At 40.3% G+C, this 60,948-nt stretch overlaps 2 protein-coding genes across 2 annotated transcripts in view; both read right to left on the reverse strand.

Annotated features, from left to right (window-relative positions):
* paqr6 (progestin and adipoQ receptor family member VI) overlaps nt 1-7,714 on the reverse strand; it is a 15,090-nt gene extending 7,376 nt beyond the window's left edge. Inside the window, exons 1-3 of the mRNA XM_053327426.1 lie at nt 7,590-7,714; nt 2,481-2,608; nt 1,332-1,537 (exon numbers count right to left, since the gene is read on the reverse strand). Of these exons, the coding sequence (XP_053183401.1) occupies nt 1,332-1,537; nt 2,481-2,608; nt 7,590-7,640 (385 nt within the window). The 5' untranslated portion in view covers nt 7,641-7,714. The remainder of the gene's footprint in view (nt 1-1,331; nt 1,538-2,480; nt 2,609-7,589) is intronic.
* Nucleotides 7,715-28,157: 20,443 nt separating this feature from the next.
* On the reverse strand, nt 28,158-58,766 carry smg5 (SMG5 nonsense mediated mRNA decay factor). Its single transcript, XM_053327379.1, has 22 exons — nt 58,326-58,766; nt 55,626-55,724; nt 49,943-50,066; nt 46,623-46,779; nt 44,412-44,501; nt 43,731-43,820; nt 41,371-41,449; nt 41,142-41,267; nt 40,016-40,084; nt 39,330-39,559; nt 38,824-38,961; nt 37,071-37,988; nt 36,780-36,949; nt 36,616-36,691; nt 36,078-36,253; nt 34,779-34,937; nt 34,559-34,618; nt 33,427-33,586; nt 31,501-31,591; nt 31,145-31,219; nt 30,890-31,028; nt 28,158-29,522 (listed from the first exon to the last, which is right to left on the reverse strand). The coding sequence occupies exons 1-22, from the start codon at nt 58,388-58,390 to the stop codon at nt 29,439-29,441; spliced, it is 3,375 nt and encodes a 1,124-aa protein (XP_053183354.1). The 5' UTR covers nt 58,391-58,766; the 3' UTR covers nt 28,158-29,438.
* Between the last annotated feature and the right edge of the window lie 2,182 nt (nt 58,767-60,948).

Raw genomic sequence — 60,948 nt, forward strand, 5'->3', positions numbered from 1 at the left:
AAGCCTGTTTTTTCACCTGCTGGACTCAAATATCAATAATAAAAATGCTAATAAGTCACTATTCTTGCTGGTGGATGAACCTGTCAGTAGTGTTTCCTGTTAAACAGACCTTTGATGTACTGCCACAAAGCAGACTTCACTTCATGGTCTGCCAGTGTTTTAAGGTTCCTCTCTTATATGTGTTAGTTATCTTGTCATATCAGGTGCTTTTCTTTTTCATTAAAACATCCATTCTTGAGATGCTTTGCTATTTAGATCTAACAAACATGAAATGGAGATGCGATTGCGATTTTTTTTCTCTTTTTTAACATTTGGGTAAAATCCATAATTATGTGTTGAGGTCAGAAAATGAACCAACAAAACAGAAACTTCCTCCCTCCTTTTTCACAGAGTAAACCAAGGGTGTCAAACTCATTTTCATTCAAGGGCCACAAACAGCCCAATTTGATCTAATGTGGGCCGGACCATTAAAAAGAAGGAAGGAAGGAAAGAAGGAAGGAAGGAAAGAAGGAAGGCACAAAGGGAAGGAAGGTGGGAAGGAAAGAGAAGGAGAAGGAAGGAAAGAATAAAAGTGAGGAGGGAAGACAGAAAAGAAAGGAAAAGTTGGAAAAGAAGACAGGAAGGAAAGATGAAAGGGAGAAAGGAATGAAGGAAGAAAGATTGAAGGGTGGGAGGAAGGACAGATGGAAGGACAGATGGAAGTAAGGGAAAAAAGACAGGAAGGAAGGAAGGAAGGAAGGAAGGAAGGAAGGAAAAAAAGACAGGAAGGAAAAAAAGACAGGAAGGAAAGTGGGCTGTATTAGACCCCTGTACGGGCCGGTTCTGGCCCACGGGCCGCATGTTTGACACCCCTGGAGTAAACCGAGAGTAAAACACTCTTGCTGCAAGTAGGTGCTAACCACAGCAGTAACTGTTTTGTAATGCTGATTGCCCAAAAGAATCTCCTGGGATTACAATGTGAAAAGAAAAATGGGGAGACAATTGCTGCCTATTATGCTGCAACTCATTCAAAACTAACAAGAAAAAACAAGAAAATTGTTAAAATACAGATTATATGCACTGAAAAATATGATTTTAAAATTCTAATATTAATTTATTTGTCTCTTGTATTCAAAAGAAACACTGATGAATTGGTTCAAACATGCAAAGAACTTTGTAACTTTATTTTGAAAAATGCTGTATGAATAAAATTCATTGTTACTATTGTTTTATTGTTGAGGGAGCACAAACACTTCCTCATTCACCTCCGTTAACGTCAAGATGCTCCTGTACTCTGCAAAATATCTGCACCTCATCATTTTAAGACTGTACCATGGTGTCTGAAGTCTTACCCAGGCTGTAGAGGCTAAGCGCTCCGTAGTCAAAGAAGTAACAGATGTGGCGGGACTCTGGGGACATGCTGCTGAAGGTATGCGCACAGCTGGAGGTGAAGGGGTAAATACAGATGAGCAGCATGTACACCAGCAGGGGCCAGGTGTAGCTGTCGGTCAGGAAGTTCATATTGGAGCAGAGCACGCTGAAATGCCACAGGAAATACCTGGAACAAACAAACAGTCTGGTCTTACTCCAGAGTAACGTTTCCCATGTAAAACATCAACTCTGTTCACCATGTAACCCGCTTCTCTCTGACTTCTACTGTCCCCTGGTCTTCAAAGATGTTGTACTTGGACTTTTCTGACATCCTGGGTTCGTCTTGTGTCTATTTTGTTTCATGCTTATCTTATTGAATCCTGCCTCAACTCTTTCTATCTAAAAAAAAAAATCTTAAAAGGACTTTTTATCCTCTTGTGTATTTATTCTCCTCAGCACTACGAAGAATTTATGGCATTGCATCTCAGATACTAAAAGTTCCTCCATCCTTTGAAACTCCATCGTGTTTTCACAGCTGGAAAGAAGATGTGCATGTTCGTTTCACTGTTTGCTTTGGTCTTGGTGTTGATTACAGCTAGATTTACTCTGGTCTCAGTCATAACCTGACCTCTCCTGTGTATGTGTATGTCAGCGTGTAACGTATGAAGAGCAGCAATGATTAGTCCATTTATCCTTTATCCTTTAGCCGATCAAAGGAAAATTAAATCAGCAGAAACTATAAAAATGTGCTAATTGCAGCTTCAGTGTCATACATGGAAGTTAACTGAATATCTCAGATGGCTGAATATATCAAAGAAGACAATTAAACACATCACCATGAGCTCTAAGAGGTTATAGTGCACCTTTTTCTCTATTTTCGGCCATTTTATAGACAAAGTGATTAATAGAAAAATAGAAAAAACAATCAGGAGATAATTCAATACTGTAGTTAAACTAAAAATGATATTACAACCCAGCTGAAAAAAAGTTGAATAAATGTCTCATATTAGATGTTTTGGTGCAACACAATCAATGATAATACACTGTGAAAGTATACGGAGCGAGGCCGACACATAAACTGAACATGTGGAAAAATAAACATTTCAGTCATTTTCAAGTGTTTCACAAACCATGTTGGCAGGAAGTGTGTCCAGATGTTGATGGTCTCGTTGTTCATCTGGAAGCTGCTGAGGACGCAGTCTAGCGCCGAGCTCCGCGGGTGGCGGTACCCAGAGATGATGCTGTCCTCCTGGAACACCTGAGGACCAACAAATCAATCCAGGTGAGCAGTGACGCTGTATAAAGCTTGATGAGAGCTCAGGATGCTACAGTCAGAATTTGTGACCATGAAATTGTGCCTGTTTGAAACAAATTTTGTGTAATTATTAGGGCTGGGCCAATATGCATTTGTGCCGATTCGATTCTCTAACGGTTTTTGGGTCCTGATTCAATTTAAATTGCGATTCTGATTAAACAAGTATTGCGATTTTATATCTCAATGATTGTGATTTTCTTTCCTTAAACAAGAACAGGTTGAACCAAACACTTGATAATACATCATAAGTCATATTTACAAAAAACAATACACTAGGGCTGTCAGTGTTAACGCGTTAATCGCGATTACATTAATGCAATCCAACGCGTAAATTTTTTTTAATCGCATTTAAATGTTGCAAGCCTTTTTGTCCCTTCTACTCACCCGTAGACGGCTCCTCTAGCTGTAGCGCTATGCTTTGAAGTGGCCTCCTGCAGTAAACCTACCGCGCTGATGGAAAGTAAGAGAGCTACTGGACTTTTGAACGGCTTGTTTAACTTTAAAACACTTCCAGACGCTTCAGTTGACAAGTCAAAAGTAAAATGCAACCTGTGTCAAACGGAGTTTAACTACCACCGGAGTACGTGGAGTTTGAGTTAGCACCTCCACGCTAAACACCCAGGTGCAGCCAAGCGAGCCTCAGCTCCACCAAAGGACCATTTTGGAGTGTGGGAGTCGCAGCAGAGCCGTGATTGATTCCCAGTTAAGACACTCTGGTAAGAAATGCTTTACATTATGGGCTTAAAACTGCCTTCAAATGGAAAATAACAGGATTTTAAACATGCAATTCAAATCGCGATCAATCACGATTAACTATGGAAATTCTGCAATTAATCGCGATTAAAAAATTAATCGTTTGACAGCCCTAAAATAAATAAAAATCGCCAGAAAAAAATCACGATTAATATAAAAATCGAGTTCTAGTAATTATACTGTTAAATGGAACAATGTCTACTTGGGATCCACTGAGGCAGCTGTATGTGAGTGAGTTGTGAGTAGTTCAACTATTTGTTGTTTTATATGAATACTTTAAGAGGCCAGAAGAGACAAAACCAACCAACATTTCATTAAAAAAAAAAGTGCAACAGAACTTTCTCGTTTTCTTTTCTCCTATTAAATCAACTTGTAACTAGCAGAATGTATTGTTTGACCCTTTGGACGGATCTCAACCCCCCAGTTTAGGATCCAATGCTTTAGTGGATTTCAGTCTGCCTAAATAAATATCATAATATCATAATCTGACATTTATTTTAGTGAAAGTGGAGAAATCCTGCTTTTTTGGGCCAGAATGTTTCCATCTGTATCTGGATGTGCTAAGATGGAAAGCACGAAGATAAACAAAGATGACAACTATGTAAATCTTTTCCTTAACATCTCAGATATCTTAGATAAACTTGCCAGTGTGAATATGCACAGTACATTTTTCTACATGATTGAAGAGTGTTAAGCTGAGATCTACATTAACATAGTGATAGAGTATGCTGCCTGAAGCACCCTTCTATAATATATAAGCCTGCTATGCGTGATACTACTTCATCACTGACTGGCTATTTTCAAAAAGCTGATGGTGCAGTTGGTCTCTTCAGGGTAAAAAAAACTAAACAGAAACAAGCTCAAGCACACACAGGAACTCATGTGTTTTTCATTTCTCACAACAGCAACAGCAGTTTGTTTGGAATAAACAGACCAAGAGTCGGATCGTTAAACACGAACAAGGAGACAAAGACAAAAAAAAAAAAACGAACTAATCTACACAAACTCAACTCTTTAAACTCTACTAGCAGAGAGCGAAGGGCAATCATTACTGAACTTATCACGACAGCAGAGTAAATGACTGCCGGCACAGATGATTGAACTGCAGGGTTGTTGCTCCTACATATGTTTCCTGTGGAAGCATGAATGTCTGTTGTGTACATACATGTGGATTGGGATTGGGGAGTAACCAGGCGGGGAGTTCCGATCCTCTGAAAAGAAGCCAATGTGGAAGTAACTTAGAGCTGCATTCTATCAAAAGGTCACCAGGGGGCGACCGTCTCTATACAAGTCAATGGAGAATTCACCAACTTCTCACTTGATTTCTAACCTCAGTAAACTTTTTCAAAATGTGTTTATGGTCTCAATCGCTAGTTTAAAGCCTTCTTCAATGCAGTATGATGTTCATTTGGGACATTTTGGCCTCCCTGATTTTATATTTGACGATAAAGCAGGGTATGCATTAGGGCGTGGCTACGTTGTGATTGACAGGTTGATTGACCAATGTCCTCGAGATCCAGCCCTCGTAACCATAGCAACCTCCCCGCTCCGCCGTTGGTCCCGCCCATACGTCTGTCCATGACTCCACATCATGCCCATATAAGTAGAATCCTTGTTTTTATTTTTCCCAGCATGCACCTGAAATTTTCAAAATGGCGCTGCCTAGATTCGATTCTATTATCTTCCGAGCAGCAGTCCACAAACCAAACAGATGTTACGTCCATCTCTTATATTCAGTCTATGGGAGTAACACGTGCGAATATGTGAAAAAGTATTTACTATTTGTCAGTGAATACATACATGCCACAACTCCTAAAGACCCAAGCTAAGTTCCTGTGTCTTGCTTGTTTCTGTTGAAAATGAGCACCGAGACATGAGAGCGGCTTCTCTTTTACAGCTAAGTGTGTTTACAGCAGAGAACAGGAGGGAGGACAGACGTCTCATTATCTCATTATTGCAGCATCTGTTGTCCTTCTAAGTAGTGATAACACGCTTAGTATTTGTAGCGGCTTTCCAGTACCTTAAAAAAGTGTCTGGTGAGGCAGAATAGGTCTTGTATTTGTGTGACACGCTGCTGCTGTTCCAGAGAAGCACACTGAGTCCAAAAAGAAGTTTTGGAGATTTTAATGAATGAATGAATGAATGAATGAATACTACAGCGGCTTTACACGCGCCCATAGGATGTTATATGTGTACACTTGGTGAACGTGTATCAAAGCAAACAAAAACCGATAATGAAATGCGGTCAACAAAAATTACGGCTACCTAGACTCGCCTCCTTCCCAGTGCAGGTGAAGCAGGTTCTAATATAACCTACCGGCTGTCAACTACAGTGCCCACGTGACCCCAAACACTGCATATCACCATGGCAACAAGACAAAACTAATTGAACACAGAATAACTAATAAGCAAATCAATATATGGCTCCTACAGTATTCAACAATTTAGGTTCATTACGTGATGAACATGGGCGCCGCTGATACAGGAAAATGAACTAAATAGGTTTAATTGCTGTAACAAAACAAAAACAGCAGTAGGGATGGTGAAAAGTCATGTAATCAGTGTCTAACACACAATAAGACATTTTCCTCAAACTGTAGTCTGCTGCTGTGGATGCAGCCCCTCTATGAGTATATGAGTAAATGTCACAGTTAATTGTGTCATTTTAAAAAACGTGGCGAAACAAATTGTCAAGGTAGAAGCTCAAATTAAATATGATGGGAACAAAGTGATTTAATGGCAGGAGTAACTGTCAGGTTCAGACTACTGACTTTAGTTCATTCATATGAAAAAACAGTAATGAGAGCTGATGGGAAAATACAAATCTCTTATATCGTATAACCAGTAATACCAATGTCTTATATTCATTCTTACATTTGCATAATCAGTTGCAGTATTATATCCAGCTTATTGGTGATTGTACTTTTATGCATTATATTAGTATGTGTTAGAATAGTTAGCGTGACTATTTTTATGATCATAGTAATATAATGCATAAAAGTACAATCACCAATAAGCTGGATATAATACTGCAACTGATTATGCAAATGTAAGAATGAATATAAGACATTTGTATTACTGGTTATACGATATAAGAGATTTGTATTTTCCCATCAAGAGCACAAAAGGTTACCAAGATTAAAATATTTCTTATAGCACCCCTATTGGTTTGTGATTATATTATATTTAACGTGAGGCACCATTAATAAGACTAGTGTACATTCACATGTTTGCAGCATTGTGTCATAACTCACACCTGCTCTTGTCCTGACTGATACGTCTGCTGGAGTCCTGGCATTATGTAACAGTACTTTGTAAGGAATTCAAGGTATTTAAAAAAAAAACCTCACACATCACACAACACAATGACAGGAAACAGAAAATAAAATAAAAAACAAAGAAGGGAAGTAACAAACTGATTCTCATGTATATAAGATTTATGGTTTTGTACCAGAAAGTACAAACTGTCTACACTCATTCTGTGCCCATGTCAATTAAAGCTTCAATTAAAGCTGCGTAAACCTTTTAAATCTTTTCTTTTCAACTACAGACAATCCCTTGATTACAAGTTTTACTGAACTACTTGATCAATAAAGCACAAACACCACTTTGTGTGAACCAATATCATACCAGTATCCAGATGATATACAATCAGTGACTGTAGAGCATAGCGCTGGGAAATATAACTATAATCATATGGATACTGTGATAAGAGATTACATGCCTATCTATCCATCCATCCATCCATCCATTCATCCATCTATCTATCAATCATACTATTTAATATTGTGTTATGATATATCATTTCCTAAGTGTTGTCTTTTCCTGGATTTGGATGCATTACAGTAAAGTGATTTAATGTTCTGACCTTAGCAGACTGTTCCAGCTGTTCTATTATTTTCCTTTCACCACTTAGTTATGATATCCACATTAGTAATTATTATCTATCAAATATCTATATGTATAAATAATTTGTGAAAGCATCAATAGTCATCTCTACAATGTTGTCGCAAAATTGATATCAAGTTATTTGGTCTTTAATGTTATAATACTTGATTTTGTCCATATTGTCCAGCCCTTGTTGAGGTGACAGGTGCTGTGGATTATTTGTTAAGTCAGGCTTCCAGATACCTTGTGAACCTTTTTAGAGAAACTCCTTTTCCTTGCTTACCTTGGGGACCTGGTGGATGTCAAAAAGCTGGGGTAGCTTGATGCTGAGCATGTCTGTGGGCAGTCTGATGGCACCCCTCCCTCTCTGACAAACCTCCCTGAGCCTGGCACGTCCCCCACGACAGAGGACTAACCAGACAGGGTAGTCAAATACGGGGATCCGGGGTCCTTCTCCTGGGCCGGCTGTCTCCCATCGTAAACAGCGTCCCCAGCCCTCGCTCCACCCACCTCCTACACCACCACTGGCCCCGATCCCCCGCCACACGGGAAACACTGCAGGGACACACAACAAGAGGAACATGAATTTTACATTATGTGTCATTATGTTTACTATTACTTTCATTCACTCTTTTTTGGCCAGAGAAGTTGAGTCACACCATGAGTGAAATCAACTGAACACAGTGCTAGAATGCAACTTCCTGTTTGCACATGCTTTCAGTCTTACATTCTGCGCAATTGGTCTGAGAAAAGTAGAAGCAGTTTAAAGTTTCAAAATGAGTCAAGGGTTTGTTCTCCCATGCAGGGTTTGAGTAATACCATAGAAGAAGAAAATGCGACTGTATATGTATCCTACAGTTGCATAATTCCTGATATTTGTCTTGATACTACAAAAAATACCCACAGTTTTGTTCTTCATATCCAATATTCTGCAATTCTTCAACTATTTAAAATGCATTTTTACTATTTTTACTAACACTTCACAAACTTTTCTAGCCAGAAATGTGATGACTTATCCTGAAGTGATCCAGAATATCCAAAAAGTAGAAATATTTCAACTTTCTAAAAATGTTTTTGTGCACAATTATTCACATTTAATATAATTATAATATAATTGAAATCATGTTCTCCTGTGTTAACTGACATTGGACCAATATATATATATATATAATGTGACTGCAAACAGGCTGTTTTTCCAACAACAAAAAAGCATAAAAAATAAAGAATAAACTCTCTGTGCTCTCTGAAAGCTTCATTAAGGACTCTCACAATTGTGGTCCCAAAATGATGTAGCCTAATTATGAGAAGATTCTGTGAAAAGTCATGAGTATGAACAGTGTGTAAGGGTTAAAATGTTATGATTTAAAAAAAACATCTAATTATATGAATTTACTGTTGTATTAGAAACACCCTCTGTCTTTTTAGGACACTGGAAACCACATGCTAATAATCCTGCACAACATTCTCTCCTCATAAAAATAAACTGAACAGCATCTGTGCTCTTTTATTTTTCAGATAACACTTTGACATATTTAAAGTCATTGAAAAGAGTCCAGTGAGACAGTTGAAACACATTGAAGTTCTGGACACTGTGTTCCAGGTTCTGGGATGATGATAACTATTTTTAAAAATCAGCCTTCACGTTGGTTTGACAGAGTCCTTGTGAGTGACGTCTTTGTTGACTGCGGCCGACAATAAGAACAATCTCCTATTGTAGCTGCTCTCGAGACGTTCCCAGACATCAATTCAAAGAATGCCTGGCATTGTCACGTCGCGGTGGGCAGTGACCGAAAGCAAGCATGTAATAAAAACATGTCCTTTCTCTGTCAACAGGAGGGGGGGGGGGGGGACATCAGTAAGACAACAGTTTCTTACACAACAGCATCTTTTTATTAGGTCAAATAATGATAACTGCTGCACAGAAATGACAAAGATAAGAAGGAGATGCTTGTTTACATGATACGAGCTGATTTACTTGTTATGCACTGATCTATCTTTATATCACCAGTATCATTATTTGATATATTATAAAATGTACCAGGGAGAATGTGGCAGAAATAAAAGCATGAAACTGAAAAAGGAAGAAAACAACAACCGTAGGTGATTAGAAAAGTCCTGCTCAGTACTAGTTTTGATCATTTCTCTCAAATTGATATCAGCATCGTCTCCAATTAGAATTATAAATCATTAATGAATAAAATTAAAAATTATGTTTTAATTCAGATACTTACGAAATCCAACTTGTCTTTTATAAATGTCTTATGATCTCAGGCTCCACACACACACACACACACACACACACACACACACACACACACACACACACACACACACACACACACACACACACACACACACACACACACACACACACACACTTGTCATAAACACACCATGAATAAACTGAAGGGACATGATTTTGTTCTGCTGTAACAGAAACTAGGCCAAGAAAACACACACACACACACACACACACACACACACACACACACACACACACACACACTCACTTATGTATCAAATTAAATTCTTAAATGCCAGAGCAGTGATGAAACCATAACAGGGGTCGTGTTATTACTGACCTGCCTGCGTCTCATCAGAGTTTGGGCATCTCTTCTCAGACCCGACAGGATAAAACATTTCTTGGCATCTGTCCTGTCATTACAGCACATACCTAGGGGGGGCTCCTCTCTGGCAGTGTGGGGGCAATGAGAGGGGAGCGCTACTCATTTTCACCCAGCTGCAGGCTTCGGCCTGTTAACTGTGACAAAGTGAGCTTTGTGGTGGATAAGCCTTGAGAGTACAGGCCCAAAGGATGAGTGTTACACTCTGCACTGGATGGAAATGAGGCAGCTCAAACTCACACTCACACACACACACACACACACACACTCACACACACACACACACAGTATCCTGCCATGGAGTACAGGCGCAAATACTCAGACAGGCACAACAAGCATGCACACTGGTACAAATCCTGCATTCATCACGCCTGGAAAACATAACAGCACACAAACAAACACACACTGTTTGTGTCGATGACAATAGCTACAAAAAGTCACTGGGTTCACTGCAGTGTGAAACCCCCCCCCCCCACGGCGCCAACTCATTTGAATTCAGATCATTAGCATCGTGTGGTGACCATGATTTGAATAGTCAGTACGAGATGTGGCTGTGCTTTCTGTAAACTGTGTAGCTGATTTCAATGGTTATGAGATGTATGCAAATTCCATACAGATCAGATTATAACTGATAAAAGAGGAAGACTTCATGAAGCTGTACGCAGCCTTCCAGGAACCAAACAACTCCACAATATTATTATTGTTACGGTCAATATGGCCAGCTGACCTCTTTATGGCAATAAGGCAAGGCAGTTTTATTTATAGAGCGCATTTCATACACAATGGCAACTCAATGTGCTTTACATAAAACAGAAAAACATGTAATTTGCTTTACATAACCCCCCCCCCCCCCCACCACCACCACCCATAATAAAAACAAAGTACAGAAAAATAGAAAGAGAAATAAAATACTAGAATAAAGCATTAAATATAAGATTACAGCATAAAATAATAATTAGCTTTAAAATCATTAAAAGGACATAGAGTGCAAATGAAAGATTAAAATGTAAAGTGCTTTAAAAGAGCTCAATCATAAGCTCAGGAGAAGAGAAATGTTTTTAACCTGGATTTAAAAATGTTCACAGTTGGGGCTGATTTCAGTTCTGCTGGTAATAACAACATACTCTGACTGTTCTCAGCAGCAGTGACATCAGGAGACACTTCTGTCCATGTCTTGTTGCTTAATGGTGACCATTAAATCACATGATAATACATTCAAATGCAGTTCTGCAGTCCCCCACCCCCTCCCGCCCCAATTCGATGCACAGACAGGAGTGTTTATAGCACAGCAGAAGACTGAGAGAATCAAAGTTTTCTAAAGTCCAAGCTGAAATCAAAAAACTTGTTTTGTCTAACTAACACCAAAAAATATTCTAAGTATGATCTCATGATACAAAGAAAAGGCAGCAAAGTCTCACAGCTGAGGTGCTGAAAGCTGAAATGTTTGATATTTTTTCCTTTTTAAAAAATTAACTATTAATTAAACATCAAAACAGTTGCAGATCCTTTCATGGACTGATAGTTTCAGCTCTGAAGACGATTTTTCAATAAACTGAACAACAAACTGAAGAACTGATGAGTGAGTGCTGTTTACTTTACAGCTCTGAACCAGAGCATGAAATCAAATAAGTGGAGAAAACACTCGGGGCTGACAGCGTTCAATTACATTCAGATTCTCAAACTGTCCACAAGAAGAGTCACACATGATGTAACTTCAGAGGCGGACAGAGTACACAGCTTCCTTACTTGAGTAAAAGTACAGATACCCCTTGCTAAATTTTACTCAAGTACAAGTAAAAGTACTACGGTCAGATGTCTACTTAAGTAAAAGTACTATGGTCAGATGTCTACTTGAGTAAAAGTACTACGGTCAGATGTCTACTTAAGTAAAAGTACTACGGTCAGATGTCTACTTAAGTAAAAGTACTACGGTCAGATGTCTACTTAAGTAAAAAGTACTTGTTTTTAAAAGTACTTGAGTATCAAGAGTACAAGAGTACATTTTCTAAATATTGCATTACTACTGCCACAGTGCTTCCATTTATGTATAGAAATGTCCTCGATGGAGTTATGACAAATGTTAATGTTAATACCTTGGAGAAGAGAGAAGGAAGGAAAGGAGGGAGTAAGGAAGGATGGAAGGAAGGAAGGAAGGAAAGGAGGGAGGGAGGGAGGGAGAATGTAAAAGGAATTGAAAGTAAAATCAAGTCATTTTCATCCCGGGCCGAGATGGACCTGCTGCGTCTTCTTCCATTGTTTCTCCTTACTTTCCTCCATGGTTTCCTTCCTTCCTTCCACCCTTCCTTCTCTCCTTACTTTCCTCCATGGTTTCCTTCCTTCCTTCCTTCCACCCTTCCTTCTCTCCTTACTTTCCTCCATGGTTTCCTTCCTTCCTTCCACCCTTCCTTCTCTCCTTTCTTTCCTCCATGGTTTCCTTCCTTCCTTCCTTCCTTCCACCCTTCCTTCTCTCCTTACTTTCCTCCATGGTTTCCTTCCTTCCTTCCACCCTTCCTTCTCTCCTTTCTTTCCTCCATGGTTTCCTTCCTTCCTTCCACCCTTCCTTCTCTCCTTTCTTTCCTCCATGGTTTCGTCTCTCATCTAACCTGACCATGGAGTTGACTTTGGCTGAAGGTGTTTTTTTTAGTAGAAGTAACGGGTACTCACGGTTATGGATAGAAATGTAGTGGAGTAAAGAGTATTTGACAATATTTGCCTCTCAAATGTACTTGAGTAAAGTCATGAATACTCCCCAAAAATGATACTCGAGTAAAGTACAGATCCCTCAAAATTGTACTTAAGTACTGTACTCAAGTAAATGTACTCCGTTACTGTCCGGCTCTGTGTAACTTTATAAACACTTTTGACTTTTCAAAATCGGCTCCCACAAAAATCAAATAGTGTTGATGTGTAGCGTAACACATGCACACACGGGCCAAAAACATCTTCACCCCACACCCCCTGCTTTCTAAGGTCATCCTGCTCTTTTAGCTGGAGTAAATAAGACCGCCAGCGAGCCCTCTGCTTGTGTAAGTCGTTTATTAAATCATGATGCGTACTCTCTCAAAAGATAACATGTTCTATTAGAAGCTGACGTGGTTTGTTGGATATCCAGCTGATCTGATAACGTGATGTTGAGCTGAAAAGGGACATTTAAGGTAACTGTCATGTTTGCAGAGATGATTCACTGTTTAGCTAATGGTTACATCTTTGCAATAAAAACCCTTTAAAAAATGCAGTCAGGCCACAAAGTCAATCCAGACAGGTGTTGAAATGTCTCCAATTTTTCTAATCTGTGGCTCTGCTAAGCAGCTTGTCAGCTCCCAGATAACATTTTTTTAAAAAGCCCAGTACTCCAAAAAACTGACAAGGTTAATCAATTTTAACACACACTCTTAAACACTTGTTATTTCCCCCCCCAACATAACCAAGCCACTGTCAGGATACAGCAGGAGTTAATGTAGTGTAGTCAGAAATAGGACTGCATGTAATGAGGATTTTCATTATCAATAAATCTGTCAAGCCTATAACTCAAACATACTCAGTTTATTATAATAGAAGACTAAAGAAACACAGAAATATTAACATTTAAAAAGGTCCAGAGTAGATTTAGTAGCATCTAGTGAAACAGACTTGGTAGAAATGTATAAGTGTTGAATCACCTAAAATAAGTATGATGTCTTTGTTATCTTAGAAGAAGCCCTTCATATGTACATAGGGCGTAGTGCTGGGTGATTAATCAGATTATATTTTCAAATCCAACTCCAAAAACACGCCCGTCATACCTTACTTAATAATATCAAATCTTTCAACACTTGGATTAATGTCTCACTGTTGAATCAGACATACCAGAGTCTGGAAGAGGAAATGACAAGCAAACAAACTCAGTTGCTAAGTTTCTCTGTGATTCCTACACACACACAAAATGTCAGAGCAGAGATGTGTGGCATGTGGCATTACTACTACGACGACCACCAGAGCTAAGCTACTGAATGTCTCTGTGATTCACTAACATCTGAAGACGGTAGATATCCAGACTCACTGAGGAAAAATGCTGTAAAGAAAGAGATATAACGCTAAGCACTAACTTTGTTTTTATGCTAATCTAGCCGTGAATACACCATCACTTAGTCTGGTTAGAAGAGACACATGCAATGCATTCTGGTTGTTGTAGGATTTTTCTTTTTCTCAAGTTTCCCCTAGTCATAGTCATAGTGGTCACATTTCCACATACATTTCTAATAAATAGGTGATCTAGTTTTAAGAAATAATCATATTCACAGACATTCACTTATCTTATTGACCCTGATGAAGGCGGATGTGAAAGGAAACAATGACTATGGAGGTGTAAGCTGACTCTCTTAATTTTAGGAGGTAGAACATTTTTGGAAAAGTTAACGCAATGTTATGAAAAGAGACATTTTCATGCTGAAGTCAGTATTTAATCCACAGACTACAGACAGGTGACACAACTATAGATGCTTCCATACAAGGCACAGGGAGACACTGAGTAGTTTGATGAGTATGATGAAAACATGATGTGACTGATGATGATACATTTTATCATCAGATCTCAACCATATTGAACATCTGTGTGTGATCTTGGATCACAAGGAAAGCAGCGTCCTCCACCATCATCGTGATCAAAGTTACAGAAACTTCAAGAGTCTATTCAAGGAAACACAAACAAAGCTATTCTGGACACTCATGATGACCTTACTAAGACAGCTGATGGAATGTATTGCAGCCATTTGCACTTTTTACTTGTCCAACCACTCGCTACACTGGCTTGAGGTCATGTGCAGGGGCAGTTTTTGCTATGGGCAATGTGGGCAACCGCCCAGGGCGCAATGTACTTGGGGGCGCACGAGCACTCTCAAAACAAACAAAAAAAAGAAAAAAAGTGCGTCCTCAAAAAAAAAAAAATTGCCAGTTTTCTAGACTAACACCGCTCCTTTCCACATCAAGTTGGTGCAGTGGGCGATGAGGCGCCCCTCCCTACTATCACGTCAACTTGCTGCTGAGAGTCATGTATACAGGTTGTAAGAAGAAAAGGCAAAGGGGAGGGGGCGGGGGTCAACTTGCGACTGCATAGGCTGTGAGCAGGTTGTGAGTGAGTCTCACTCTCAGAGGAAAAGCAAGGGGGGGGGGGGGGGATAGACTGGCCTGTGATGATTATGATCCCAGGCCACACAACACAAACTGCTGCTTCCAAATAAATAGTAATACATTTATAAAATTAATACAGACCCGTTATAGCTACATGTAAGTTATTGGGTTATGTGACTGTTAGTCATTTGAGGATGTCAGCTGGGGCTTTGGGGCAAAAAAAAAAGGTAGACCTTTTTTTAACCATTTTCTGACATTTTAAAGACCTAATAACTAAACGAACAATTGAGAAAATAATTAACAGATGAATGAATCGGCAATGAAAGTAAATGCTGCAGCTCTGTGCTATGTATACAGGGACTATGTAAGGCAATGCGTCTACACTGTGTACTCAAACTGACACACTTAAAACTACAAATCAGCCATTACACCTCATAGTAACAGTTTCACTTTAAATCCATTGTGCTAGAGTAGAGCCAGAAAGCACTCTGTTGACTGTCTGACTGAAATGAGTTTCTGTGTGTTCACAGGTATGAAGGCACTGATCTGCGAAAGGGTGTTTACTCAGCAAACATGGGAAGTAACACGGCTCTAATGACTTGCAAAATGTTTTTTTGCTCAACTAAGCAGCAGATTGCATAAAAGTATACGTCTCCCTTTAACCTCCAGACAACCGCTGTCACCTATGGGTCCTTTAGCAATTGTGTAGTTACCCAAGCAACACTTCTTCACGTCTTTTCGTTCCTCCTTTTTTTTTTGGTCCAACATCTGAAATTCTTTCCCCTAGCTCGTGATGTCGTCACATGGCACTTCTCAATGGACGTCTTTATAGGCCAGAGGTTGACAATAAGAGGGCTATGCATCGCATGTTGCCCACACAGATGGACACACATCGCCTGTACATGTACAACAGGCTTGTCTCTCTCTGCAGCTCAAGCCATAGAGCACCCCACTGTCCTGCTGAAACATGCTCAGCCAAGCAGATGACCCCCCCCCACCCCACCCCATGCAATGTGCAACTTGTGGGTTCACTGCATAATGAAGCAGTTAGTTGATGCACCGAGCGAATCAGTCCTTTTACAATACTATATTTTGTAAATCTGGGGGTCATTTTGCAACAGGTTGTGATTATCCTCTTAATATAGCAGCCTCCTTCTGCCTCTGAGCTTCACCACACAAGTATTTCCTCAGAATCCCTTTCATCAAGCACCCAGACAACAACATGCCCAAACATACTGCATCCACCTGTTTGCCTTTCACATTGGTGATGACAGGAATAAGAATAATGCAATCAAGAGACACAGCTTTTCCAGTTAAGAAAACACAAGGATTACCAAATGAATAATGTGCCTCTGGCTGCACTATATTATGGTCTATTGAAGTCACTGCTAGTAGAGAGACTGATATCTACAATGCATTTTATCTTTTATCAATACTGCTCAAAAGTGAGTGTAGAAAGAAACTCTTTATCTTTAATTCAGGAAACTAAATCTTATCTCAGCTCTCTTATCAGGGAAGTTTTTACATGTACTTTAAGATGACTTACAAACTTAACCCTTTATTGGGCAAACAATTATATTTGGTAACTTCTGTAAATATTCCAAAATAACCTTCCTTCCTTCCTTCCTTTCTTCCTTCTTTCCTTCCTCCCTGCCTTCTTTCTTCCCTTCCTCTTTTCCTTTCTCCCTCCCTCGTTCCTTATTTCCTCCATCCTTCCTTCCATCTGTCCTTCCTCCCTCCCTCCTTCTTTCCTTCCTCCGTCCTTCCTTCCTTCCTTCCTTTCCTTCTTTCCATCTGTCCTTCCTCCCTCCCTCCTTCTTTCCTCCCTCCTTCCCTCCTTCCTTTCCTTCCTTCCATCTGTTCTTCCTCCCTCCCTCCTTCTCTCCTCCCTTCCTTCCTCCATCCCCCTTTCTTCTTCCTTCCTTCCTTCTTTCTTCTCTTCCTCCTCCCTCCTTCTCTCTTTTTTTCCTCCCCTCTACCTTCCTTCCTTCCTTCTTTCCTCCGTCCTTCCTTCCTTTCTTTCCTCCGTCCTTCCTTCCTTCCTCCCTTCCTTTCAATGAGTGTCCTATAACGGGTTAAAGTATCTTATACAAGCAGTGTAGTTCCTTTAAAGAATAGCTCAGTGCAGTCCAAAGACAGAGAGAGTGTGTGTGTGTGTGTGTGTGTGTGTGTGTGTGTGTGTGTGTGTGTGATGGTGAGGCTGCAGTGACAGGAGCAGACAGAATAGCTGTGAACAGTGCAGTATGTGTACAGTGGGTGCATGCTACAACTCCTCAGGACCAAACCCATGTCTCCGTGTCTTGCATGCCACCCAGATGAGGTAAAGGAGCTTAGCCCAAAATCTAGGGACAACTTTTGGCCCGGTCTCATGTAAGGGTGGACTCCTTTAAGGTGGATCAGCTGTTCTGGTTTTTAGTGGCAATCGCTGGACCCATAACAACTATTCTGGCCAAAACTCTGCATGTGACATCACACAAGAGTTCATCCAAAAACAACAAAAACAAATAACTCTGACTCTTAATCGTTGGCTCCATCTTCTCAAATATGAAGATTTTTTTTACATTGCTCTGCCAATTCATATCATATCTTAATTAATTGATTACGTAAGTTTTTATTTGGTCTATGAAATCTCAGAAAAATGGTGAGTTTTGTCACATCCACACCCAAAATGATTCATTTCATTTACTATCATATAGGACTGTAAGTAAATGACCAAATAATAGAGAAGTTGATTTCTTCATTCAACTTCATTCACTGACTGTTGCAGCTGGATTTGTTTCCTAGTTTACATGAATGAAAACTGAGTTACAACAATTTGTCCATTAATTGATTCATCAGTTGACAGAAATTCATTTTGCTAAAACATTAATCGTTTTGAGTAATTTTTTAAACTCAAAATGTCAAAAATTCACTTTGTATCAAATTCTCAAATGTGAGACATTGCTTTATTTTCTTGACTATGTGATAGTAAACTACACATCTTTGGGTTTGTGACAAAATGAGACATGTGAAGCTGTCACCTTTGAGTCTCGGAAACTAGAATGGACATTTTACACAGTTCTCTGATGTTTGATGATACTAGTTCATTTCAATAATTCAATCATTTCTGTTATTTCCTTTGTCAGACATGACAATAAATTGAATATCTTGACATGTTGGTTTGTTAGTCAGACAAAACAAGGTAATTTAAGACGTTAAATAACCTGTGAGAAACTGTGAATGCCATTTTTTTCTCCATTTTTTAACATTTCATAGAATAATCGATAATAAAAAATAATTGTTGGTTGAACCCACTTTGGTATTTGACTTTTTATTAGACCAAACAACTTCTCTCAGGTGACAAAGCTCCCGTTTCACAATGTTCTGACATAGTAGAGACTAAATGTAGGGCAGCAACCAGGGATGCCAGTTTCGACAGACCAACACCTATTAAGCAAACACTATAAACACACCTGTCACATGCCCAGCACAGACACCGCAGCTACGCCTTATTTTCATAAAGTCAATGGGCTACACACAGCACAGCTATGCTAATAATGCTAGCTAGCCGTTAGCTGCTGTGCAAGCTGGTAAAATTGGTGCTTCCGTTAGTGACGGAGCCTCGTGTGAGACGTTTGGTCGATGAATGTGTGTTTTTATAACTTATTCAAAGACTTCACTCCCAGCCCTGGAAGGCATTGAAATATGACACCAATTGATGTAACATAAATAACATGAAGTAAAGAGTTCAGTACTCTACACTAGTATTTAAAGTTCTGCTACTAGTCTGCAAATCACTGAATGGTTTAGGTCCAGAATACATGAATGACATGTTAGTAGAATATAAACCCAGTAGAGCTCTGAGATCTACTGACTCAGGTCAGATAGTTGAGCCCAGAGCTCTGAGATCTACTGACTCAGGTCAGATAGTTGAGCCCAGAGCTCTGAGATCTACTGACTCAGGTCAGATAGTTGAGCCCAGAGCTCTGAGATCTACTGACTCAGGTCAGATAGTTGAGCCCAGAGTTCAAACTAAACATGATGAAGCAGCTTTTACACAACTGGAACAAACTACCAGCAGAACTGAAATCATTTTTAAATCCAGGTTAAAAACATTTCTCTTCTCCTGAGCTTATGATTGAGCTCTTTTAAAGCACTTTACATTTTAATCTTTCATTTGCACTCTATGTCCTTTTAATGATTTTAAAGCTAATTCATTATTTTATGCTGCAATCTTATATTTAATGCTCTATTCTAGCATTTTATTTATGTCTTTCTATTTTTCTGTCCTTTGTTTTTATTATGGGGGGGGGGGACAGGCAACAGATAAACTTTATTTTAAAACACTCATTGCATGCCATCTGAACGAGAGTCACGGCTCAGGTATATATGGCTCACATAGGTCACATTTAATCCTTTAGTCTATGAAATGTTCTTCTCACATTCCTTCAAAGCCCTATGTGACATCTCTCTCTTTTTTTTTTTTTTTTTAAAGCAACAGTCCAAAACTCAAAGATAATCAGTTCATGGTCCATGGTGACATAAAGCAGAGAAAACAAGCAAATCATCACATCTGAGAAGAACAAATAAAACATGCTGCTCATTAATATTCTGCTAATCAACTAATTACCTAATCATTGCAGCTCTGAAGTCAATTATTTATCACTTTATAAGAAAAAAACAATTGCAACTGCATCTGCATATTTCTTTATCTCTCCTAAAGCACAAATGAAATAGTTGATTTGCAGGGCATCCAAAAACACATGTGCTACACCAGACATGTTTAGCCCTTTATAGGACACTCATTGAAAGGAAGGGAGGAAGGAAGGAAGGAAGGACGGAGGAAAGAAGGTAGGGGGGAGGAAAGAAAGAGAGAAGGAGGGAGGGAGGGAGGAAGGGAAGAAAGAAGGAAGGAAGGAAGAAGAAAGGGGGATGGAGGAAGGAAGGAAGGAAGGAAGGGAGGGAGGGAGGAAGGGAAGAAAGAAGGAAGGAAGAAGAAAGGGGGATGGAGGAAGGAAAGAAGGAAGGGAGGAGAGAAGGAGGGAGGGAGGAAGAACAGATGGAAGGAAGGAAAGGAAGGGAAGGGAGGAAGGACGGAGGAAGGAAAGAAGGAAGGGAGGAGAGAAGGAGGGAGGGAGGAATAACAGATGGAAGTAAGGAAAGGAAGGAAGGACAGAGGAAATAAGGAACAAGGGAGGGAGAAAGGAAAAGAGGAAGGGAAGAAAGAAGGCAGGGAGAAAGGAAGGAAGGAAGGAAGGAAGGATATTTTGGGATATTTACAGAAGTTACCAAATATAATTATTTGCCCAATAAAGGGTTAACTTAAACTCTGACATCGTGCTGGAGTGGGATTTTTTTTTTTTTTAAGGTGTTCCTACTTGGGCACCTCCTTCCTAGAAAGTGTCTCCATTTACATGAAATCGCTGCTCAGGGATGGGTTACGTAACACAGCCTATGTGTTGTTCTTACATACCACCACACAGACCTCAGAGAACAAAGAAGTAGCAGTAACTTCCCCTATAGGATGAAGAGAGTTAACAGCTTTTAACAGTATCTTAAAGGTTTATTCTACCACTCTGCTTGTTCATCAATTAACATCTGACATGCTGGACCTGACAAAAAAAAGTCCAATTGCAGAATCAGCATGTTCTTTTGGCTTCCATGTGACTCTTTGGTCCTCCGTGACAAATAAAGGGAACACGTTGTTAAATAAAAAACAGTTTCAAATCATTGGTAATTTGAGTATGAGATCATACATTTAAACATGAGACACAAGCCTCAACCTGTCGGGGTGTGTTGCAGAGGCATGTCAGCTCTCTATCCAAACCCCCAGGTATGTTTGTTTTCTTCTTCTTCTCCTTCTTTCCCATTATTAATGTCTCTATGACTGTATCTACATCTAACTGTCAGTATCAACATTGTTAACCCTTGTTCATACACACAAATGTCCTGTTTTTTCCCCCTATTCTCTTCCTGTAAGCTCAATATCAAACTTATACCTGCAGAAAGATGAAATAACTATACGAACTGAAGATGTGTTAGGAATAGTTTCATTATCTGCAGATTATTTCCTCATTTAATGAATTAAAACACCAGATAATATTCACATTTAAGAAGCAGAAAAGAGTGAATTTTGGCTTTTTTTCTTGACTAAAAACAGTTAATCAATTGTCAAATAGTAGTAATAGTAGAGCAGTAATTTTTTTGTCCATTGACTTAGAGAGACCTAGACCCCATCTGATTAATTTCTCAATGGATCAAATAATAGTTGAGTCTCTAAAACATCAGAAAACCTTTTTAAAAATCCATCCAAGTTTAGCAAACTCCAAAGGTGGCATCATCAAATGTCTTAATTGCAATTCTGAAAATTAAATATATAATAATAAATAATAGTTTAAAGAAAAAACTTTAGGGGTGTAATCTCTAGAAGGTGTCAAATGAAAATAGTGACAAACAAACAAACTCAACAGCTCTTTCTTGCACCGTGTAAACTGGCAAAGAGGCGTTCAAGTCCATGTGGCAGCAGCGTAAAAAATGTGGGAAAATCCAAACATCTCCAGGTTGGAAAAAACAGCTAAACCCTGCAAGACAACCTCGCCTAAACACATCTCCACAGCAACCTCATGAAAACACGCTTAAGTCACATGCAGCTAATTCTCTGACTGACTACTCACTCCCTTAAAGCCCAACATGTGAGAGTGTTTTTATCTCCTCTTCTTTCCTTTCACACCCATTACTCATCATCAAACACAACTTTCCAAGAAAAAAAAAAACATGATGTAAGCGCACGAGACAAAAAGCTACAAGATAAAGGAGTCAAAGAGATAACATTTTCACCCCCAAACAATGTAACAGTGTACGAGCTGAAGGTTTACAATGAAGCGGAGGAGGAAAAAACATCTTCTAGTCTTTTTCTTTTTAGTTTGTAGTCTTACCGCGACTCTCGGACATTCAGAGGTTTCCAGGTTTTATCCTCTTCTGTCTTCAGAATAAGCGCTGAAACGTGAAAACTTGCTTTACAACCTCCGTCCAGTCTCCTTCTCCCTCTCCCTCTTCTCCTCCTCTATCTGTGTTGTACTTGTGAGTCAGGTCTTGCAGTCCTCTTTTTTTTTTTTTTCTTTCTCTTGTCTTTCGCGAGCCAGTAGGAAGCGTTGCTCGGTGCTCACGTGGACCGCTGGAGCAACAACAACACGAGCCATGTGTTCCCACCGTCCGCGCGCGCTACTGTGGCGGGAGGAGGGGTAACATGGATGGGAACAAGATGTGAACATTGATGGGATGATGTTATGCGTCGTCTGGTTTTACTGTTCACTAGTTGTCTTTGTTTATACACGTCGCAGGTTTCACATGAACATGAAGATATCATTTCATGAGAGATAGTTGATCTTATAATGTTCAGGGTCAAATATGACCAATGTTTTCCATTTAAGAGCTGTAAAAACACCATATACATATTTCTTTTGACATGTTAGTAGAATATAAACCCAGTAGAGCTCTGAGATCTACTGACTCAGGTCAGATAGTTGAGCCCAGAGTTCAAACTAAACATGATGAAGCAGCTTTTACACAACTGGAACAAACTAGCAGCAGAACTGAAATCATTTTTAAATCCAGGTTAAAAACATTTCTCTTCTCCTGAGCTTATGATTGAGCTCTTTTAAAGCACTTTACATTTTAATCTTTCATTTGCACTCTATGTCCTTTTAATGATTTTAAAGCTAATTTATTATTTTATGCTGCAATCTTATATTTAATGCTCTATTCTAGCATTTTATTTCTCTCTTTCTATTTTTCTGTACTTTGTTTTTATTATGGGTTAATTGTATGTTTTAATGTTTCTCAAATTACATGTTTTTCTGTTTTATGTAAAGCACATTGAGTTTCCATTGTGCCTTGCCTTGCCTTTAGCTGGACTTTTCCTAATGTGACCCACTGTATAAAAAATGGGAACTAAAATTAATCTTTTATTTCTTTTTTTTTTTTACATTTTTGTGCATTTTTTTTTTACATTAATTAGCATTAACCCGTGTTGTTGTATTCATCATATTATAAACTGTTCTTCTGGACTATAAAAGTATCCCAAACCATCAAGCAGCAGCACAAACAAGTAACATTAGCATTAAAACCATAAAGTAATGTTAGCATAGGCTAATTCTATCAAAAGGCCACCAGGGGGCGACCGTCTCTATACAAGTCAATGGAGAATTCACCAACTTCTCACTTGATTTCTAACCTCAGTAAACGTTTTCAAAATGTGTTTATGGTCTCAATCGCTAGTTTAAAGCCTTCTTCAATGCAGTATGATGTTCATTTGGGACATTTTGGCCTCCCTGATTTTATATGTGACGATAAAGCAGGGTATGCATTAGGGCGTGGCTACGTCCTGATTGACAGGTTGATTGACCAATGTCCTTGAGATCCAGCACTCGCCACCATAGCAACCTCCTCGCTCCGCTGTTGGCCCCTCCCATATTTCCATCCATGGCTCCGCCTTATACCCATATAAGTAGAATCCGTGTTTTTATTTTTCCCAGCATGCACCTGAAATTTTCAAGATGGCGCTGCTTAGATTCGAAACTATTGGCTTCCGAGCAGCAGTCCACAAACCAATGGGTGACGTCACGGATGTTACGTCTGTTTCTTTTATACAGTCTATGGTTCTTATACATAAATGGCTGATTGCTGGACCAACAGTTGTGTATGACATGTGCAATGTTAGCGCTCTGAAAATCTGCCTGATGTTGTACATTGTCTATTTTAGGGCTGCAAGTAATATTTATTTCCATTATCATAGAAATATAACAAAAACATTCTCAATCAATCAAATGGAATATCAGAAATTGGTGCAACATGATGATCACTGTTACCTAGAGCCCAAGATGACATCCTCAAATGTTTTGCTTTTTCCATCTGCTTATTTATGGGTTAGGGTTTTCTTTCATTACAGCCTCACAGAGCTGCTAGCCCTGCTGCATCTAATTCAAATTCCTGTGTCTTAAATAGCCCACGCTTGCAAAAATGTAGAAAATTAAGAGTGATTGTGATGATATTATCTACACTGTGAGTCCTCTTGGTTATAAAAGCTATAAAAGAATGATGTGGTACCTGTCCATCTGTGCAACGCTCCACATTAAATCTATGAAAAACATCTGCCCTGTAATGACTGGCCGTCCTGTCTCATGACAGAGATGATCTCATTGACCCAGTGACTCAGTGATGTCAGTGACCCACTGACGGTAAATAAAGGAGGAAGTTTATCCACATCACTCAGCACAACTGATGAAGTCTTTTGGAAAATAAAAATACCCTCCACACACCAGGCTACAGGAAGTTTTGGCTTTCACTTCTACTCTATCACATGTCACTCTGATGAATGAGAGCCTTCACGTGAACCTGTGGGAGACTCCTCAGTCTGAACTCTGACCAGAGAGGACATCCTGTTTTCATTGTGCACAGGACATACACCCAGTTTGAGTTAACACACATGTCTAGCTCATCATATTTCTGCAAAGGCCTTGCCTGTCGTGTTTGAGTTAAAAGAGAAACCCAGATGAATGTGAAACGAATGAGTGTCACAACTATTCAAACTACTGTATTTACTTGAAACTCAGTAATGTGACCTCCTTCTTACCTCTTATATAATACATTTCCAGAATGTTTAGTTGATCATTATTCACTAAGAAGATCATAATTATGAAATCAAAACTGGACTTTGACAGATTTTAAGTGTCACATATGAAAACATTTGTATAGTCTGTGTGGGAAAAAACATCTAACACAACCTAAATAACGTCCAGATCATATCCCCTGCAACAATATAGTATCAAAATTAGAAAAAACTTTACTATCTCAGTGGGAAAATTCCAGGGGATTGGTACCGCCCTCTTTTTGTGTGACATCAGCTGAAAATAAAAAAACCCTCTTGTTTACAGCTTGTGAAAAAAAAATCAGCTTCCAGTTAAAGTGAGTATTTTGTGACGCCAGAGAGTCTTTCCTAAAAGTTATTGGACCTCCCATTGCACATGTCCCGCCTCCATCATTGAGAACATCATGTTTCTTATCTAATTGTTCCAAAATCAAGATTTAGACACAAACATGACCTCCTACTTCATGTTAGGGCTCCTAGACTTTGGAAAAAAACCTGCCTGGACAAATCAGAGGAGTCAATACTTCTACTTTTTAAAGTTGAATTTCTAATTATCTATATTTTTTATATTTTACCATTAAAGTGCAATACAAATAAAGTCACTAATTATGTTAATAAACAGCAGCAAAAAATCAGCAAATAATAGTGGTGGAAGAAGTCAGATACTAAAAGTAGCAAGACCACACAATACAAATCACAAGTATTCAAGTCATTGCATTCAAAACTCAACTTGAGCAAATGTACATAGATAATATCATCAAAATGTACTTATAGTATCAAAAGTAACAGCAGTCAGCAGTCAGAAAGTTATTATATTATCATCCCAAATGTTAACATTAATTAATATCATTATAATAAATGTGGAGCAGACTACTTTAATTTAATTTATATCAAATGTTTTGTGTGTAAAACTTTCACAAAAATGAAAAAAAAACTAAAAAGAAAAATGTAATTGGCATATCAAAGAGAAAAAAAAATCTATACATGTATATTAAATTGGTTATAGACACGCAAGAACTGATCAAAGCGAGATATCCGCAAATACCGACAACATGCGCACAAACCCTGCGCCACAGAGCATTATATAAGTTCAATACTCTTATTATGGGAATGAATTCATTAGCAAATAAATTCCCACAATAGGATTTTTCGGAAGTACTTTTTTGGCAAAGATACATTCAGTTCCCATAAATGAGAATAACTAAAAAATAAAACCCTCCAGGGTGTCTTTAGGGGAGTGGAGGTAGTGATGTACTGATGCTTCTGAGAAAGAGAAACACCCAGTCATAGTGTGTGTGTGTGTGTGTATGTGTGTGTGTGTGTGTGTGTGTAGCTGCGCTGCTATGATGGAAACCCGCTGCCAAAATGTACAGCAGGACACAGAAACCCGCTCTGACCTTTCAGCTTCGTGTCTCCGATGGGATCATTGCAGTCTCAGATGAAGAGGTGTGTGATTCCGAAGCGTGGAGAAGAAGGAGGGAGGGGGGGGGGGGGGGGGGGGGGATAGTGAGATTTTTTTTTTTTTTTTTGTCGTGGAGGGGTGGGATTGAAAAATTATATTTCCATCGTGATTTCCCAATCAAGCCCGTCCGTATTGTACCAAACAGGCCCCCTCCTCTCTTCCTCTCTCTGTGCACATTCCTGCAGTAACCGAATAAAAACACTACTGGATCCCCCAGTGTCGAAATCCCACCTTCAGGGCAGAGACTCTTTTTCCATTGGATGTAGCAAAGAAAGAAACCTTGTTTTTCACGATCAGGAGACAAGGCAGAGAGGACAAGAGCCCAGGCATCATTAACATATGAGCAAACACGGATAGCATTAATTAAGAGCTAAATGCAGCATTGCCATTTCTACCAGACTGTGTGCAAGATAACTGTTATTAATGAGCACAAAAGTACAAAAAGTCCCCAAAGACAAATAAAAAAAAAGTTACTTACACATAAATTCCAGGCAGGCGAGGCATTTCCCCACTGCAAGCACGGACCCCTGCATGGACATCTCTCACACAGATCACAGGCACTTTTAACTAAGTTATAAATCTAACTAATGGCTTTTTTGCTTGTTTAAAGTCCTCATCCTGTCCCTGCAGCCCATTCAGTCCACTCTGAATCCCTGCAGCCACACAGCTTCATGAGCTCACAGAAAAGAGGATTGCTTTGGGTTCAGTGAGGTTTCCCCCAACCCCCTTACCCAGCAAAAAACCGGGCCAACACCAGTGCCAGCCTCGTCTTCTGTTGGGGTGGCACTGACCCTGCTGCCAGGGGATTGGTTATTCTGTGTGCTCTGTCAGTGGTGGGCACGGGGCCCGGGACAGAGAGGGACACAAGAGAGACTGAAGCGAAAAAGACAAAGACTGGCACATGGAGGCCTAGTTTGAGAGGAGAGAGGCAGAAGCAGGGGTGTCTGGAAAGACTCCACATCCAGACTTTTGGAGGGTTCAGGTCAGACAGGTTAACCGTAAGAAGGCTAACAACTATTTAAATTATCAATGAATCAATAATTCTGTCAATGAGTTGTTTTTGTCTTTCAGAAAATCATGAGGTCTAAGCAGAGGTGTCTAATTTGCTTCTTTTGGCCAAGCAACAGTCCAGAAACTCAAAGATATTGAATTTACAACCATACAACAGAGAAAAGCAGAATATCTACATGTTTGATTTGCTTCAATACAAATGTTAAAAACTTTTTTTTTTCCACTGAGAAAAGATTCCAGCAGTAAGTGAGACTGTGCAGTTGTGCCAGGTTTTTTTCTCCCCATGCACCTGTCACATATTGAAGTGGTAGGGATGCTTAAAGTAGACCTTGAAACAATTGAAGGAGAACTGCAGTAACTGATTTGAAGTGCACTAAGTAGGGAGACTTGTGGGAGAAAAGTGAGGGGAAAAAAAGGCAAAAATGATGCTAAGGTAAAAAATATATCCTTGTTTTTTAATCCTGTGTCAATTTCCCATAGTGCATTTGCATCATGCTGCTTTTAAATGTTTTTTTATATATAGATTTATTGATTTGGGATTATTGTGTGTTTGTGTATTCACAGAAAATGTCATTGTACTTTTTATGCAATGACAATAAAGTCATTTCTTTTCTATTCTATCTTTCCCTGCCGAGTAGACACCAACATCTTTCAAACTCCAACTCTGAGTTAGTATCACAGGCTCCCCCTCATTTATATTTTTAGTCCCTGTCTGAGTAACTTTCAATGTGTAAAAATTGGTGGCTTGCTCCTTTAATTTCAGTACTAAGAGATTAAATGAAAGACGAAAGTGATGAGACGACAGAAGTCAGCATCTTTAAATGAGTTTCTTTTTATTGTTCAATGCATGACCACACACATATACTGGATTTCTTTTGCACTGTGCATGATGGGACAGTCACTATGGAGATGGTGATGTAGATGGGATACATTTTAGGAGTTTTAAAAGGGGTCCAAACAAAATCCACCCCACCCGCCCCCCAGGGAAAGTCAGCTCGCCCACCCTCTCTACTCTCTCCGAGTCTCCTCGCTGACTAGCTACAACGTGAAGCTAATCAGCCTCCTAAAGTCCCTCCTCCTCCTCCTCCTCTCCTCCTTCTAACATGACACCTTTGATAAATAAATTCTGATTATAGTTGTTTTTTTGTTTTTTTTTTCCTTTTTCAGAAACTGAAGGACTTGTTCAGTGGATCAACGCACGACAACAACCCTTTCCCTTAAACATTCTTGCATATTTCATTCAGCTTGAGCTTACAAAAAAAAAGCAAAATAAACAACATCATTTGGGTACAAAAATAAAATCCAAATTAAAACCTTTTAACAGAAGAGAGAAAAACACCTGTTGTGTGAATGTGTGTTTAGTTTTTTTGATTTTTTTTTTTTTTCCTTTTCTCTTCTCATACAGAGATATCACAATACATAAGTCACTGGTCACAAAAGAACACAGCAAAAAAATCATAAAATAAAATAAAATTAAAAAAAAAAAAAAAAAAAAAAAAGCCACATAGGAAAGAAACCAATCCCGGAGAAGTGTACATCTGTCTTCCTCAACCCTTTAACTAAGAGGGCTAAGAAGCTACGAGACCCTGGTTTGATTTTTCGGAAGGCTGGAAGAAGCTTTCGGGTGTCAGGTGGACAGAGTGTGTTTTTTTCTCTATCTCAAAAAAGTTGACGTCATACACCCTCGGACTTTACAAAACGCAGCCCTACCAGACTCGCACGTTTCTTGACCCTGTTTCTCAAATACAGACTGAAGGGAAAGGGGAGGAAGGGAAACGGGAAATCCAAACCACTGCTCTAAATATCTATTATGGATTCATCTGAGCGTGAATGTGTTTTATATGCGGTATGTGTGTGTGTGTGTGTGTGTGTGCGGTTTCTCTCTCGACATGTATGTACTCATTTTGCTAACATATACAGTGTATTCCTGGTTAGGGTGTGAACCAGTGGCACTTAAAAGTTGTGTCGCGTTCCCCCCCCCACCGTTTTTCCTCACCCCGACCACTATGGGTCACTCTTTATGTTTAGGATTGGGGAGGTGGGAGGTGGGAGATCTGCTGTTTCTTATAGCGCCGTTTTATCGCCCACTTTTTCCTCTTTTTTTATTCCTCCACTGTATTTTACTTTTTCAGCCCTCTAAAGCTTTAACTCTTTCTTTTGATCCATCTTTCTTTTGAGTTGTTTTTTTGCCTTTTGAAGACGCAGATACACACAGAGCAAAAGAGTGGGAGAGAGAGAGAGGGAGCGAGTGTTGTGATCGATCAGCTGTTTCAGCAGCACCAACAGCTGCCCCCCTTTGACCTCTCAGCCAATCTCCTTCCACTGCCGGTAGAACTCCACGATGTTCTTCAGCTCCATTCCCGCCGAGCCCACCACCTGGATTGCCGACTGGCGGGAGGAAGAAAACAACAACATTCAAATAAGTACAAAACATGAGATACAGAACAGATCTTGAATTTCAATTTGCACGGTTCAATGCAAATGAATGGAAATGTTTTTCCAAATGTTTTGAGACTCAGAGGTATTTACCCTTAAGACCAGTGGCATTTTAAATCATGTCATTTTGAATTATGATGTCATCATGTAACCATAAAGATTATGGATAAGCATGTCAGTTCAAATACAAGACAAAGTTGTAAACTCTCAAATTATAATTATTATTTTAAATTTCATGCTTCCATCTATTCTCTCTGAAAAAATCCATTCACACAATTTTGAATCGATATCGAATTTTTAAATAGAAAATCGATATTAATTGATGGATCGATTTTTTGGACACACCCCTAGTTGTCAAAAAGTCAAAAAGTAAATGTTTAATTTACTATAATTTACGACAAAGTAAATGAGCTGATCTTTGTAATTGAGAAGCTAGAACCAGCAAATGTTGATTGATGCATCGCTTGTTTGCTTAAGCTCTGGTGTCATGTTTTAATGTCAACACACACACACACACACACACACAAACACACACACACAAACACACACACACACGGAAAGTACATTAAAACAATATTGGGTTCAAATAAAAGAAACCACGACATAAGCCCGCCGAGGTATCCAACCCGGCCCACTTTCCTTCCTGTCTGTTTTCCTTCCTTCCATCTGTCCTTCCTTCCTTCCTCCCTTTCTTCCATCTGTCCTTCTTCCCTTTCTTTCTTTCTTTCTTTCTTCATTCCTTCCTTCCTTCCATCTTTCCTTCCTGCCTTCCTTCCTCCCTTCCATCTGTCCTTCCTTCCTTCCTTCCTCCCTCCCTTCCTTCCATCTGTCCTTCTTCCCTTTCTTTCTTTATCCTTCCTTCCATCTTTCCTTCCTGTCTTGTTTACCTTCCTTCCTCCCTTCCATCTGTCCTTCCTTCCTTCCTTTCTTTCTTTCTTTTTTCCTTCCTTCCTCCCTTTCTTTTTCCCTTCCTTCATTCCTTCCATCTTTCCTTCCTGTCTTGTTTTCCTTCCTTCCTCCCTTTCTTCCTTCCTTCCTTTCTTTCTTTTTTCCCCTCTTTCCTTCCATCTTTTTAATGATCCGGCCCACATGAGATCAAATTGGGCTATATGTGGCCCTTGAATGAAAATGAGTTTGGCACCCCTGCTCTACAGTAACAGAGCAGTGATGAACACGGTCCAGTGAGGACAGAACTGGAGTGAAAACACAACAGAGTCTGAAGTCTATTAGGTTTTGCTTGTCTTGGTGGGAAATGTCAACTTCTAGTGTATGATTGGGTCTGTAATGTACAAAAAAAGAAAAAACATAGTGTGACTGACCTTCATTGCTGCTGATCGAGTGCAAAGCTCTTCCACTTGATGACCAGTAAGAATGGTCACCATGCCAGCTGTATCTTCATCTCCGTTGCTCTGGGAGACGGTTAACTGACGACAGCTATCCACCATCCTGTATAAATGCCTAGAAATAAGGAAGAGGAGCAAAAGTAGGATCCATTTTAATCCAGTGAGTATGTTAGATAAGGACTGTGCACCACCATCAGATAGATAAAGGAAGTTAAGTGCATTAAGGCTTACCAGGCTTCTATGTCCTGCCTTTTCAGTTTATCTCTCTCAAAACTTCGACCCGACTCTTTCTGGCAGCGTATGTACCTACAAAATGATGTGATATGTTCAAAATAATGGAAGGAAACAAAAAATATATTACACCCCCGCCCTCTCCACAAAAAGAAAGTGCAGTAAGAGCTTCATCAGTAACACCACACACACACACACACACACACACACACACACACACACACACACACACACACACACACACACACACACACACACACACACACACACACACACACACACACACACACACACACACACACACACACACACACACACACACACACACACACACACACACACACACACACACACACCTGTTGCCTTTGCGAAATTCAGACTCCAGGAAGCGGATGCCGTCCCTCGCACCAGCATTTTCCTTCTTCAGTCTGTCAAGTCCATCAATCACTACAACACAGAAGCAGTCCAGATTAAAAAAAGAAGAGCAAACGCTTATTTCAGGAAATAGCCTGACTCAGATTAAGTTTGAATCTGAATCAGGATCTGTTAACTCAGGGGGGAAAAAAATCACTATTACTATTATATCATTTATTTGCCGAGGACAATGTATATTAATGGACAATTGGTGCAATGACGTCTTGTAAATATACCGGGTTTAGCTCAAGGCTAATTTCCACCCGTAGTCCTCACATTAAAAGACAGACAGACATACCATAAACACAAACAACTTAAAATATAAAAAAATATAAAAGAAGGCACAATGTTAGCAGCAATTATACAATAAGTTACAGTAAAGGATAGGAGACAGTAAAGGATAGGAGACAGTAAAGGGTAGGATACAGTAAAGGGTAGGAGACAGTAAAGGATAGGAGACAGTAAAGGATAGGAGACAGTAAAGGATAGGAGACAGTAAAGGATAGGATACAGTGAGAAATAAGGGCTACAGTAATACTGTATTAAAGTGCTAGTAAGTATGTTATTCATGGGATAGTAACCATTCTTTAAGATGTTTTTTAAATGCAGTAAAAGTGGAACTATCTCTGATCAGAGTTGGGAGACTATTCCAACATGCACTGCCCTTGACAGTTAATGACTTTTGGCCTATATGGCTACGTCTGAACTGCACCTCACAGCTGAAATCCAACTTATTTTAGTTTAAATATGAAGAATTATTGTCACTGTCATGAACTAGTGTGTATTGTTATTTTCTCTGGGTAGCAGCTTGATTCATTTCTGCGTGACAGTGCGATTTAAATATCATTCAAAGCAGTCCTGTCACACCACTAGTCACGCATTTAGGGCTGCAACTAATCAATCATCAGTTAATCTACTTTTTATTACATTATTTTTAAGTCTATAAAAAGTGCTTGTTATATCTGACCAGCTGCTCAAAAATGATATGAAACTGGCCCCATATTTAAGAAGCTGAAACCAACAAATATTTGACTTTTTTGCTTTGCTTGATGAAGTAATCTAAAACAATTGATTGATGTTCAGAAATGACTGCTGATGACTTGTTCTGTCAGTTGACTGCTTAATTAGCAGGCTGGCTACTTCCACAGCATACATACTTAAACATTTTTGTAATTTCATGCATTGAAATCAAAAGCAAGACACGAAAAGGCAAAACTTTGTAAGTCAGACAATATTTTTAACATGCAATCATGTGTGGACACCAAATTGTTCAAGAGTAAAGTTAAATCATGAGTCTGATCCAACACTGGGATCTTGCATGATAGCATCTATGTGTATTTACCCTTAAGACCAGTGGCATTTTAAATCATGTCATTTTGAATTATGATGTCATCATGTAACCATAGTGATGATGGATAAGCATGTCAGTTCAAATACAAGACAAAGTTGTAAACTCTCAAATTATAATTATTATTTTAAATTTCATGTTTCCATCTATTCTCTCTGAAAAAATCCATTCACACAATTTTGAATCGATATCGAATTTTGAAATAGAAAATCGATATTAATTGATGGATTGATTTTTTGGACACACCCCTAGTGTATATATTATTTAGATAATGTTGATGTTAGGAACACTATATTGCCTGATAGGTAACTTTATGATTATGTGAAATCACTGAACCAAAGTTTTATTCTTAAAAAAAAAGAAAAGAAATAGCCTATAATATATTTTACACAATTGTCCGTCTCTACTGTTAAGATAGTGTAAAATCATCCCCCTCATTACTCCTGTTCTCCTGTTCCCTGAACCCAACAGTCATCATCCTTCTGCTCAGGACAGATAGACGAAGAGGCCGAGCACTGACCTGTTCGTGGGATGATGATTATGAAGCATCCGCTGCCGGCCAGCTGCCGGATGAGGTTGAGATGCTGGCAGAGAGCAGCTGTGTCTGGCACCAGGTAGGGAGACATGGACGACTGGGCCTTAGGCTGCTGAAGGCTGCCCTCTAGCTGCGATACCTCCAGCTGCAAGGAAGAGACCCAACAGCTGATGATGTGCAGTTAATGTAGGATGAAGTATGCACTGTACTGTGTATCGTTTTATGGTCAGAGGGATATATTACAGCAGGGGCGTCAAACATACGGCCAGTGGGCCAGAACAGGCCCTACAAGGGGTCCGATCCGGCCCACTGGATAATTTCGTAAAGTATAAAAAATTGCAGAAAAGTAATTCCACTTTTTCTGCTGCTTCAAAGGCTTTGTTTTTTCCAATCCTGAACAGAATACAATTTTACATAATATATATTGGGGTTATATTTAAAACTTTCATATACAACAACCCTGTTGTCCTCGAGTCAAGGAAGGAAGGAAGGAAGGGAGGAAAGGAGGCAGGAAGAATGGAAAGAAGGAAGGGAGGAAGAAGGAAGGAAAGGAGGAAGGAAGAATGGAAGGGAGGAAGAAGGAAGTATGGATGAAAGGGATGAAGATGGAAGGAAAGGAGGGAGGTAGGAGGGAGGAAGGAAGGAAAGAAGGACAGAGGAAAGGAAGGAAGGGACAGAGGAAAGGAAGGCAGGGAGGAAGGAAGGAATGAAGGAACGCAGGGAGGGAGGGAGGGAGAAAGGAAGGATAGGAGGTTAGGGTTAGGGTTAGGAGGGAGATAGGAGGACAGAAGGAAGGGACAAAGGAAAGGAAGGAAGGCAGGAAGGAAGGAAGGAATGAAGAAAGGGAGAAAGGAAGAAAGGAAGGAAGGAAGGGAGAAAGGAAGAAAGGAAGGAAGGGAGAAAGGAAGGGAGAAAGGAAGGAAGGAAGAAAGGAAGGAAGGGAGAAAGGAAGAAATGAAGGAAGGGAGAAAGGAAGAAAGGAAGGAAGGAAGGGAGAAAGGAAGAAAGGAAGGAAGGAAGAAACAGACAGGGTGAATTTGACCCGGGAGGACGACACAAGGGTTAAGCTGTATCACTGCTTTAAATCAGTCAGAGGACAGAGTGGTAATGTTCAAACCTGTAATCGAAGCTGGGCCATATCCCTCATTAAACGATTTCGACGAGCCTCCTCTTCAGCCTGGACAAGAAAATAAAAATAAAAAGGGAATGTAGGTGAGAAGTATTTTAATTCCAGGTCATTCATTATAAATTCGTCCCATTTATTTAGGTCGTCAGTTACAAAACACCACAGAGAGAAATAACGGTTTTCCGGTCCCTCTGTCTCAGATGTCACTCACCATTCGGAACTGGGCCTTGGCCTGTTGCACCAGATTATCCTGCTCAGATTGGCTGATGCTGGTGAAGATGCCCGCCTCCGGGTTGAAGTGCAACACGTTGCCCTGGAGATTGGTTAAGAAGTGCCCAAAACTGCGAATACAACACACTCGCACCACACACTGAAAGAAAGAGAGAGAGAGAGAAGACTTTTATATAATTATGCTGTTTCATATTGTGGAGGATAAATCAACGACTCAACTATTATCGACTTTTTTTTTTCTTTTACACAAACTGACATAGTGACATGTTGGTTAGTGGATGTTATAATGATGCAGATGGTGTTTCTTGTTTTGTCTGATTCAAAGTCAAATATTCACTTCACTAACACATATAAAGAAAAGCAGTGTAAATGATTAATGAATATTAAAAATAGCTGCCAGTTCATTTTCTGTTCAACATCTAATGACAAATAATTCAAAATCACGTCTGAGTTATTTCATAAATGTCATCAAATGTTGTAAATGTTTTGAAACACTGGCAAACATTTTGATTCTGTGTAAAAGTCTCCTCAAATTTCAGTACTTGAGATGCTGGACACAGAATAATTTTGTCTAAGACCATTGGTGCAAAGATGGCGTCTATCACATTGTGTTGTATTAGTTTGGAAAAAGCTGGCTCATTAAAAAAAGTCAACCAACTGGTAAAAGTCATGTGTCATGTTTCTACAATAACGGACTGATAAATCTCATGGTGGAACTAATTCACTGTTTTGTGTATTGCAGTGGTCTTAATACACACTGGACATGTGTTAACCCTCCTGTTGTGTTCGAGTAAAGGAAAGAAGGCAGGGAGGGAGGAAGTAAGGAAGGAGAGAGAAAGGAAGGAACAACAGAAGAAAGAAAGGGGGATGGAGGACGGAAGGAAGGAAGGCAGGAAAGGAAATAAGGAAGGATGGAGGAAAGAAGTAAGGAAGGAAGGAAGGTAGGAGGGAGGGAGGGAGGAAAGAAGGTAGGAGGGAGGGAGGAAGGAAGGAAAGAAGGACAGAGGAAAGAAGGAAGGATGGAGGAAAGAAGTAAGGAAGGAAGGTAGGGGGGAGGAAGGACAGAAGGAAGGAAGAAAGGGAAGAAAGAGATAGGAAGGAAAGAAAGAGAGAAGGAGAGAGGAAGCACAGATGGAAGGAAGAAAGGAAGGAAGGAAGGAAGGAACAGTCAAAACAGACGGGTCAATTTGACCCGGGAGGACGACAGGAAGGTTAAAGCTGAATTGTGTGGTGTGTGTGTGTGTGTGTGTGTGTGTGTGTGTGTGTGTATCCTATGTACCTCTTGCAGCGCACTGAGGGACGGGTTGCGGCGAGTGAAGTCAAGGCGGCGGTGAGCTACGTTGAGAGCAGGCAGGTGCCGCAGAGCCAAGTCCTCAGGCAGCAGCAGACTCTGGACCAAACCGGGCTGCTCACATTCATTCAACATCTCAGTCACCTCTGAGTTCAGACCGAGCTCTGCAACACACAAACATGTATGCATAAATAAACCGCTGACTCAGAGTCATTAAGTGTGTAAAAACACATTTAACTGCATGGAAAAAAACAGAGCACTCTTTTAAACAAATGCATCTCATTTAATTGTAATACAGCAGCGGTATTAAAACAAATCATTGAAATAGGTCAAATGATAATGTAGGAAACTGCTATGGGTTTTTTTTTTTTTTTTTTTTTTTTCCCACATAATGCTGTTTAGCGCATGCCCTTTTCAGGTATCTCGGGGTCTATGAAATTATTATTAGTGGTGTCATGTAGCCATGAGCCGTACAGGCCAGAGATGAGTAGAAATCTCTATACAGTGCATTCAATACATAACTCACCAGCTTCCAGCATCTTGCTGCCATCTGGTAGCAGGTTGAGCAGCACAGACAGTCGGTTCCACAGGCTTTGAGAACTCTGGATTGAACAGAGAATAATAATTTATTAAATATACTCCTATGAGGTCAATGTTTTATTCACAAAGCACGAGATGGTGTCACTTTACCTGCGCACACATGAGGATAATGTCAGTGTTTGTCCTCAGCCAGTCCACGAAGACCTTCACCACCTGGATCAACCCTTGATTGGTCAGGATCTCGAGCTTCTCTAAGAGCGTTTTCTCACTGTGGACTGATTGAGTACTGTGTTGGCTGCCTTCTGAATCAGAGTCCAAGTCTAGAGTGGGAGGAGACACAGCAATCAAGACAAAAAGAGTTGCAGGTCAACAAGAAATCCTAAATAAGTACTAAAAAGGCTCAGACAAAAACAGAAAACTGTGAGGCAAACAGCACGTTACCATTTTCACTGGTTCCGTTGGCAGTGCCAGGGTTGATGTCGCAGGGGGAATCCCCAGGAGGAGGGGGTGTCTCTTGGGAAGGGGGAGCAGAAGTGTCAGTAGGGGTGGGAATACCCGAGGAAGATGAGGCTTGAGGCCTCAGCAGCATGTTGCTGAAGGTTGGCGCCAGGCGGAAGCAGCGCTTGGCCTGGAAGAGTTGTGAGGACATGGCCTGAAGGTTACTGCTGATGCTGGGGTCGCTGGGCGTGAGGGGCCCGTTGGTGGTCGGAGGGGTATCGCCGTCCCTGTACCCTCCTTCTTCCTTAGGTTGATCTTCATCCTCCTCTTCGTCCTGGTGTTCCCGAGCCTGACCCTCCAAGTTGTCTGAGTTTTCCGTGTCTTCTATGTCTTCCAGGTCTGATCGAGACTCCTGGCTGTTCATGTCTGAATCAGTCTCTACATCAAACGCCGTTCCTCCTTCCTCCTCCTCCTCCTCTGAGCCACTCCCCCAGCTGCCCTCTTCCCCCAGGTGGTCTCTCTTCGTCTCTTTGCGGAGAGAGGAAGGATTGGGCAGGGCTCCGGTCGAGGCGCCACCCGTTGAATCAACATGGCCCCTCCTGTGGTCGTCGTCATCTTCGTCATCTTCGCTCTCGAAGCCTTCGCTCAGGTCGCTTTCATCCTCTCCTCGACCGTCCTTGCGGGCACAGCGGCGTCTGCGCAGTCTGGAGAGGCGGGTGTACTTCTTCTTCTGCCTCTGTTTATCCATATCCAGCTTGCACTGTTCTTCCACGCTGACCTGCTTTTTGGCGCCAACCCTCTCACAGCCGTCTTCATCCTTCTCCTCCTCCTCCTCTTCTTGCTCCAGGGAGCCATTCTGAAGAGGCTTCTCATCGGCGCAGTCTGCAGGTGGAGCTGACATATCCCTCATCTCCAGGTCATCTACATGAGAGAGAGAAAATGATTCACTGCCTTTTGTATTGTCAAGATGTTTCCCTGACATCTTTTACTCACACATCAACTACATGTTTGCTAGAAAGTGTAAATAAATTAAATTTCTCTTGACAGCAAGCCAAGTTAAGGTCTAAGTGTAAAAAAACCTTTGCATCAGGTAGAAACTTCACACACAGCTGTACTTTTCAAGAAGACTTTAAAAGCTTAAAGGTGTTGCTGATGAGGAAAAATGGAGACTGACACATTGATCTCTGTAGCAAATTGGTTATTATAGTTTTAAAATTTTAACAAGTGATTAGGTAGTTTTAGTTCAGTCTTAGCTTAGAAGCTGAAAAGAGTTTGTGGAGGTCTTGATGTGGTGCAGCTGTCTGTGAGCTTGCATTAGCTGTCTCCTGCTCCCTCAACTCCTGGAACTGTTGGTGTGCTTCTCTGTGAGAGCTTCGAAGGACTTTCAAATTACTCTAACTATGTAATAACTATTGTGGGGTCGTAGTCAAAATATTCCCATATTGGGTTGTGATGTTTTCTGCCTGGAACAACTTCTTCTTTCTAGAAAATCATAAAATGCACGTCAAGCTTCTTCTTGTGCATTATGTGGCAGCTGGTGTCGGCTATGCTGCCACCTACTGGAACCAGTCTGTTATGTCAAGCTGAACAGGACACAGTAAAAAGGAGTTAGTTTTAATTTTAGTTTTAGTTAACTATAATAACCCTGGTAGCAAACACTGGCTAAGCAGATATCTTGTACTATGCTGACTTTTGAGGAATCTTTGAGACATGAAATACCTTAAATAACATGAAACAGACGGGAATTTCCTCTCACCTGTGGCGTCAGTGTTTAGTGGAGGCACCTGGCTCTCCGCTTCCTCCAATTCAGCCTGCAGCCGGATGTTCACGTGGTTCACCAGATGGGAGAACAGGGCCAGAGTAAAAGCTATGGATGCGCTGTACTGCTTGGATCCTAAAGCCAAAACGTACAAATATGATTTAGCACAAGAACTGTTAGTTTAAAATGTATACTTTGTCCCAGTGTGGACATAAAAATAACTAGTTTAATTATCGGATTTATAGTTTTAAATTCCAATTTGTGTCCAACTTGGGAGTCAATCCATCACAGATTCTGTCATGATGGTGGGAAACATGGACAACTTCATTCAGCTAGTTTACTGCAAAGCCTTTTCCTCTTCTTCTATTCAGATTTTCATCTAATCCAGAATCACATACAGATCCCTACGCCAACACATTCATTAATCATTCACAACATCATAAAGATATAAATTAAAATAAATATAAAAATAAATGTGACAAAAACATCACACAAACACCAACCTCCCCTCTTCAGGCTGTGCACCACCATCAGACATGTGACCACCATCTTGAAGACCAGAGTGTCAGGCAGCACGGGGCAGGAGCTGTCAGCGTGCTGCTGCTGCTCCTCTTCCTCCTCACTGGGGGAGTGGTGAGCGCCACCGTGTGTTGGCGGCGGCAGATAAAACAGCACCAGGTTAAAATCCTCCAGCACCGACTGGCAAAGTGACGTCAACTCCGTCTCCATCAGACTGCATACGTACAGAGAGAGGAGACAAAATACATACAATTTAATAATAAATAATAAAGAAACAATGCTGTAGTCTCAAATAAGTGTTTATTCTTCCTGAATTTCCCCTTTTACTTCATTAACTGGATGCACATTTTATGACTGATTATAACAGTATAACTGGCTTCCTGTAATCCCATTGTTATGTCCCCTGGATTTTTAATCAACACTTTACAAAACAGAATATTGGACTTGACAAATAAAGTTGATGATAACTGAAATATACATAGAAGGTTGTTCATGCAGTCTTAAAAACTAATAAAATCTTTGACGATTAAATGTTTATTTTCACCATTGTTCTAAATAAGTGGAGGTGATGAGTTACACCACACACACACACACACACACACACACACACACACACACACACACACACACACACACACACACACACACACACACACACACACACACACACCTGTTCTTGGGCTGCAACAAGCTCTGGAGGTACATGAAGCTCACCAGGAGACGCTTAATGTCTTTTGATCTGCAGGGGAGAAAAAAAGGTGTAAATTATAGATCACAGAGATTATGATTATGTACCTAAATTAGCTTTTTTTTCTTAAACAAAATAGATACATTTGTTTTATTGCAGTTGTTAAGCAAGATTTGACATTTTAGAAAATACTTTATTTGCTCTCTTGCTGAAAAGACTGACATCACTCTCACACCTGTATGCTAAATATGACATTGGAGCCAGCAGACAGTTAGCTTAGCGAGACTGGAAGCAGGAGTGAGCAGCTAGCCTGACACACTGTTCAAGAGTAGAAATATTTGAACACACCACAGCTAGAAACAAACACAGCACTGTTCTCTGTCCAGGTGGCAAAGCATTTCTTAATCTTATTTGCTCCGTGCCCAGTTGTATTTTAAATAGTAATGATGGTTAATAAACTGTGCAAAAGAGGCATTAAATACTCAACAGGGCGTAGCTGAACAGACAAACTTATTCAAGTGTCTTTTAAATGTTTTGAAAACCATCATGGACCCGGACAATACCCTGCATCTATTAAAATGTTTATTTGCATATTTATCTTTTTCCTACTGAATCCTTTTACTTTTGTTGCTTCAGCAATCTCATTTCCCCACAGGGATAATCAATTATCTAATCCTATCTGCAGAGAGATGCCGTTTATCCCACCGCTGGCAAAACTCTACCTTTGTGATACAAATGGAGAGCATGCAAGTTGATAATTACATGAAGCCCCAGCTGTCAATTGGGACTAGATTAACATCACTCTTGGATGTCAGCAGAGTGAAGTCAAAAATACTGATTGTAGTTTACCAGAGTGGCTAGAAAAAAAACACTGGTAACACTGTGCAACTGCTGTCCACAGAGGGTTAATGATCTAAGAGTGAATCAAATTAAAGTCACAACAGAAAGACTCTGTCTGTATTGGTCTACTGCGGACAGAAATAAAGGTGAGCACTTATGCACATTTATAGCAAATCTATAAATAATTTTTAAAAAGTCCAGAGGAAAAAATGCTAAATGTAACTCTAAGAATAAACAGCTTTTCACAGATTGTCTTTGGACTCCTCACCTTTGTCGAGATGGAGACAGCTTCTTCATTTCCTGCTTCTTCACTTGGTGGTACATCTTGGCGGCTTTGTCAAACAGGCGCTTCAGGTTGCCGTAGGCGCCCTCAAATGGAGTCTCTGACTGGATGCTGGTGCAGATCAGATTAAATATTATGTTAAGACATGCTAAATTATTGCATCCTGTTCAATTTCTAACAAGACACTTAATGACCCATGAGAAGTATTACTCACCAGCGCAGGTAGTAGTAGGTTGCTTCAACGTTGTAGAACTTGCTTCCCGCCAGTGTGCCCAGTTGGTTAAAAGGCATTCCTGTCAACAGGCAGGTGAAAAATGGAGTGAACAGTTCATTTTTGGATTTAACTCATTTGGAATCATAACGTAATGTACGACTGCACGACTCAAAACATGCTGATGATGCCCGAGAAGATACGGAGAACTATGATAACTTCAGCAGAACTTTACTAATGTTTCCTTCTTAAATATCTCACGTCTCTTGAACAGTAGGGAGCAATAATCCAGCAGGAGTTAAGCTGCTCATCTGCATGTATGACCTTTGTGCAGGCTCATTATGAGAAACTATATCCCAAAAAGCATGAAGGATCGTGAGGCCTTGCAGTCTGTATTCATACTGAAAATCTGCATGTATGACCTTTGTGCAGGCTTATTATGAGAAAGTATTAAGACAGAGAAGCGGTGCCTAGAGGTTTGCAGTATATGGGTCAGTTTTTTGGCATTTACACACTAAGAGACATTTATAACTAACAGGAAAAACCTGGAAAAATATCTAATATCTTAATAACTTTGTGTGTTTTTTCAGGATAAGAGGTTCAAATGAAGTTTTCTCTAATAAATCAGTAAATCCACTAAAGCCGGCATGTCCAAACTATTCCAAAAAGGGCCGTGTGTCAATCAACCAATCACTGAGATCAGTTGATTAACCCTCCTGTTGTCCTCGAGTCAAGGAAGGAAGGAAGCAAGGGAAAGGAGGGAGGGCGGAAGGAAAGGAGGAAAGGAAAGGAAGGAAAGCAGGACAGGAAAGGAAAGGAAAGGAGGAAAGGACAGGAAGGAAAGGAGGGAGGGAGGAAGAAGGAAGGAAAGGAGGGAGGAAGGAGAGAAGGGAGGGAGGAAGGAAGGGAGGAAGAAGGAAGGAAAGGAGGGAGGAAGGAGAGAAGGAAGGAACGAAGGGAAGAAGAAGGAAGGGAGGAAGGAGGGAGGGAGGATAGAAGGAAGGGAGGAAAGGAGGGAGGAAGGAGAGAAGGAAGGGAAGAAGAAGGAAGGAGGGAGGGAGGATAGAAGGAAGGAAAGGAGGAAAGAAAAAACAGTCAAAACGGACGGGGTCAGTTTGACCCGGGAGGACGACAGGAAGGTTAAATGAGTCATGCTCCTGCTCTTGCCTGGTTGGAGTGAAAACCAGCAGCCACATTATGGCCCTTTATGGAATAGTTTGGAAACCGCTGCACTAAAGAAACAAATAAACATAAATATCTACTTGTAATTACTGTCACCACCTCAAAATCTCACAAACTAACACGTTATAGCTTGTTTGTTTAATCTGCACAAAATTCAAAGTGTAAAAATGACATTTGACCTTCAGTTACAAGTTACTGCTCCTGGTCATGAAACAGTCAGGCACATAACCTCTCGTAAAATGGTAAATTGTTTGAATGGATTAAATAAACCCGACATAAAATGTAAATTACTATTCTTTGGAAGTGGATTTTGTTACTTTTGGACAGAGCCAGACCAGCTATTTTGCCCTGATTTCAGTCTTTATGCTACGTTTATTAGCAGTCTAAACATCACTTTTTCATAATAAAATAAAAAAACAGGATCAATATGTGATAGCTTTATCTTATATGTAGGGCTGTCAGCGTTAACGCATTAATCGCGATTAGATTAATGCAATCCATAACGCGTTAATTTTTTTAAATCGCATTTTAATGTTGCAAGCCTTTTTGCCCCTTCTACTCCCCCGCAGACGGCTCCTCTAGCTGTAGCGCTATGCTTTGAAGTGGCCTCCTGCAGTAAACCTACCGCGCTGATGGAAAGTAAGAGAGCTACTGGACTTTTGAACGGCTTGTTTAACTTTAAAACACTTCCAGACGCTTCAGTTGACAAGTCAAAAGTAAAATGCAAACTGTGTCAAACGGAGTTTAACTACCACCGGAGTACGTGGAGTTTGAGTTAGCACCTCCACGCTAAACACCCAGGTGCAGCCAAGCCAGCCTCAGCTCCACCAAAGGACCATTTTGGAGTGTGGGAGTCGCAGCAGAGCCGTGATTGATTCCCAGTTAAGACACTCTGGTAAGAAATGCTTTACATGATGGGCTTAAAACTGCCTTGAAATGTAAAATAACAGGATTTTAAACATGCAATTCAAAACCTGATTAATCATGATTAACTATGGAAATTCTGCGATTAATCTCGATTAAAAAAATTAATCGTTTGACAGCCCTACTTATAAGTTTTTTAACAAACAGTTTTCCCCACTAATCTCCCATGCCAGAAAAACACAAACTTTACCATTTTCTCCGTGACCACAGGAGAAGCAGAGTGACATCTTAAGTAGCTTTGTATGACAGTCACTCACCTACGTGTGGCATGACAGAAAGGGCCTGATGGTAAAACCTCTCTGCCAGCTGCTCAGCCTCCACTCCCGCAAGTTCATTCTGATAACGGGCTGCACAGGAAAAAACAAACAACTTTAAAAATAAATGTTAAGCAACAGAGAAAAAAAATACTTCCTTTGCTTATCAATCAATTGACTCTCAGAGGCTCAATTATTTATGAAATGTTCTGGGACACAAACGCCTCGGGCTAAAGTAATGAAATTTTCACTTATTCATTCAAATTCCTGTTTATCTGTTGAAAAAGCAAAACCTAAAAAAATGGCACAGAAATCATTTAATTTGCTTGAAATGTTAAGTTATATCAATCAAAATACCAACATCTCTAACACACACACACACACACACACACACACACACACACACACACACACACACACACACACACACACACACACACACACACACACACACACACACACACACACACACACACACACACACACACACACACACACACACACACACACACACACACACACACACACACACACGTCCAAACCAACCATACAGAATCCAGCCAATTAAAATCTATTGCTAAGGCCAAAATTTCCCACGCTGAATGACACACACATGCTGTCTCACACCTCTACAAGCTGGGCAGAAAGATGAATTCATTGCATATTTTATTATCCTGTTATTACCTAGATCTCCCAGGTAGACCAGACAGCGATGACAGGCCATCTGTGCCCACTCCATCTCCTTGGGGGTGGCTGACACTGGTTTCTTTCGGCCTGTTGGGAACATTACACAATCTTTTTTAATTTTTTTTTTTTTTTTTTTTTTTTTTAATTCAAGCATTTGGCAGATTTACTCCTCCAAAAAATGACTTGGAGTTATAAAACGAAAGAAGAAGCTTAAATTCCAGCAAAGCAACAGAGTGTCCAAATGTGAGACAGCACCCAGATCATGTGAAAAGGTCTTAAAGTGCAAAAGTGCTTCTGATTTAGTTGGCCAAGAAAAAACTGTGTACTTCTTAGATTTCTTGAGATGATGAATTCATGCAGTAAGACAGGATTATGCAGGATATCGTTATATGTATCTAGGTATTAAGCAGTGTTTACGCCTCTGATACGATCTAATGTGCAAATAAAAAGACTGTACTGGGTCGTATTGGACCACACAGTGAAAGACAAACTCTGGAGGTACTCTGAGGGGTGAATGCCATATAGTACCACAACCAGCAACAGTGTGACCCTGCACCTGCTTGTTTGTCTCTGCGGACAATAGACAGACTTGGCACCTCTCCACCTATTTGTCTGCTTTACATAGTGCAGGGAAACACTGACATCTGATACAGACTGAACTCACACACGCTGTTCTGTATATGCAAAGGTGTGATCACTATGGTCCTCATTTGGAGAGTGGGAGAGGTTTTCTAGGGTTGGGTAGTGCTTACCGTTTGCCGAAAATGCACTAAAATCCTGTCTGTAGCTCTTCAAACATCATCATCATCACCACTGTGGCCGTTTCTGCTCGTACGCTGAACACATACCATCGAATATCTCTCGATCTTGTTGTTGTGTTGAAGAATAGCACTGCTAACAACGCCATAAACACATTTTATTCCCTATAAATTCGTCAGTGGAAAGCTTTTATTATGAAGCAGTGGGAGCAGGAAATGTTTAAATCAGCAGTAACTTTATATGACTCGGATACGGTTGAACATATCTGAGTTCAGCACGTCAGTTAACTGGGTGGGATTTAAAAAAAGGAGAAGTCTTATCAATATTTATTTGAATTCACAACACAACCTGCTCTCAGGGTACTGAAACTGGGCATCAATTGATCTAACATGAATTTGAACTTGGTACAACTGACGTAATTTGGTCGATACCTTTAAAGTTCAGTACCCAACCTAAAGCATTTTAGTACCTGCTGTAAATGAGGTTAAACCCTCCTTCTTGGAGTGACTTAGTGAAATTGTATCAAAGTGTCTAAACTCTTATAATAATAATAATAATAATAATTTTCAATTTTCAAAACCTCTTAACCCTCCTGTTGTGTTCAAGTCAAGGAAGGGAGGAAGAAGGAAGGAAAGGAGGGAGGAAGGAGGGAAGGAAGGGAGTAAAGGAAGGAAGGGAGTAAAGGAAAGAAGGCAGGGAGGAAGGAAGGAAGGAGAGAGAGAGAGGAAGGAACGACAGAAGGAAGAAAGGGGGATGGAGGAAGGAAGGAAGGAAGGAAGGAAGGGAGGAAAGGAAATAAGGAAGGAAGGAAGGACGAAGGAAAGAAGTAAGGAAGGAAGGAAGGTAGGGGGAGGAAGGACAGAAGGAAGGAAGAAAGGGGGATGGAGGAAGGAAGGAAGGAAGGGGGATGGAGGAAGGAAGGAAGGAAGGGGGGAAAGGAAATAAGGAAGGGAGGAAGGAAGGACAGAGGAAGAAAGGGGGATGGAGGAAGGAAGGAAGGAAGGAAGGGAGGAAAGGAAATAAGGAAGGAAGGAAGGACGAAGGAAAGAAGTAAGTAAGGAAAGAAGGTAGGCGGGAGGGAGGAAAGAAGGAAAGAAGAAAGGGGGATGGAGGAAGGAAAGAAGGAAGGGAGGAAAGAGAGAAGAAGGAAAGAAAGAGAGAAGGAGAGAGGAAGGACAGATGGATGGAAGGAAGGAAGGAAGGAAGGAAGGAAGGAAGAGTCAAAACAGACGGGTCAATTTGACCCGGGAGGACGACAGGAAGGTTAAATGCCTGTAAAATATTTAAACACCTTATTCCAAAACCATTTCAGTGTCAGACATTCAACAAGCAGCAGACAGCCTGTTTTATATGTGTGAACGTTACGCATCCTTGTCACAAACATTGCGAGGGTGCTGGTGTGTGTTTTAAAATGTTCTGCGTCTGTCTGTGAATGTGTGTTTTTCTGACCGATCAGCGGGTCTGTGACGTGGGTCCAGTCGATGCAGTCCTGCAGCTCCAGCTGGTAGTGTGACTGGATGTAGAGCAGCAGATGCTGGTAGAAACCCACGCCGGCGATCAGGTGCGTTCGGTAGGCGCACTCCAAAGCGCTGCGGCTGTGAATGTGCTACAGTGAAGGAAAGAGAGAGGGATCAAGACATTAGAGATATAACCTGTATAATAATAATAATGATAAACATGATGCATCTAGCACTAGGCATACTTCTTGTAATAATAATAATAATAATAATAATAATAATAATAATAATAATAATAATAATAATAATAACTTTAACAAAACAAAAACACACACATTTAGCAAAAGCCTGCAGTAACAAGTGCCTTTTCAACAATGATTTAAAAGAGTCCAGAGTTGGTGCTTGGTGAATGTTAGGAGGGAGCGAGTTCCACAGTGTAGGAGCTACCACACTGAAGGCCCTGCTCCTGAAGGTTTGCCTTCTGGTGCGGGGGAGGAGAAGAAGTTTAACCTTCGTGTCGTCCTCCCGGGTCAAATTGACCCCGTCTGTTTTGACTGTTCCTTCTTCCCTCCTTCCCTTCCTCCCTTCCTTCTTTCCTCCCTCCCTCCTTCCTCCCTTTCCTTCCTTCTTCCTCCCTTCCTTCTTTCCTCCCTCCCTCCTTCTCTCTTTCCTCTGTCCTTCTTTCCTACCTTCCTCCCTTCCCCCTTTCCTTTCTACCTCCCTTCCTCCCTCTTTTCCTTCCTTATTCCTCCCTCCCTCCTTTCCTTCCTCCTTCCTTCCTTCCTTCCTCCCTCCTTTCCTTTCCTCCCTTCCTCCCTTCCTTCCTTGACACGAGGACAACAGGAGGATTAAAAGTGATGGGGAACTGAATTGGAAGCCAGTGCAGCTGTTTGAGTGTGGGGGTCGAGGGTGGGGGGGGGGGGTGTGGGGGGGTGATGTGCTGCCAGGGTTTTGTTCGAGTGAGAACCCTGGCAGCTGAGTTTTGGACGTGTTGGAGCCTGTCCAGCGTTTTATTGGGGACCCCATACAAGATGGCATTATAATAGTCCAGACGTGAGGTGATGAATGCATGTATGAGAGTCTCGGCAACTGAGTCAGAGAGTGAAGGACGGAGTCTGGAAATGTTCCTTAGGTGGGAGAAGGCGGATTTGGTGAATGTGTAGTCTTGTAGTCTATAAATGCACAACAGCATTAAAACACTACAATATACTCAACATGGATAAAACTGACAGAACCACTAGAAAAACTTAAAAGATTAAAATTGGCACACTTGTAAATTCAGGGTATCTGCACATTTTTAAAGCAAATTGAATGACTTGGAACATTTTTTTAAAACCTCTTTAAGTAAAAAATAATACCATTGCTGAGACATATAATAATGCAAAAGCAGGATTTTACTGTTGGGGGTGAATTTATAGGCTATAGGACTGAAACTAATCATTACTTTCATTATCGTTCCAACTGATGATTATTTTTTACTTGGTTTATGTAAAATAAATCACACAATAATATAATAATGATCAATAACTGAACAAATATAATTAAGCTCAGATCAGATTTAATGCCTTAACTCCTGCAATTCCAGACATTTTAATACATTTTTTTAGACCTTGAATATCAAAAAACTAAATTCAAGACATTAAGACTTTAGAAGACTAAGAAGTTTTTAAGATCACACACATGATTAAGACTACAAAATAAGCAACATGTTTAACCCTCCTGTCGTCCTCCCGGGTCAAATTGACCCTGTCTGTTTTTGACTGTTCCTTCTTTCCTTCCTTCTTCCCTCTTTCTTTCATTTTTCCTTCCTTCTTCCCCTCCTCCCCTCTTTCTTTGCTCCCTCCTCCTTCCGTCCTCCCTTCCTTCCCTTCCTCCCTCCCTCCCTCCCTCCCTCTCTCCTTAGTCCTTTCTTTCCTTCCTTCCTCCTTTCTAGCCCTCCCTCCCTCGCTCGCTCAATTACTCCTTTCTTTCCTTCCATCCTTCCTTCCTTCCTTCTCTCCTTACTTCCTTCCTCTTTTCCTCATTAATCCTTTCCTTCCTTCCTTCCTTCCTCTTTTCCCCATTAATCCTTTTCTTCCTTCCTTCCATCCCTCCCTCCCTCCCTCCTTACTTCTTTCCTTCTCTCCTTACTCCTTTCCTCTTTTCCTCTTTAACCCTTTCCTTCCTTCCTTCCTTCCTTCCTTCCTTCCTTCCTTCCTTCTCTCCTTACTTCCTTCCTCTTTTCCTCCTTATGTCCTTCCTTGACCTGAGGACAACAGGTCAAGAAACTCAAATTCTAACATCATTCAAAGTTTCATTTGATTTAAAATTCACAAGCATCTGAATCACAGTTGGATGGGTGCGACTCTTCCTCAGCTGTGTACATTGTTATAACCTAATTCAGCCCAGAGATCATCTGAATACATTTGATAACTGCAGTGATGTGTGATGGTTTTTCTGTGTTGGTTTAGCAGCAGACAAAAACTTTTTTTTAGTCATGCATACAAAACAAAACAATGTGTTTTGTTTTGTACTATAACCAGAACAAAAAGATCAGAGCACATTACTCCAGTTCTAAAGTCTTTACACTGGCTCCCAGTCAGCTATAGAATAGATTTTAAAGTTCTGCTACTGGTCTACAAATCACTGAATGGTTTAGGTCCAGAATACATGAATGACATGTTAGTAGAATATAAACCCAGTAGAGCTCTGAGATCTACTGACTCAGGTCAGATAGTTGAGCTCAGAGCTCTGAGATCTACTGACTCAGGTCAGATAGTTGAGCCCAGAGCTCTGAGATCTACTGACTCAGGTCAGATAGTTGAGCCCAGAGCTCTGAGATCTACTGACTCAGGTCAGATAGTTGAGCCCAGAGTTCAAACTAAACATGATGAAGCAGCTTTTACACAACTGGAACAAACTACCAGCAGAACTGAAATCATTTTTAAATCCAGGTTAAAAACATTTCTCTTCTCCTGAGCTTATGATTGAGCTCTTTTAAAGCACTTTACATTTTAATCTTTCATTTGCACTCTATGTCCTTTTAATGATTTTAAAGCTAATCATTATTTTATGCTGTAATCTTATATTTAATGCTCTATTCTAGCATTTTATTTATGTCTTTCTATTTTTCTGTACTTTGTTGGGGGGGGGGGGGGGGGTTAATTGTATGTTTTAATATTTCTGTTTTATGTAAAGCACATTGAGTTGCCATTGTGTATGAAATGCGCTATATAAATAAAACTGCCTTGCCTTGCCTTGCCTATATGAAGCAACCATGAAAGGCTAAACATGCAGAGAGGCTGGTTTTTCGACAGTTACAAGGCGTCTTACCTTCTTGTTGGTCTTGATAACCTGGATGACCTCATAGTAAACTTTCCTCCAGAGCAGCTCCTCAGCCTTACGGCCGTAGTCGACCGGGTGGAGGAACATCAGTTTCACACAAAGCTCTCTCAGCCTGCAAACACACAGAAAGACAACAGACACACATACATTAAAAGGAGGAAGCGGAGTCACAGGTTTGACAAGGTGGACCAATGAGTGAAGCTAGTTTCACATGATATAGTGAAGCTATGTAGGATCAGAAAAAAAATCATCTTATTTTGTCTAGTCAGATTATCTTTTAAATATTTCACTGTCTTTATAATAGATCTAGAGCAGGGATGTCAAACTCATTTTCATTCAAGGCCCACAAACAGCCCAATTTGATCTAATGTGGGCCGGACCATTAAAAATATGGAAGGAAGGAAGGAAGGAAGGAAGGAAGGAAGAAAAGGAGGAAGGACAAATGGAAGGAAGGTGGGAAGGAAAGAAAAGGAGAAGGAAGGAAGGACAGGTGGAAGGAAGGAAAGAAAAAAAGTGATGAAGGAAGAAAGGAAAAGTTGGAAAAGAAGACAGGAAGGAAAGATGGAAGGGAGGAAGGAATGAAGGAAGGAAAGATGGAAGGGAGGAAGGAATGAAGGAAGGAAAGATGGAAGGAAGGAAGGAAAAAAAGACAGGAAGTAAAGTGGGATGAATTGGACCCCTCGACGGGCCGGTTCTGGCCCACAGGCCGCATGTTTGGCACCCCTGATCTAGAGCATGTAGCTGATAAAATGAGTAAACAGTTAACAGAAACTTGTTTAATTTGATTAGCCCATCTTCAGAAAGTTAATCTGCAACTATTTTAATAATCCATTAGTTCCAATTAAGCAAAAATGACCCAAATTCTCTGGTTCCAGCTTCTCAAGTGTGAAGATTTGCTGCTTTTCTTTTATCTTTTATAATGATAAATGAAAAACTGGATATTAGAGTTTTGGACCTTCGATTATTTTCTCTTTTCTGACAATTCAATGGATCAATTGAATGACAGCTGATCGGCCATGACCGGCGACCGACCCCGATTAGTCTTGTCTATCTGATTTTTTTTGCTGGTCAGATGTACACACGTAGGCCACATAGGGCTGGGCGATACGGCTGCTGGTTTTATTGTTATTATATTTAAATAAACCTAATTTCCATTATCTGACACACTGGCTTCATTTACATGGACTCTGGTATTCCATTAATAATCATAATAGCGGCCCTGCCTCATGTAATCACGTCAACCAGAAGAGACAAACCTGACCCAGTGTGGTGTGGTGTTAACCTCCTATAGGGAAATATTAGCTCCTAATAACCATGTGAACACTTAATCCGATCATTTCTCTTTGGTTGGACTTTATATATTCTTTTTGTGCATGTTTGCCCCCAGTGGGGGTAACATTAGGTGATGTGACAGTGGAGAGAGAGAGAGAGAGAGAGAGAGAGAGAGAGAGAGAGAGAGAGAGAGAGAGAGAGAGAGAGAGAGAGAGCATGTGTGTGACAGAGTATGAAATTAGCAGCTGTGAACGTAACATTTGTCCTCAAAACCCGAGCCAAGTTCCGGTGTCCTGTCTGCCACCTGCTGATTATTGTGAAGGGGGTTAGCTCCGCAGTTAGCGACCAATGGGTTAGCCTAACCCAGGGGTGTCAAACATGCGGCCCGTGGGCCAGATCCGGCCCGCTGAGGGGTCCAATCCGGCCCACTTTCCTTATTCTTCCTTTCCTTCCCTTCTGTCTTCTTTTTCTTCCTTCCTTCTTTCCATCCTTCTTTCCTGTCTTTTTTTCTTCCTTCCATCTGTCCTTCCTTCTTTCATGTCTTCTTTTTTTTCCCTTCCTTCCTTCCTGCCTGCCTTCCTTCCTTGCATCTGTCCTTCCTTCCTTCCTTCTTTCATGTCTTCTTTTTCTTCCTTCCTTCCTTCCTTCTTGTCTTCTTTTTCTTTCTTCCTTCCTGCCTTCCTTCCTTCTTTCATTCATTCCTTCCTTCCTTCTTTCATGTCTTCTTTTCCTTCCTTACTTCCTTCCTTCCTTCCTTCCTTCCTTTTAATGATCCAGCCCACGTGAGATTAAATTGGGCAGTATGTGACCCTTAAATGAAAATGAGTTTGACACCCCTGGCCTAACCCAACCAGGCTCACTTAAGGTGGACTGTCCTTTTAAGGTGGACCAGCTATTATCAATGTAATAATGACAATCTCAGCAGCTCCTTAAGAGAAAAGTGGAGAAATATTCAGCTGCTGAGTCTCTCTCCATTTCTGCTCGTCCCTGTACTGTCAGATGTGTCTCTTCCAACTTCCTCTTTCTGATTTGGATCCATCTGTTTATTGTATCCAGTATGCAAATTAAGCACTGCAATCTTCTTACACGCAGCATTTCTCATCATCTCTCCTTTTGAAGAGATGCTTCTCGATGGATGCTTGGCTCTTCTATTCTTCGGTGCCAGAGAGGATAATATCGTAGCCAACAATATTATCAGTCTCATCTTTGCACTGAGGTGCCAAATTATCCCGTTTCGCTTCTGCTGACACTAAATTATGTCTCGAGTGATCTGATCATTAGTGGAACTGCTAAATACAGAAGGGAAATCATCCCAAAAATGCACTGACGATGAAGTGGAAGCTGCTCATGTATGTATCGTAATTTGAACACATTAAATATTTCTCATCAACTTTTCAGTCTGCATATGAAGGCTGAAAAACTCAAGAGATAAAAACTCAAAGAAAAAAGATGAGCAATTCAAATATGTCTTTAAAACTTTATTTAAACCCAAAAAACTTTATTTTAAAATGAAATGGTTCCTGATTTACCTCATTCCCGAGATTAATTTTAATATTTAGAACAATTATATTCCATTAGTCTTTATGGTTACACCACTTAGACATTTTTGCCATAATCATCTAATATATTCTCTTAAAAGAAGGAAGGAAGGAAAGACAGGCAAAAGGAAGGAGGGAAGAAAGGTAGGAAAGACAGACATTGAAGGACGGACAGACAGACAGACGGAGGGAAGGAAAGAAGGAAGGAAGAACAGAAGGAAGAAAGGGAGAAAGGACAGACAGAAGGGAGGGAGGAAGGAAGGAAGGAAGAACAGAAGGAAGAAAGGGAGGAAGGACAGACAGAAGGTAGGGAGGGAGGAAGGAAGGAAGGAAGGAACAGTAGGAAGAAAGGGAGGAAGGACAGACAGAAGGGAGGGAGGAAGGAAGGAAGGAAGGAAGGAAGATGAGAAGGAAGAAAGGGAGGAAGGACAGACGGAAGGGAGGGAGGAAGGAAGGAAGGAAGAACAGAAGGAAGAAAGGGAGGAAGGACAGACAGAAGGGAGGGAGGAAGGAAGGAAGAACAGAAGGAAGAAAGGGAGGAAGGACAGACAGAAGGGAGGGAGGAAGGAAGGAAAGAAGGAAGGAAGGAAGGAAAGAAGGAAGGAAGGAACGAAGAAAGGAAAAAGGGAAGGTAGGAAGGAAGGACAAGAACACAGGATGGCAAGTGGGCCGGATCACACCCCTTGGCGGGCCGAACCTGGCCCCCGTGCCACATGTTTGACACCCCTGCTCTAATATATTCTCTTAAATTGATTAAAAGCAGAAATTTTATGCTGGACCCACACAAAAAAGAATGTGTGCAAGTTATTCATACATTCATTTTCATATTTAATCCCTTTAAATTTGACTAAGCCACATGTCTGAATATACAGGCTGAAAAAACTCTCAACCTAATCACTGACCTGGACAAGAGAAACAATCTGGTCTTTTTCCCTCCGCAGCTCTGCAGACACGTGTCATGTCATTTACTTCTACTTCCCTTTTTTCATTTTGAGCTTTTCGTTCACAGTGTGTCTAAGATACACATCAACTGCTGCGATCCTGTCCTCCAGCTGTACAACTGAGTTTAGATTATATATCAATCACACTTGGTCAGTCTGGACAAATCTGACACGCTACTTCTTTCTTTCAATGCAAATCATTATTTTATCTTTTCATTATTTTATTTTTTATATTGTATGTTTCTACAGTTCTAATTCTCACTGTTAAATCATCTGATATTTTGTTTCTATGTAAAGCACACTGTGACTTGTATGAAATAAACAATATGAATAAAGCTTCTTCTACAGCAGGGGTGTCAAACATGCGGCCCGTGGGCCAGACCCGGCCCGCCGAGGGGTCCAGTTCGGCCCACTTTCCTTCCTGTCTTTTTCCCTTCCTTCCTTCCTTCTGTCCTTCCTCCTTTCCTTCTTTCCTTCTGTCCTTCCTTCCACTTGTCCGTCCTTCCTTTCTCCTCCTTTTCCTTCCTTCCTTCCTTCCTTCCTCCCTCCCTTCCATCTTTCCCTCCTCCCTTTCTGCCTTCCTTTTCTTCCTTCCCTCCTTCCGGCCCACATTAGATCAAATTGGGAGGTTTGTGGCCCTTGAATGAAAGTGAGTTTGACACCTCTGTCTGATTGATGGCTCTAATAGTTATACAATAAACCCCACAGCTCCATAAAGTTCTTATAATTTTCAGTTTCAATAAAATACATTTAAATAATTATTGCTCTGTTATATCTTTGTCTTGATATAAAAAATAAAATAATAAAATAAGACATGATATTGTATGATAGGTTAGTGGTGTAAAACCTAAACCTGAAACATTAATAAAGGTTTAATCAACTATTCATTGCCATCAGTCTGATTGGCTTTTGATGCTTTTTATAAATTACAAATCGTCTAATTTTGTAAAAATTGTATTCTGTTTATTTGCTGCTGTTTTATTGTATTGTTATCTGTAAAGCACTTTAACCGTTTATAGGACACTCATTGAAAGGAAGGGAGGAAGGAAGGGAGGAAGGAAGGAAGGAAGGAAAGGAAGGAGGGAAAGGAAGGAAGGACAGAGGAAAGAAAGAAGGAAGGAAGGTGGGGGGAAGAAAGAAAGAGAGAAGGAGGGAGGGAGGAAGAGAAGAAAGAAGGAAGGAAGGAAGAAGAAAGGGGGATGGAGGAAGGAAAGAAGGAAGGGAGGAGAGAAGGAGGGAGGGAAGAAGAACAGATAGAAGTAAGGAAAGGAAGGAAGGAAGGATGGAGGAAGGAAAAAAGGAAGGGAGGAGAGAAGGAGGGAGGGAGGAAGGACAGATGGAAGGAAGGAAAGGAAGGAAGGACGGAGGAAATAAGGAACGAGGGAGGGAGAAAGGAAAAGAGGAAGGGAAGAAAGAAGGCAGGGAGGAAGGAAAGGAAGGAAGGAAGGAAGGAAGGAAGGAAGGAAGGAAGGAAGGAAGGAAGGATATTTTGGGATATTTACAGAAGTTACCAAATATAATTATTTGCCCAATAAAGGGTTAAGCTACATGCCTCAACAATAGTACATTTAATTTATATCATATTCATATCATAATTATGTTCATGACAATTGCATAGATGATCCTTCGACTGCATGTAGCCATTGATCTGCAAGTTATACAACAGGGAGGGAGCCCGTTTTATAAAAGAGAGCACTGCTGAAGGTGCTAATGGTGCCAGTGCCCCCGTTTCCCAAATGATTGTCAACCACAAATTGCCCTGCGGTCCTCTTTGCATACCTTGTCCAAATTAAAACCAGAGGAAACTATCTCATCCTGCAAGTCGCAGCAGCTTGCATGTTAATGTTAAAAACTCGGTGAAACGGACCCAGGCTGCTTCCTTTCACACACAAACAGCTCTACTGAGACGGTTGGACGTACTTGTTGCGAAGGCTGATGTTCTCCGGCTTGAAGACCTCTCTGTAGGACGCTTTGCTGCCGATGATGACATCCAGCTTGTGCACAGACTCCACCACCGCCCTGGGTAAAAAGAAAAGGTTAGAATAATGATTAAGGTTAAAAAGGACAGGTTAATGATTTTTTTAAAGTGTGTATTAAAACATCAATCAGGTACCCATACGAACAGAGAAAGAGGTTGTGCTTGCTGTAATCTCTCTCTCTCTCTCTCTCTATGTCTCTCTCTCTCTCTCCCCCTCTCCATGTCTCTCTCTCTCTCTCTCTCCCCCTCTCCATGTCTCTCTCTCTCTCTCTCTCTCCATGTCTCTCTCTCTCTCCCTCTCTCTCCATGTCTCTCTCTCTCTCCCTCTCTCTCCATGTCTCTCTCTCTCTCCATCTCTCTCCATGTCTCTCTCTCTCTCCATGTCTCTCTCTCTCTCTCCCTCTCTCTCCATGTCCCTCTCTCTCCATGTCTCTCTCTCTCTCTATGTCTCTCTCTCTCTCTATGTCTCTCTCTCTCTCTATGTCTCTCTCTCTCTCTATGTCTCTCTCTCTCTCTATGTCTCTCTCTCTCTCTCTCTATGTCTCTCTCTCCCTCCATGTCTCTCTCCCTCTCCCTCTCTCCCTCCATGTCTCTCTCCCTCTCTCTCTCACAGCTAAGTTGATGTGAAGCTTAAATGAGGCATCAGCAGTCTTGAGTTAGTCATATAAAGTGGATATCTGCCACATTTACAGCCTTTTTTAGCATCAAATTCCCTCTTTGTGTTTCCACGTTGGGCTGTGGTGTAAGTATAGTAATAAAAAGAGGGACTTTGGCACTAAATACACCACAACGTTGAAAGATATCTACTTGATTTGACTCATTCGGGGCAGCTGAAGCTTCAAATTCCCTTTTTTAGATATTGTGTGTGAGTTTGGCCCCCCATCACTTACATTATAAGCTCATTATGAAATGATCTACTAATGGCCAATATGAACCGGACGAATGATTAATGCAAACAAAAAAGAAAAGTCAATATTCAGTCAGGCACAGTCTGGCCATTGTGTTTTTTGAGAACGACTTGAAATAGTAGTGTGAACCTGTCCCTTTAAACCTGTGAGCTAAACATTTACTGGACTACAAACAGATGTCAAGCTGCTTTAGAAAAAAATGCTGCACGCCATTAAAGTTGGCAACCGCACTCCTTTCTGTTTCACTTCTCAGTCACAAAAGGCGGCAGGCGGCTAACTGACTCTGAGCATGGTGAGAGGAGTGCTGAATCAGTTCAGCTAAAAAAGTTACACTGGGATGTTGGGTTGACTCATTGGTGGTGGTGACAGGTTGTTGAATGGAAGAAGTGGTTCCTCAAATGTTTTTTTTTTTTTTTTTTTTAAGACCACAGTGCCCCTTCAAAAAGGAAATGCTTGGAACAACTCCCAAAATCTATTAATCATAGCTTAAATGTACACAGAAGCTCATTGGTTTTAACAATTTAACACTATATTATATCAAGAATGGAGTGTATTATTATGCTTTATTATATAAATGTGAAGTTAATAATGTAGGCTCAGTCATTTGGATTATTATAAGAAAACTACATTTTTCCTGTTTCAGTTCTGACTAATGGAGTATAGATATAACAACCTATTTTGTGTGACTTCAGGGTTTAAACTAGATTAAATATAAAAAGGTGTTAGTAACCATAATAAAGGTTTATATAAATATATGAATTAAAAAACAATATTTAACTCGCCTTACTTCCAGAAATGGACAGTCAACTTTTAGATACTAGTGTTGCATGCTATTTAAAAAATAATTGACCTGCTTTTCCTTCCTCTTTGAACCCATGACAACATAAAACATGGATTACTTCCCCCTCATTGACCCTACATGTGATGATTTACAGGCCTCACTTGTTCAAAACCTTTTTAAAAAAGACGTTAGAGACTCATTCTGTTTGTTAACAAGATGAAAAGGTTCATTTAAATCATTTGAACTTGAAGTGTTTGTGCCATCTCTAACAGACAGGCTCACAAAAATCATTTAAGTTTTATAAAAATCATTTTTAGGAATAATAATACAATAATAATTCACTTATTTTTAGGGGTGCTTGGTTTTTAGATGATGAATTACATTAATAATCTTACTGCAACCCAAATTTAGGACACTACTAACAAACACAATATGTTTCAATTAGCACCGCAGTTAGCTCGACTTTGCCAATTTACCTGTAAAGACTCTTGATGATTAAAACATGTCTGAAATAAGGCTTTTGAGCAGCTGTAGTAATGGTAATTAATCTAATATTAAGGCAGAATGTCCATTAAGGTAGGAGTAAGGTGCATTATTATAAGAACACTACTATTTTTCCCTCCTGTTCCAGTTCTGACTAATGGAGTATAGCTATAACAACCTATTTTGTGTGACTTCAGGGTTTTAAAAATATTAAATATAAAAGGGGGAGGGGGGGTAGTAACCATAATAAAGGTTTATATATAAATATATGAAAGCATGACCAGCCAACTTTTAGATACTAAGTGTTGGCTGCTGTAGGGATCATTAGATATAAACATAATAAAGCTGAATGATACATTAGATGATAAATTATATTATTAATCTCACAGCAACCAAAACATTTAGGAAACCACTAACAAACACAATATGGTTCAATTAGCACCTCGGTTAGCTCGGCCTCGCCAATTTACCTGTAAAGCCTCTTGATGAGAAGGACTTTCGCCTCTGGCTCGCTGTCCTGCCCGGGTCCGCTCATGTTTAGAGACTCCCCGGTGGTCTCGTGCGTCTCCTCGCCGCCTCCTGCGCCCCTCTCTCCCCGCAGGTTGTCACGGATACTCGGGGTTTGGGTTTGTCCCCCCCCCTCCCGGCAGTGACACCCGTGTTTGATAGGCAGCTAAAGCGCTAGCCCGTCGAGGTAATGTTAGCTTTCCTTTTACCCCCTACTCCTCCTCCTCCTCCTCCTTTCCCCCTCCTGAGTCTCTCTTTCGTTTCTTGTGTCTTATGGCGAGACCCCCTCTACCCATCCGCTTAGGAGGGGCTGCCCCGGTGATTTACGTTCTCCCCGGTCAGCTAAAGCGCTCCGATATGCTTCTTGTGTTGTTCCCTGTTGCAGCCATTGCTACGAAGGCGGCCATTATTCCTACCAGGCAGTGACCGCCTAAACAACGCGAGATTACAAAGGAGAGCACACTCATGAGATTTACAGTGGTGAGGTTGCCAGGTCGGCTGCAAAATCCGGAAATTTGCACACAACAAAAAAATATTTTTCTCGGATTAAAACCAAAACACAATGTGCACTATAGAAATCAAGGGCGATACTAGGGGGTTGCTAAACCACTCCTAAATTTGATCTAAGCACCCCTAAAAAAATGAGTAAATTATTATTGTATTCTTTTTCCAAAAGATGATTTTATACAACTTTAATTATTTTTGTGAGCCTGTCTGTTAGAGATGGGACAAACACTCATGCTACAGGTTCAAATCTCAAATGGTTTTATTTCAACAGGTTTAATGTACTTAATCTGTTTCCCTCAGGGTTCATTAACTATCTTAAGTCCTCTCTGTAGAAATCTGTGATGGTTTATTCTCAATTAGTCCTATTATTATCATACATTATAGTAGACCCAAAAAAAAAAAAAAAAAATTAAAGTTGTATAATTTAAGAAGAAAAAAACAATGTAATGATGTATTTATTTTAAGAGGTGCTGAGATCAAATTTAGGGGTGCTTGAGCACCTCGAGAGAAAGGGAGAGAGAGAGAGAGAGAGAGAGAGAGAGAGAGAGAGAGAGAGAGAGAGAGAGAGAGAGAGAGAGGGAGAGAGAGAGAGACTAAAATAAATAAATAAGTGAAAATAAAATAAAGATAAAATGAATACCCACACAAATACCACAAAGAGGCAGGAGGTAAATACAAAATGCTGAATCAAGAATCAACAGGGATAATGTCGAATGTCGAAGTAATGGCCAATCAAGAGTGACTGTACCCAGTTAATACAGACCAAGCTAAACCATTTAAACCCCTCTGAAGAGCCTGGGCCCCATCTTCTCCAATATATAGTCCAGAAAGGGATTCCAAATATTGAAGAATTTAAATGGTTTGTGTTTCAGCAAAAAGCTTGTTCCATTACACTCCTGAGCCAATGCATTGTGTTTTCTGAAATGTGTTGCGCCTCAGGGCTGCTGTAGTAACAATACCTTTAAAAGCACTTACTGTGTAGATCTCTTTATGGGTCAGTGACAAATCAGGGTTGGCAAGATGAGCAATTCAAAAATATCTTTAAAAAAAATTGTCTTAAAAGCAGCATCAGGTTTGTTGTAATGTATTTGTGTTGGTTTTAATTTTAAATGACATTTGCATCAACTTTTAAAACCAAAAGTACCAAAACTAGTGTTCTTGAAAATGTCAAATGGTGTAACCACAAAAGAATGATAAATATTAAATATTTTAATACATTTTATTTTATTTTTTATTTTTTATTTTTTTAATTCTAATTTTAGTTTTTAAATTGAGCTCTTCCTATTCCTTTATTGTTTTTATTCATTATTATATTGTGTGTGTGATTATATTGTATTTTAATAACTGTACAGCACTTTGGCTCAACTGAGGTTGTTTTTAAATGTGCTTTATAAATAAACTTGACTTGACTTGACTTATGTGTCCTAACTAACAGTTTATAATTCAAAGATATTCAGTTTACTAAAGAAGACTAAAGACTAAAGACTAAAGACTAAAGAAACCAGAATGATGAGTTCTTGCCCTCTGGCAGACGAAACTCAACCATTTTAAAAACTAATTTGTACCTACCTCAAACTTTTAAACAATGCTGCTTGAGGCTGTAGGAATTGTGCAATGGTCTCATGGTGTTTTATTATGGGGTGTGTGCAGTATGTGCTACAGTATGTGCAATGTGTTTTTACCATGGAGGCATTTATGTAGGAAGCATTAGAGTCCAAGACAATTTTCCCAATAAAATATATTGTATTAAGTTGTTGGCCTTTCATTTTCTGTCAATCAATTAATCAACTAATCATTGCAGCTCTAAAACAAACAGTCTCTGTAACCCATGACAACGAGATAAGCTTTGGGCTTTAACGTTGTGTAAGTGACTGTGCCTGTTTGTCAGTACAGTATATCCACTCATACTTTTACTTCTTTCTTTTCTTTTTCAATTACTATATATTTATATTTATACCCACCAGTATCTAACGGCAAAATGTATTGATCTCATTCAAATAGCCTACATGGCCTATAGTGCCTCAGGAAATATACAATGATGGAAAATAATTAGTTTCCTTGGTCTCTCCACAATTGTTA

The sequence above is a fragment of the Scomber japonicus genome, chromosome 10 (genome assembly GCF_027409825.1).
Source record: "Scomber japonicus isolate fScoJap1 chromosome 10, fScoJap1.pri, whole genome shotgun sequence".
NCBI classification, from domain to species: Eukaryota; Metazoa; Chordata; class Actinopteri; order Scombriformes; family Scombridae; genus Scomber; species Scomber japonicus.

Excerpts from the sequence above, each read along its gene's own strand:
- smg5 (XM_053327379.1), bottom strand. The coding sequence starts at position 58,390 with ATGAGCGGACCCGGGCAGGACAGCGAGCCAGAGGCGAAAGTCCTTCTC. Across the intron at positions 37,989-38,823 it reads ACTAAACACTGACGCCACAG|ATGACCTGGAGATGAGGGAT; the intron begins GTGAGAGGAAAT and ends TCTCTCATGTAG. Across the intron at positions 29,523-30,889 it reads CTCGATCAGCAGCAATGAAG|TCGGCAATCCAGGTGGTGGG; the intron begins GTCAGTCACACT and ends TCCTCCCGCCAG.